We start from the raw sequence: 72,089 nt of genomic DNA, 5'->3' as shown, positions 1-72,089 counted from the left end.
GCATGTGCGAGACACGGCTAGCGACGGGCGCTCCGTCACTCCGGGTCTCGCACCAAAAGGGGACAGCTGTCGAGGGGGTGGCGTGGGGTGGCTTCACAAACGGAGGCGTTCCCATGCGAACACCTGCCGTTTGTGGGCGGCCCCACTGACATCACCAGTGAGGTCAGTGGGAGAGCTTCCGGCTCTATTAGAGCCAGAAGCTCTCTGGGGCTTGCGGCCACGAGACCCTACCACAAGGGTTTCGTCGTATGCCTGATGGTCGCGGTGGTCTTGACCATCGCAACCATCATCCTGGCCACTCGCAATAGCTGTGGGTGGTAACCCACAACTATGCGAGCGGCCAGGAGGCCGCTCCATAAAAAAAAAAAAACGCCCTGATTCAGAGCGAGCGCTCTTTTAGAGCGTCCGGCTCTGAATCAGGGCCTGAGAGTGGTGTTTTGCTGTGTTTGTGCTGCGAATAAGATGCAAAATTTAAAGAAAACGGTATATGATGTATGAAGATATATCTATACGTTTAGAAATGTGCATCGTCTTTAAAGCTCAAATGAGTCCATTAAAAGTATACTGATGAGTATACTACTCTCTGCTCATTCTCCTTGACCTCTCTGCTGCTCTTGACACTGTGCACCACCCTCTCCTCCTGCAATTCCTTCACTGCCCTCTCCTGGCTGTCCTCCTACCTCTCTGACCGATCCTTCTCTGTCTCCTCTCATGACTCCTCTTCCCACCCCCATATCCACTAACAGTAGATGTTCTCCAAGGTTCTGTTCTTGGACCCCTACTATTCTTCCTATATATGTCCTCTTTAGGTGAACTCATCAGCTCTTTTGACCTCCATTATCATCTCTATGCTGATGATACTCAGATCTACCTCTCCTCTCCTGACCTCTCCCCCGCTCTCCTCACTCGTATCTCCAACTGTCTCTCTGTTATCTCTTCCTGGATGTCCCAGTGCTTTCTTAAACTTAACATGTCTAATACCCCTTTCAGACATACGACCCGGGAAATTTCATGCTCAGACCCGGGAATTTCTCCTGTGCAAAATCCCGGGTATTTGGTCAAGACCCCCCTTTCACACTACAGCGAAATTCCCAGGTAGACCCCTTTCAGACATAAGCTGGGATTTTTAGATTACCTGCCTCTCCTCTGCTGTCTGCCCCTCCTAGCCTATCCCCTCTCCGGCTGCCGCTGATGAGGTCATCAAATCGCAGCAGGCAGCCAGCCAATCCCAATCCAGCCATTTTTTTTCATTTTATTTTCTTAATAAATTATTTGTTTTATTCCCTATTTGCCACCCCCCCCCCCTGGGCCCCACCTCTCCCCCCCTAATGGGGAAGAGATAGAACCTCTTTTGTAAATGTACTGCCCTGGTGGTCCAGCAGGAGTGCGGGCGGCCAGCTGTGGCAGAGACCTGTTGGCGGTCTCCAGCACTGGCAGGTGTCCCCAGCGTCCGGCTGGTGATCTACAGTGACACAGCTACTGGCGTGAGGGGTGGTGAGTGGCAGCGCTGAGCGTCCTATAGGATGCTCTACGCTGCCCACTCAATGTAAAAGCTGCTTGGCACAGCCCGGAGTAAATTCCCGGGTAGCACCATTCAGATATGAGCAGGGTAATTTCCCGGGACTTAACTTCTGGGAAATTCACTGGTCAATTGGAGGGTCGGCTACCCAGGAATGTGTTCCCGGTAGGTACCTTTCAGACATACACGAGATCCCGGGAATTTGGCCTTCCAAATTCCCGGGAATCTCAGTATGTCTGAAAGGGGGTATAAGACTGAGCTGATCATATTTCCACCCTCCTGCATAACCTCACTTCCTATAATTTCATTATCAATTGATGGCACAATTATTTCCTCTAGCCCCAAAGTGCGCTGTCTTGGAGATATCCTGGACTCCTCCCTCTCCCTCAAACTACACATTCAGTACCTCTCGCAGCCCTGCTGTTTACATCTCAAGAATATTTCCAGAATCAGACCCTTTCTCACCCTGGATGCTACTAAAACCCTCATCCACTCACTGGTCATCTCCAAACTGGATTACTGTAACCTCCTCCTATCTGGCCTCCCCGACTTCCACCTGTCTCATCTCCAGTCTGTCCTCAATGCTGCTGCTCAGCTCATCTTCTTCTCCAAACCTTCTACATCTGCCTCCCCTCTCCTTCAAGCCCTACACTTACTCCCATTTCCCTTTAGAACCCAATTAAAAGTCCTTACACTCCCTTACAAAGCCCTCACTAAGGCCGGGATGTACTAAAGGAAAAATGCGGTAAAAAACCCGGCATTTTCATATGTACCAAGTCCCGGTCACCTGATCTTCGATGCGGAGGGTTTTTCTGGCATTACCCTATAGAAGCCTATGAGCTTCTTACTGCATCCCGCACCCTGCCGCCCCGCAGTCACCCAGCACGTCTCCCTGCTGGCCTCTCCTTACCTCAGCCTCCTGCGGGCTCCTCCTGGGTCCCCCGACTCCTTCTCCTATTTTTCCAGGTGCAGGGAAGAGGAGGAGCCCGGGACTTCCTGCAGAGGTCACCAGCAGGAAGCTCCCGGGCCTAGGAGGGGGGGGGGAGACACGCGGAGACCCACTCACCTAGCGTTGGCAGCTTCGCAAAGGGCAGCTCTTATCGCAAGAGCTATCCTTTGCGATATTAATCTCATATGTTAGCGCATATGCGATCAGTAATTTTGCGGTGACCGGAAGGATGTACACCGCAAGGTTGGTACATCCCGGCCTAAATCCTCTCCCATTTACATCTCTGACCTCATCTCCCTTTACACATACCTCCCAACTGTCCCGCATCCAGCGGAACAGTCCCATTTTTCTGGGACTGTCCCGCTGTCCCACCCGCGGGAGCTGTCCCTTCTTGGAAAATGTAAATGTTGGGAGGTATGCTTTACACTCCCACCCACCCACTTCGCTAAACAAATGCATTGCTGTTCCTTACCACTGAAATTCTCTCCCTCTTTCTATCAGACTCTCCAACTCTCTACAAATCTTCAAACGGGCTCTCCTGACCCACTACTTCATCATAGCCTTCCAGCTCTCATCCTAACCCACTTCTACATGCTCCTTAATCCCTGTCTACCCCATCTGTGTTACATCTGTTTGTCTGCCCCTCCCCTTTAGAATGCAAGCCCTCACGAGCAGGACCCTCTTCCCTCATGTGCTTCTCCTTATTTACTGCTTATTTTGAGTGTTATAATCGCTAATGCATCAATGTGTATAAACCATGTCCTTGTCCAGCATTGTATTGTTCTGTAAGTCACCGGCTTCTTGTCACTTATTTGTGTATGTACTATGTAAGGCACTGCATTACACTTGTGGTGCCATATAAATAAAGGATAATAATAGTAATAATAATAATAATAATAATATTAATAATAATAATAATAATAATAATAATAATAAAGAGGCTGAGCTTCCAGCAGCTGAGCTGGACACCACTGATATATTTAAGGGGCCTATTTACTAAGCGTTGGATGGAGATAAAGTTAACGGATATAAAGTACCAGCTAATCAGCTTGTAACTGCCATGTCACAGGCTGTGTTTGAAAAATAACAGTATGGAGCTGATTGGTTGGTACTTTATCTCTGTTAACTTTATCTTTATCCAAGGCTTAGTAAATAGACCCCTCTGTCTTTTTGCAGGTAAAAAGATGGCGGGTTGCAGGTACATATTTGAAATGGTACCCGGAGTCAGTGTACAGCCCGGCGAGCTTTACACTGACTCCGAGTGCTGTTTAAAATATTCACCTGCAACCCACCGGGAAGCAGCGGCTTCATAAACTCTGCCCTTTGTGTCTACATGTAAAACGGGGGACATATCTCTAAACACCCCATTTAAATAGTCCCCTTGCACAAAATAAAAATTTTGTTTTTCCACTTTAAAAGTGGATATGGGTATTGAGAAAAGGGGCAGGTACAATGTACGAAGACCTTCACATTGGGGGCAGATTAGTGGTGTTTACAGTGGGGGAAATGGGGCTTTGGAAAACTTTGAGTCCGCAGAACACAGCGCACCGAGCCAGACTGTGCTCACTTCTTTATTCTCATGTAATATATTGACCAGCAAATTGAATCCTGTTTTACATGTGAAGACAAAGGGGCCTATTCATCATACGGAAAATGGCCCATTACTCATGCAGAAATTCTAGGTTCCGCATAAATAAGTTACTGGGCCATTCATCATCAGGGGTCCGAATAGGACCACCTGATATTCAGCAAACTCCAAAAACTGAAAGTAATCAGAGTTTGCCCCCAAGAACATGTGCCATCTTCAGATGGTGCTTGTTCTCGTAGCCGCACTCCTTCCTATGGGAAGGAGTTCCGGGGCTGTGTAGAGGCATCCGAGCAGGTCACTCCGCTGCCTCATCACTAACTTCCCGTCGGCTTTGCACATCTGTGACCTCATGCCGCACATGCATGGAAGCGTCAATGAGAGACAGGTAAGTAACTAATCATGGGGAAAGCTCCTGTCTACTAATCACGGGAAAGCTGCTGTCTACTAATCGCGGGGAAAGCTGCTGTCTACTAATCGCGGGGAAAGCTGCTGTCTACTAATCACGGGGAAAACTGCTGTCTGCTAATCGCATGGAAAACTGCTGTCCTTGCACCGGAGCAATGATGAGTTGCTCTAGTGATAAATGTCCCCCGCTGCGAGGTGAATACGTAATCATTGGGGCCCATACGGCTCCCGATGATAAATAGGGCCCAATATGAGGCTCATGAGTACAACTCGCTCACATTCAACAAGGCATAACACTAACAATATGTGTATGGTTCCCAACTTCAAATACACTTGTGTTTCTAGGTCATAGATGACCCTCACTGCTGATAAATACCAATTTAAGATGTAAAACATATCTACAAATTAAAACTGGTGAACAAATTATTTTGAAAGGGTTTTGCTTTATTTATATAGAAGAAAGAAAATACAAACAACAGTTTTGAGTTAAATCTAATACAACAACAGTTTGATTGGGAAGGTTTTACACTCTCTGTTAGGTGTCTGTCAATAAGGCACTTCCCTTGGAGGATACAGAGGGAACAGGTGGATTGTAACTGTGCAGCCATCTGCTAGGTAGTCCCAAAAAGAGACTTGCACATGAGAGTAATGTGAGGATACTGCCTGGTGTTCAGATAATTGGCTCTGACTGTAAACGCAATGATGCAGAAAACATGACTGGGGAATGCTCACAAAACAGAATTGAAAAGATAAATCCATCATCCCATACTGTACGTTTGTTTGTTTAGGGGGTTGGGGGTAATGTGCAGTTCAGGAATAACAATTGGGCGGCCAGGGAGGTCACCCAGGGGCCCCCACAGCTACATCACCAGCACCAAAAGGCCCTGTGGGGTGCAAGCTGTAACAAATGACAAGGCCATAGGTGAGACTGTCAGCATGGACGGGAGGAGTGAAGTGGCAGGGACAAGGAGAAGAACAAGTAGGTTCTGTGTGGCACCAGTGGTGTGGCCGCTGCATAGCAGACTCTCCTTCAAATATCTTGCTGCAGCCTGCAGGTTCCATGATTTTGAATGACAGGGAGGAGAGCAGAAGGGGATGCATAATGTGAACTGAAGGTACTGCATGGCATAATGTTAACTGGGGGCACTACAGTGTAGTATAATGATGACTGGGGGCACTGTGACAATGTAAACTAGGGGCACTGTGGCATGTGAATTGGGAGCACTATTTGGCATAATGTGAACCGGGGCACTACAAGGGAGTTCAAATATGTGTGGAGCTGGGAGTATTTACACATAACTTTGTAATAACAACACCGGCATATCACTTTGACAATGTTATTGTTAGGGATCTGCACAAGTTAGTTGCCCTGGGGCCCCACAAGCCGTAATCTGGCCCTTATAATTCTATGCACATGTCTGATGGCCGCTGCCTAATCACATTCCTGATGTCATTGTGAATGACAGGAGTTGTTCGAAAGGCTTTTAGTGATGGTCATTTTAAGTCACCAATATCAGTAAGAAGACATAGTGGTGGGATAAAGACTTATGGCATATGCACTGCCCACTGAGGATCCAAGGGCATGATTCACTACGGATCGCAATTCTGCGTAACATCGGACCCATATGCACACTTGCACAAGCCCTGACCTTACTCAGAAATTGCTAACAGCCACGCACGCTATCAGTGCTATGGCTGCTTATGGGCGTGCATGGGATAATTTATGCACACCCCTGCAACGGTATTGCAACGCACTGGCATGCCTGCGTTCGACCGACCACCCCCGTCACCACCCACAAACGGCACTTCCTGTCAATCACTCTGCTCAGGGTCTGCGTAGCCCCTGCAATCGCAGTTCCGAACGCAATTGCTAGTTCACGCATGCGCAAAGCATGCTCAGTGCGCAACAATCGACCAATTGCCTGCATATAAGCAACTGCGTTCCTTGCTGAATCAGGCCCCAAGACCGAAAAGATGCTGGTTAAGCACTAACTCTTAGATAAAATTGAGGCTGTGGGGCCTATTTATCAACACTAAAATATTGAAGGAAGTAATTAGGTTTAGAACTGGCATGGAGTTCTACCTAATTACCAGAGGAATTCATCATTCCTCCTCTCCATCAGTATCTATTCCGAAAAGCTGTCATTTTTGCGATGACAGCTTTTCAGGAAATAAATACTTTTCCCTCTCTACACTAACTTACCGCAACTGTAATCAGTGCTGCGCATGCAACGTTACATTCACAAAATCAGCGCATGCGCAGCACTGACTACAGCTGCGGTAAAATTCTGTGAGTCCCCCCAAACCCTCCCCCTCCCCTCCGCTCACCTCCCTGTCCCCCACCTACCTGGCCGCTGCAGCCGCGGACCCTGACCTCCCGTTTGAAGAGGAGAAAACAGTAAAGTTACAACACCAAAAAAATATTTTATTTTTTTAAACATTACTGTGTTCTGTCGGGAGAACAACAGTCGGAGCAGCAGCCAGAGCCAGAGGAGGGGCCAGGGAGCGACGGAGGGAGCCGAGGAAGACCTGTCCAGCTGACAGCAGGTAAGTGTAACCCGCTATATGCCACCTGAGAGTGGCATATAGTAACACCATCAAATTCCGAAAATATGTAATTTTCAGAACTTGATGAATAGCCTAATTTCTACATCCCCATACTAATGTACTAATCAGGGCTGTAGCTAGGGTAGTGCGGGTGGTGCCATCGCACAGGGCACCACGGGTCAGGGGGCGCTGTTTGGGCCTGTCAAATTTCTGTTTATTATCATTCTTGCTTGTAGCTTCCTCTTATTTCATCCCCAGCATCTTCTGGCCTCTCCTATCTCTTCCCTGGCCCTTCCCCATGAAGCCATGGCCCTTTTTTGGGTGCATTATGTCCCTTTGAAAAATGAGTGGAGCGCGAATGCTCTTTCTGGCACAGGGCACCAAAAAGTCTAGTTACGGCTCTGGTACTAATGTATGGGGAGTGTGGAAATTAACGCAGGGGGACTTAACCAGGAGATATCAGTGTTAAGTGTGTTCATGAATACTAAAATAATGGTAATTAAGGAAAATGTCCTAAAAACATTATTTTAGTGTTGATGAATAGGCCCCTGAATTTGCAAAATACAGCCATTGGGTCTATTTTGCACATTTAATACCAAACATAAGGCGACAAAAGTTTACAACGCGGTTTAGTCTAATTTGAGGCTTTTGTGTATTTAAAACTTTTTTTTTTCTATATTGTCCAAACAGTGCCAGACAAGGGCTCAACTGCGCCCTGTGCCGCCTCCGTCCCCTGAGCACATGACGTCATTATGTTGCACAGGGAGACCGGGGACGTCAGTACTGGTAAGTGCGGCACTGACCAGAGCTCCTGCGTCTTTTGCAGCAGCCACAACTACGTCTGACCCTACCTCTCCCAGGACTACTGCAACCTTCTCCTTACTGGCCTCCCCTGCTCCTGTCTCAATCCTCTCCTATCTGTACTTAATGCTGCAGAAAAACTTATCTTGCTTATCCCACCGCTCCACATCTGCCTCCCCTCTCTCTGCCAAGCCCTACACTGGCTCTCCGTCCCCTACCCTCTTCAAACTCCTCACTCTCACGTATAAGGCCTTCTCCAGCTCTACTGCTCCCTACATCTGTAACCTCATCTCCCTACATACTCCCTCCCGCCCTCTCCGTACTGCCAATACTCTATAGGGTCTTGGAACTTGGGAACAGTGCTTCATGCATACTGTAATGTTTGTAATGAAGTGACTGACAGGATAGGCTCCCTCCAGGGCAGAGTCGTATCGTGGGATCCAAGCCGTACAGGTGCTAGAGAGAATTAGAATGTGTTATGGACATTATTTTCTAGCGTCATTCTAGCAATCAGAACACCATACATTATATACCATGCTCAATGTGTCTTGTTTACTGATTTACAGTACATGATAAAAATGTTGGTGTGCACAATTTTTAGTGTAGCTCTCTAGTAATGTTTTGAAATACAGTTACATCCACAATGATCGTTATTTTCTTACTACAGTCAGAAGTGGGAAATGGGCTGGGACTGATTTCTCACATTACTACAAATCTAGGGCTGTATATTACTGAGCTGAAAAATGCATCTGAAAGAAGTAAAATGGTCATTCTCAATGAAATATACCCATTCTCCTCATTACCCGCCGATCATTTGTCAGCAATTAGAGTGTCTGCCTTGTAAACTTGTTCTGCACTGTGTGCATGGATAGATTCATGCATTGGGGGTTGTGCTTGTAGGTAGGACTACATATAGATTAGGGGAGGAGCTCAGCTGTCTGTCAGTGGGTAAGAAGAACTGTACTCTATAAGGCGTCCATTCATTTATTGTGAAAAAACATTATAACCTCTTATGCTAAGCTTAACTTCTAAAAGAAATAACGACACTGACAACAACAGCGTTGGTTCAAATAAGAATGAATGCATTTATTAATTGTATATTTATTTTAATAAAAGAGGGTGGCAAAAGAAGGTGCTACCACAACCCAGCTCCAGCCAAAATTCCTCTTACCACAAAAATGGGGGATGACTTAAATGCCCCCCCTTTCAATATGCGGAATCTGTGCTGTGCGAGTCTCACCGCCCCTTACTTTGGCACTGTCCAAATGCTTCCGCAAAGAAAGCGCCCAATCATCCAACCCGCATAGGTAGGACACACTCGCCATCCTTCAAAGGGGCAAGTTCCCCACAACGACCGCTTACGCCACATGTGGCCGCTGGCTAGTAGCGCCTTCCCGCCAAAGCCAGGTTCAACGAACCGCAGCCTGCTACCCAACACCGAAGCCAGCTAATCAAAAGCCGAAAAATTTCCTTTAAGTAAACTCGCAACCCCAAAGACGATAAATGCACTCCATCTGGTCTAAAATAATTTGGACTCTCAAGAACCAACAGTGGATGCTTGACCACAACACCCCCGGCAGAAATCACGAACCGAGACACCACAATGTTTACCTTTTTCCTAACTTTGTCTAAAGCCACTAAATCCCTGGAGCTTCTCCAAACAAAACAGGGTACAATCTCTGACCACACTATATGCACCCCCAGCCAATGGGTCAACACCCTATCTAAATCCTCTTTTATTCAGAGGATCAGGTCCATGTCCTTAATCTGACCCAAATCATTGTACCCTAAATGCAAAATCAGCCAATCGGGACAGCCCCATTGCTGTTCTTGCTTAAACAGCAAAACCAAGAGGGCGGCACAACGTAATCCTCGGATTCCAAGCCATCTAACTTTGCAACCTCCCATCAACATAACTGCGCTTTAAGCCAAAGGGTGCCTTTCATCCCAAAACAGATAGGAGTGGCCCACAAGCCACAGCTGCTCCGCAGAGCCAGTGGATGCTGAAAAAGAAAAATTCCTAACCGTCAGTATTCTGTACCCCAAAACCATGTAAATGAATGAAAACATGCAAAAACAATATTAATACAGAAACCCAGGTGAAGAAGAAAAATTAAAAAACCTCCCGTGGACCACTTGTAAAGCCAATTGTAATCAGGGCCCCCTCGGAGGAAAAAAATAAATTCCTTCACACTCCCAGTTTTTGAATGCTAATCATTCAAAAACTGACAGGTAAGCACCGTTTCTGGGTTGGTGCAACGCACCTCCCCATCTCCTGAATAGCAGCTTCTGGCAATCCTTCAGCCGCGGCGCACATAGCAGCGCCAATGCGAAATGCGTGAGTACCATACTCCTCACTCTTAAGGCCTAAACCAAGCAAACATTGCCTAAAAATTGCCCTTAAACTGGAATTTTGTAATAGGGGAAGACTCTAAATGAACTAAAAATTGCAAACCCCCTGCGGGCTTTGATTGACTGTAAAGGGCTGCAAGGCACAAAGGGCAGATGTCAAGAATGGCATGGGATTTAAGGGAAACCCACCTCCCGCGGCCCGTCTAATCCATTTTAGAACGGTGAATTTTGCAAATGACTGACTCCTTTTTAATCAGAAAAAAATGACTGCGCTCTAATATTCAGATAGGGACATCAGTGTGGCAAACGAATCAATAAAAATAATTTAATCAATTGCAAACAATAAATACACATATATAAACAATATATTAAAAATAAATGAACCATACAGCAGTGATATACTGTCAAAAATTGCAGCAGATAAAGTAGCATATATATAAAAATAATAAATGGTATATACACCACAATTGACTGAATTAGAGGGAGTTGATCAGACTCACAATAAAACAGAATGTGTAAAAATCAATCTCAAGGAGACCACAATGTAGCTGTTACCAGTAACAGATCAATTGTATCCAAAAATGTAGCTGGTATAGGAAGTCTCTCATTTGAAACAAAGTATTGACGGGGATGTTTAAAGAGTCTGAAGTAAATCCTATTAATATTGGGAACTGATGGCCACGTCCATTTCTAGGATATAAAATTAGCCTGAGTTGTTTAAGTGATGATTGAAAAATGAACTCAGTCACTAATTAATCATAGAATCTAGTACAAAAAATATAATAATGGAGACATGCATACAAGTCACTATGGTTTCTCCAGCAGCGGTGTCCGATGATAAACATTCAGGGCCTGATTCAGAACCGGACGCTATTTGCGCTCATTCGTTCAGAAAAAGGGGCCGGCTATTTAAATTGAGCGCTCGCTCTTTGCGGTCTGTTGACGCCTCTATGTCTGAGCGAGCGAACAAAATATGCGCTCGCTATTTTGTAAAGACACCCCCTGGCCGCTCGCATCCTACGTCATCTCCGCTATTTATTAGATTAATCGAGTACATCGAAAGGCGTCTGAACTGCTCGCAGTGCTTGTGGTAGGATTTTCCTACCGCAATCATGCGAACAGTTCAGGCTAAGAAACAACCAAGTGACGTGGTCGATGACGCTGCTTTGTTAATTATGCACACCCTTAAAATGCCCGTTTTGACCTTTTAGCACGCCTGCGTTCGGATCACCACTCCCCTTTTTCAAGCACCTTCCCCTGTTACCACCCACAAACGCCTCATGCTGTCACTCAAATTAGCAGGCACTCGCTATTTTGTGAGCGCTCGATTTCCAACTGCAACGACTGGTTCGCGCATGCGCATTACGACCCATACACATGCACAGATGTGCGAACATTGCTCAGAGCGAACGAGCGGCCGCTTACGAGCGGGGGGACTTAGGGTTAGGCACCCCCCCCCGGGAGGGTTAGGGTTAGGCTAGGGGGAGGGAGGGTTAGGCACCCCCAGGGGACTTAGGTTTAGGCAGCGGGGAAGGGGGGGTTAGGGTTAGGCACTTAGAGGGAGGTTAGGGTTAGGCACCCCTAAGGAGGGTTAGGGGGTTAGGTTAGGTTAGTTTATACTTACCTTAGCGACGATCAGGATTTCCAGCGCTGTCGGGCTTCCGCTGCCGTGAACTCTGCTTTTATCTGCCAGGCGCTGCCGGGAATCGAAACCGCCGACCATGCGGCCAGCGGTATTTCATACTGATTCCGCGTGGACCACTCCCAAATTGTCACACCGAAATACCACGCTCTGATTTGCCAACCTATTGGCCCAAAGCTCCACAGCCACAATTATTGGAAAAAGTTCCAGTAACAATAGGTTGGCCGTGAAACCCTGGACAAACCATGATGGTGGCCAATGCGAAACGCACCACTCCCCCTATAAAAACACATAGAAACAAACAGAGACCTGCCGCATCGGTAAATAATTGCAGAGTGGAATTAAAAACAGTGATAGAGGGCCATAAAAGCTCACAATTCAAAATTTTTAAAAAGGAAAACCACACCGAAGATCATCCTTGACCTGTCTAGAGAGGCGGACGGTATAACGCGGCTTAACCACCCCCGCCGTTGATTTCTCCAACTTACGGCAAAAAACTTGCCCCATTGGAATGATCCAGCATGCAAAATTAAAGGAGCCTAAAAGGGATTGCACTTGCCTCAACCTGAGCCTGTCCAGCTCCAAACTTTCTTCAATTTGCCCTAACATCTTCTGAACCTTCTTTCCGGGAGGCGGCAGCATCCTGCCACGGTGTCGACCTCGATACCTTGGTGTTTTGTTTTTTTGGTTTCCGTTTTGGATCTGTATTTTTTCCAAAAACTTATATAAACAGCTAAAACCACATAATTTGGGCCTGTTTTTGTTTCTACAGTAATATTAACCTTCATACGATCATTTTCAGGGATTTCCTAGCATTTTTAACCACCTCATAATATTGATTTCACTATTTTTCACCAATACAGGACAACGGCTGCAGTGAGCAGGCTGGCTAAAGTAAGCAACAGAGCAGCAGCACAAATGCACGGCAGTTTTAAAAAAATATCAGACATCTATACAGTGGCAGACAGGATGGCAGTTTAATAAACTATAATAAAGTGAGTCGGCAATGCCCCAAATTGTGTCAAATGTAAATGAAAGAGGTGCAAGATGGAATTATCCCTCCCACCCTCTCTTATGTGGGATATTAAAAAGGACATGCACAGTTTAACAAACCAAGCACTTATTGCCACTAGGACTGACACTTTCATGGCTGAACTCCTTGGTTTGTTTGGGCCCCCACAAAACATTTTTGGAAGGACTACCTTCAATTAGTGGTGGAGATTGGCTGTGCTGGTCCAAACTGCTGGTAGCTGATACTGGACTGCTTGTTATTAATTTACAAATTACAACTTGCTGCAAATGACGTAACAGGGTGAAGGTGCCTAGATGGTTAACATCCCTTCCTCTGCTAACTTTGACTTTACAAATGGAGCAGATGCCTTTACAACTGTTGTCAGTATTTAGATTAAAATAATTCCACACCCAAGACGTGGCTTTTCTGGCTTTCTTTTTATCATGAGCAAGAACTGCTGCACTGGTGGCTGATTTACACAAACCACATCCTTATCATTAACATCCTCATTAATGTCAGATAGGACACAAATTTCCCCCTCATCCTCGTTTTGCACTTCCTCCACACAATCATCCTCATTTTTTATTATTTCACCATCGAATACTAGCACAGCCGTCATGGCGCCAAACTGGGTTTCAACTGTTATACTTACTTCCTCTACCAAAGAACTGTTTAATAGTCAATTTTTTTTTTAAATTACTACTAGTAGTAGTCTTCTTGGTCCCTTTCTGGGATGAAGATCCACCCCCAGCAGCAACAACAGGCGTAGCACTCACGGATTCTTCTGAGGATTCACGGATAGGAGAGGAGTCAGTCATGCTTATGAAATTGGATGCAGGACTACTTCCTATCCCGAATGAGGATGTTGATGATGATGCAGGTGTTGGTGGTGGAGATTGCAGGTACTTGGATCCAGATAGAAGGGAGCAGCTAAGTAACACTGGACTCATTGTTGTTCGTTTTTTTGTCCCCAAAGTTTTAGAATTTGAAATACCCTTTCCAATTTGATAGTTAACACACACACAAAAAAAATGTTTATTTATTTTTTGGGCAGCTGCCTTTGAGAGACAGCAGCACAGCACCCCTGCGTAGCTAAGCCAATGACAGTGACAGCCAGGTGTAGCTTACACGCACACAAAAAAATTAGTTTTTTAAATTATTTTGGCCGGCAGCCCCTCGACAGACAGGAGCACAGCACCCCTGCGCAGCTACGCCGATGACAGTGACAGCCAGGTGTGGCTGACACCGTGACATGCACACAAATATTTTTTTTTTTTCATTTTTGGCCAGCAGACCCTTGACAGACAGCAGCACAGCACCCCTGCGCACCTACACCAATGACAGGTGTGGCTAACACGCCACATAAAAAAATTGTTTATTTATTTTTTTTTTAACACTGGCGTGAACCCCTGAGAAGAGGCAGCAGCCCCTTAACAGACAGCAGCACAGCACCCCTGCACTGATGACAAATGTGTGGCTAACACTAACTTTTTTTCACACTGGGGGTGAGTGAAGAGCACCCCTGAAGATCAGAGCACCCCCTGGACAACACACAGCACTACAGCCAGCCAGCCCCTATGGACAGGACAAGTACAACAGCCAGCCCCTATGGACAGGACAATGACAGCCAGACAGCCCCTATGGACAGGGCAACGACAGCCAGACAACCACCATTGGACACGACAACAGCCAGCCCCTCTATAGAAGACAATAGCCAGCCCTTATGGACAATAGTATCCAGCCCCTAACACAACACAATAGCACAGCTCCCAGCTTCCTCTCCCTCTTCACTCTCCACAGCTGGAATGAAAAATGGCGGCAAATCGCCGGATCTTTATAGAATCCAAAATCCGTGAGAATCCGATTGTGGGATGATGATGCTTGACTCATTTTCAGATCAGAGACAGGTGGGAAAACCCAAGCTAACTCGTATCTGCCTCGGATCCCTGTAATTTGGGTGGGTTCGGTTCTCAGGGAACCGAACCTGCTCATCTCTAGTTCTGGAAATAAATTGTAAGCACAAGAAAGCTCCTGAGGTGACCACAGTAATACACATATACTACTTAGCTGGCTTCCAACTGAAAAAGAGGCTGAGCCTATTCAGATTCGGCCTTAAATAGCAAAACCTAAATGTACCCGCCCCTATAAACCCTAATTGGCTGACCGCAAACTAATGAAAAAAGGCCTCACAAAATAGAAAACTGCCTAGCAACAGATTCCCTAAAACTACCAATCACAAACAATTGAGGACTCTTATGTAGTCTCATGCTTATACAGCCTTCATTTAGTCTTAAGCTTTATCTTTAACAGAGCAATAATAGCCAGTTTAACATTAGATTTGCTTTGGTTTCACAAGTGGCCCTTGGTCCTACAACTGGGGGACACATTGGGGTGAATGTCAGTGTTCTGACATCGGCGAGTCCCGTACGAAACTGCCCGATGTTTTAAAGTATCAGTTATTTAATAGGCAAAACCATGTTGATTTTACCTGTGAAATAACTGCTACTTTAAGACATCGGGCAGTCTCGCACTGGACTTGCCGATTTTAGAAATCTGTCTTTCTGGAAAATATTCAGATTGTGGGCTCAAATCCAAACTGCAGATTAAGCTGTGACTAACTAGCAGTAGTGAAAGTAAGGTGATACGGGCCGGTACGGTGTACTATTAAGAAAGGAGTAGCCGATATAGCGTACTGCCTGACCACCTAACTGCCTCGGCACCGCCAATAGCTGCACACTGCGGCACCGAGCAAGTCACAGACTGTCGGGAGAGCGACTCTGACATCATGCCATGCTCCCTGCCCTGGCTGTACGCCCTCAGTGTGCCAAAAAACTAGGGCATGTCGTGCAGACATGCCCCTGTGACATGTGGCCATGCCCCTTGTCAGGGATGCAACTAGGGGGGCTAAAGGGGCATGTGACCTGGGTGCCAGACTTGTGGGGGTGCTGGGGAGAGGCTGCCGGGAGGCTAAGTTGCTGCTCTTGTGGGTTTGGAGCCGCATCCCGGAATTGAGAAGCACAGAGATACTGCCAGTCTAATGTGGTGGTGGTTGAAAGCCAATCAGTGCTTGCGGACCGGCAGCCAATAAGCAGAGGCTGCCGACCCGCAAGCTCCAATTGGTTCACGATCGGCGCCGCATTACAATGGTGGCAGTACTGACAGTTCCCCATCGTGTTGCAGCCCCGTCCTGCGCCACCCGAGCTCACCCACTGCACGGCCCTGGCAGGTAAGAGTAGGGAGATTGGGCCCTACTGTGGCTTAATGTAATAGAGGCCTTACTGTGGCATAATGTGTAAGGAGCCATACTGTGGCATAATGTATATGGGGTCTTACTGTGGCATAATGTATATGGGGAATTACTGTGGCATAAATGTATAAGGGGCATTACTGTGGCATAATGTATAAGAGGCATTACTGTGGCTTAATGAATAAGGGGCATTACTGTGGCTTAATGTATTAAAGGCATTACTGCGGCTTAATGTATAAGGGGCATTACTGTGGCATAATGTATAAGAGGCATTACTGTGGCTTAATGAATAAGGGGCATTACTGTGGCTTAATGTATTAAAGGCATTACTGTGGCTTAATTTATAAGGGGCATTACTGTGGCATAATGTGTTGTAAGGGGAATTACTGTGGCAGAATGTGTTATAAAGGACATTACTGTAGCATAATGTGTTATAAGGAACATTACTGTGTGGTATAATGTGTTATAAGGGTCATTAATGTGTCACAAAACCACACACCATTTTGTCCCCTATGTTGTATTTTTTTGGGGGGCACCAAATTTTGGCCTTGCTCAGGTGACAAATACCCTAGTTTCGGCCCTGCCCTTGTGATTTGTGGCCACACCCATTTTTGCGAGCGTGCCCGCACAGCTTACCTATAAAATAAGATGTTCTACTTGCAGCACCGCTAAGTAGTGTAGCTGGAGAGCAGACTTGGTGAATGTATGGCACTCACTCTATGACATCAGAATCAATAACATCCTCTAAAATGCTGAAATCACTCTGGCGATGACTCAGAAACACTGTATGTAAGCCCGTGGAGGGCCGTATAAGGACCCCGGCCATCTGTGCCCCCTTCCCCCTCCCACCCACTGATCTATCTGAACAAAGCAATTCTTGCCTGTGACAATTTGCAGTGAAGCAGACAATTCCTGCTCGTCCAGATGTTTGATTCACATCTATTAGGATGTGCAGAAAGATATATGTCATACAGCATAACTAGAGATGACGTCGTAGACATTATACAGTGCTAATTAGCTGTCCTTTGTTTAAGTTGTGCCTCGTGATTAGCTGGGTGTAGACTCTCTACTTGTACTGTAGTTTTCTTCTCCAACCAAACTTGGCTTTGCTGAGCTAAGTGAAATACTCAGCAAGTTATAACATATCAGTGATTATTGCTGTGTCATATAGAAAGCTCTGGGTGTCTCAGCGGTGAGGAAATAATACACGCTAGGCCTGATTCAGAGATGTAACCTAATGCAGTCACAACTGCAATCTCTTATGGATCGCAGCTGCTAAGATATGCCAATGCCGTCCAAAGCTTACTTGAGAATAGGGACGCCCAATGCTGCCATCTCATATCCGTCCGGCGACATACAACAGCGAAAACATCGGTAACACTGATGCACCACGGGCAGCCAATCAGTTTTTAATTCAAGTCTGACCTGCCTTAAACACTGCGGCTCTCCTGACATGCAGAGAGCTCAGATGTACTAAGCTCTGAAAAGCGATAAACTGGAGAGTGATAAATCAGCCAATCAGCTCCCAACTGTCATTTTTCAAACACAGCCTGTCACATGACAGCTGGGAGCTGAGTGGCTGGTGGTTGATCACTCTGCACTTTATCACTTTTTATTAAAAATAAAACGTGTTGACCATATATGTGTGGGCCATTATAGTGTCAACCTTTTGACCATGTCAACCATTCATACATGTCGGCCTTTGGTTTGTCGACCTTTTGTCCCTGTCGACCTATTGCCCTTCTAACATCTTGGCCTTTTAACTGTCTATCTATAGTCCGGATACGCAAACAATATTGGCTGTCAGTGCAGTTTACAAAATTGCCACAAAAAAATATTGGCAACCCAACATTGGACCAATTGTCAATATGCCTATTGGGTGATTACATGCAGGGCGCCCCTGGATTGATGTGTAGTGTGGACCACACATAAGTGCAGCCCGCACTACACTACTAGTAACAAACACACAGCCGCCAGCTGTGTTTGTTTTAGCAGCCTAGGAGAGTCAGACAGACTCTCATCATTTGCTGCGCCCACTGCCGGAGCCGGGCTGGAGCTCACTCATGACGTCTCTCCCATCATGCAGAGCGGGGCTGGCCCGGGAGGACGCCGGATGGAGTAGCAGATGCCGGAGCGGGGATTAAGGTAAGTGGAGGTTTTTTTTTTTTTTTCTGCGTGTGTGTTCTGTCTAGCCGGGGAGAGGGGGGGGGACTACTACTACTACTACGGGCACTGCTGGGAGGACTACTGCGGGCACTGCACACTGGTGGGACCACTACTGGGGGCACTGCCTAGAGAGGGATTACTACTAGGGGTACTGCTGATGGGACTACTACTGAGGGCACTGCTGGGGGGGACTGCTACTAAGGGCACTACTGGGGGGGACTGCTACTGGGGGCACTACTGGGGGGGACTGCTACTGGGGGCACTGCTGGGGGGAATGCTACTGGGGGCACTGCTGGGAGGACTACTGGGGGCACTACATAGGGGGGATTACTGCTGGTGGCACTACATAGGGGAGGACTACTACTAGGGGCACTGCTGGGGGGAGGAGTACTACTAGGGGCACTGCTGGGGGGGGCTGCTACTGGGGCACTGCATAGGGAGGGATTACTGCTGGGGCACTGCTGGGGGGGTCTACTACTAGGGGCACTGCTGGGGGAGGGCTGCTACTGGGGGGATTACTACAGGGGGCATTGCTGGGGGGGAGACGACTACTGGGTGCACTGCATCAGGGGGACCACTACTGGGGGCACTGCATAAGGAGGGTTACTACTGGGGGCACTGTATAAGGGGCACTACTGAGGGCACTGTATAAGGGGCACTATATTGGGGGCACTGCTTGGGGGACCTCTACTGGGGGCACTGCATAGGTGGGACCACTACTGGGGGCATTGCATAGGGGGGACCACCACTGCCGGCACTACTGAGGGCACTGCATAGGGGGGTCACTACTGGGGGTACTGTATAAGGGGCACTACTGGGGGCATTGTATAAGGGCTTGTGTAGCTATCGAGGGTGGGGGGCGTAAGACTGAAGAAATACCTAGGGTGCCAAGAAACCTTGTACCGGCCTGATTACATGATATATATAATATGGATGGACATCTTCAGGGGGATGTAAGTGTTGGATGAGGGAACACTTGCCAGTTCTGGAGCATTAAGTTACCAATCAGATGCTTGTATCTAGTAAAGGTGCCCAACTGGTGCCTTGTATTTATTTTGGCTGTAAATTCTTTCTTTGATAGCTGTGAACAGTGGGCACAATTTAGAGATGTACAGAAATTTGATATCGCCATAAATCTCCTGATTTGCACGTGCCCAGGAGCCACATTGCACATGTGCAGATCTAGTCCTGCAATGCCAGTCACAGTGCCCCAAAGATGCAAAAAGAGAGATGCCATGCATTGAAAATGTCATGGTACCTGTAAATGGTAAACTGCAGAAGTGACTTGAGATGGGACCTCCCACACTGATTGCGAATAGGCTCAGCGATGTGGGTGATTCACAAATCCTCATATCAGGACTGTCGCACTGAAGTGGGAAAGCTGGGAGAACCAGCATTTATATACAGTATACTGGTGCAACTGCAGGAACACAGGTTCATGGGCCTGATTCAGAGCCGGACGCTATTTGCGCTCGCTCGTTCAGAAAAAAGGGGTGGCTATTCAAATGAACCGTTCGCTCTTTGCAGTCTGTTCACGCCTCTAGGTCTGAACGAGTGAACAAAACTTGCGGTCGTTTTTTGGGAAACTACGCCCCCTGGCCCCTCGCATCCTACGTCATGTCCGCTATTTATTGGATTAATCGAGTACATCGACCAGCGTATGAACTGCTCGCTATTCTTGTGGTTGGTTTTTCCTACCGTAATCTTGCGAGCAGTTCTGACTATAAAATCATCCAGTGACGTGGTCAATGACGCTGCTGTATTAATTAAGCACACCCATAAAACGCCCGTTTTGACCTTTAAGCACGCCTGCGTTCTGATCTCCACTCCCCGTTTTCAAGCACCTTCCCCTGTTACCACCCACATACGCCTCCTCCTGTCACTCAAAATAGCGGACATTCACTATTTAGCGAACAAACGATTTTCGGCCGCACTGACTGGTTCGCGCATGCGTATTACGATCCGTACGCATGCGCAGTTGTGCAAACATCGCTCGGAACGAACGAGCGGACGCTTATGAGCGGCTCTGAATCAGGCCCTATGTACGGTATTTCCTCTGTAACCTCCACACTTAAGTATTTACAGTTTAATGACTTTCCATTTTTGAGCATATGAGTTATGAGGTATATATACAGTATTATTATAATTTTTTTTTTTACTATTTTAAATAGAATATTGTATTCTAAAATAAGTTACATTGTGTTGCATTGCTGAGAGAAACGTAGTTTGCTGGTTACTCATTACAATATTGATAAGGGAATTAATGCATATGTATAAGCATCTTATTTGTGTCTTGTTGAATGTCATTTTTATTCTGATCATCATATTCTTCCAGCCCTGGTCTCCGGGCCCATATTCTCTTACTTCCCTTTAATAAATTTACCAGATTAATCTGCTTATCAAGGTTGTCACATTATATCATTGTTACTTTGTGTGGGCTTAGGGCCTGATTCAGAGCCGGACGCTATTTGCGCTCGCTCATTCAGAAAATAGGGGTGGCTATTCAAATGAACCGTTCGCTCTTTGCGGTCTGTTCATGCCTCTAGGTCTGAACGAGCGAACCAAACATGCGGTCGTTTTTTGGAAACTACGCCCCCTGGCCGCTCGCATCCTACGTCATGTCCGCTATTTATTAGATTAATCGAGTACATCGACCAGCGTATGAACTGCTCGCTATTCTTGTGGTTGGTTTTTCCTACCGCAATCTTGCGAGCAGTTCTGACTATAAAATAACCCAGTGACATGGTCAATGACGCTGCTGTATTAATTATGCACACCCATAAAACGCCCGTTTTGATCTTTAAGCACGCCTGCGTTCTGATCTCCACTCCCCGTTTTCAAGCACCTTCCCCCGTTACCACCCACATACGCCTCCTCCTGTCACTCAAAATAGCAGGCACTCGCTATTTAGCGAACAAACGATTTTCGGCCGCACTGACTGGTTCGCGCATGCGTATAACGATCTGTACGCATGCGCAGTTGGGCAAACATCGCTCGGAACGAACGAGTGGCCGCTTACGAGCGGCTCTGAATCAGGCCCTTAGGACAAGTTCGTGGAGTAATTGTCAGAGAGAGAACGGGAAGTTCCTCTGGAGCTGCCATCTCTACTGTAAGGTACCATCTAGATCTAACTTATCTGTGCCCACCACAACACCCGGGGCACCACAGGACGTCTGTTTCAGTAATTGCAAAGTCCTGATTCTAATGATTCTAATGATGACGGCTGCGCAGGGGCGTATCTATAATGGGTGCAGGGTGTGCGGGGCACACAGGGGGGCCCCGCACCGCACACCCTGTACCCATAGCATACTTACTTCTCCGGAGTCCCATGTCGGAACGGGGGTTCGGTGCTTTAGAAATGAATGGAAAAAAGGCCGCCGCAGCCATTTTCCCATTGTTTGCACATGCGCAGTACAGGGACAATGGCCGCCACGGCCATTTTCCCGGGGACCTGTGCATGAGCTATAGACTCTGGGTGCACTCTAGTGCCCAGAGTCTATAACTCCGGCGCTGGCCACACACAGCTCTGTGCGCTGCCGGGCGCCGGACAGAGAGGAGGGGGCCCGTGTAGGAGACTGCACACGGGCCCCCTTCTCTCTAGAAACGTCCCTGCGGCTGCGGACGTGAGAACAGTGGGCGGGACAGGATTCCACTTGCAGCTGCCCACAATTGTCGTATACAAAGGCGGATTCTTGCATTAGCATAAACGTATAAGCAGGCTGCTATGGCCATATGGGAAACATCTGCAGATGCGTCTTACTCAGTTTCAGGCCCAAGATCAGATCAATTCCAAACCATGGTACATTGTTTTCCCGTTCTCAATAGCAACCCAAAATGACACTTGTCAGTAGGCACCTTTCTCCTGATTGCTGAGGAAGTGAAATATATTCACGTTCAACTTACACTAAGAATGCCAAATATCTTATCCTGAAGAGTTGCAAGATTGCCCTTTACCCTAGGAGAATATATAAATGACAGGTCTTCTTAATGCAATGAGCCAGGAACATGAGCACGACTCTGTGTGCTCACCTGGCGCTGGCCACACCCTACTAGAATGATGAAGTAAATCTAATTATTTATGGCAACAGAAGCAAAGTCCAGTGTGTGAGTTAATGTTACGCTTGTAGTGCATGCAGCCCATGATTTATGTCTGTTATGTTGCTAGGAGATTCCACAATGTTCTCTCCTCCTGTACATGTTATCGTGCCTTTATGACATGTGAATCATCAGCACGCTGACTATCACCGCACCCACCAGTCATGCTCGAGTGCAGAATAACAATATGCAATGATTTAAGGAACTATGGGCCTGATTCAGCAAGGATCGCAACTGTGATTACGCGCGCAATCGGCCTGCGGGCGTCACAGAGCGCGTCCGCGAACCAGCCACTGTGATCGGTACTGTGATCGCAGTGACTACGTAGACCCATCGCAGAGTGACTGACAGGAAGTACCATTTGGGGGTGGTGATGGGGGGTGGTTGGCGAAACGCAGTCGTGCCAGTGCATTTGAACTAGGGATGTGCAGGCTCGGATAGGTTCGAGTTTGCACGTGGAGTTCGGATTTTTCCCTCCAAAAAAACGGAACTCAGAACGAGGCAAAACGTCATCTTACATGGACGAACATCATCATTCCTGGTCTTTTGTCCAGGAATGATGATGTTCGTCCATGTAAGATGACGTTTTGCCTCGTTCTGAGTTCCGTTTTTTTGGAGGGAAAAATCCGAACTCCACGTGCAAACTCGAACCTATCCGAGCCTGCACATCCCTAATTTGAACGCCGTTGCAGGGGCATGAATAAATTAGGCACTGCGATGCCAAATGCAGCTTGTGTACTCACTGCGTACGATGAGGTTAGCAATTCCTGTGTAAGGTCAGAGCTTGTGCAGATGTGCGTGAGGCTGCGATGGTACTCAATGATACCGATGATTTTGCAGTCTTGCTAAGAATTACGGATGTGTGTAAGGTAAGGTGGGCGTCCTTATGTCGGCATAGCGATCACAGTGGATTAGCCTATCTTTGCAGTGAGACTGCGTGCGTAATCATTATTGCATTCGCAGTTGCGATCCATACTGAATCAGGCCCTATATGCATACCCCATATTGCTCTGTCATATACAACCAGTATTAGAAATATTTTTTTACCTATAGTAACTGTGAGGAGCACTGCTAAACAATTCAATGCTGAGATAAAAGCCAAGGGAAGCATGGGATAAGACATGGGTCTTTTTTAAATGTAATTTAGTATATTTTAGGCAACTGAGCAGATGAGTCTCAGGGCCTGATTCAGCCCCGGTCGCTAGATGCTGACGCTCGCTCCCAGCGTATGCAAATTCAGCTAAGTGACGTCAAGGCAGGCGATCGCATAGCAAGGCATAAGAACGCCCACTATGTCTTGGCGTGCGATCACTTGTGTATGCAGACACCCACCAGCCTGTCTTTAGCCGTCCACTAGCGCACGTCATCTCCAGGAAGTATATACAACCATCGGTACATCGGGTTCCATCGGAGCTGACGGCAGTGCCTGCGGTTGACTGTACCCTACCGCAAGCACAGCGAGCACTTCAGTGTATAATTCAACCAGGTGACGTGTACTATGACGCTGTCTGTTAATTATGCACGCCTCTGAAACGGCGTTAAGATGCTCAGGCACGCCTGCGTTCGCACCTCCACCCCCCCCGTTTCCAGTGGCCTGCCCCTGTTACCACCCACAAACGGCTTGACCCGTCACTCATTCAGCTGTGCTGCCTTTGCTGGGGGAGCAATTGCGCACGTGCGCTCGGACTAGTTCGCGCACATGCACTGCGATGCATACGCATGCGCACTTTGCAAAACATTGCTCGCTCCGAGCGATCGCTTGCTAGCGAACGGGTCTGAATCAGGCCCTCAGTCCCAAGTCATCTGTATTATAGATCTTAGCTGGCGACTTTGTGGGACTCCTCTTTACATACCTCCCAACATTTGAGGAAGGCTGATCGGGACATTCACGCGCTCGCTCCCGAAAAGGGGGTGTGGCCTATCACAAAAGGGGAGTGGTCTAGCGACACGCCCCGTTTTAATCACTAAGGGGCGTGCCCAGCAACTCCGAGATGCTGAGCTGCCCCCTGGCTTCCTCCCGTACTGTGAATAGATGCTGAATGCAGGACAGTTGGGAGTTATGTCTTTAGGAGATTCTGGAATGGGTAGGTATCAACTGGAAGGAGGTGGGGCATGATACAGTGAATTGCATAATTTTGCAGTGGAAGGCACAGCCAGCAAATCATGTTATCATGCATCTGACCACCCACTTCTCTAAGGAAGTGGACTGGATGTGTGAGGGTTGTCTACTCTCTCTGGAACCAGGGCAAGCACCCCAAAATGTGGGAGTCTCCTGGACATTATAGGAGGCTAGACAAATGTGTTACTGAAAGGTTCACATATTTTGTTCTCTAAAATCCATAGCACTTTGGCCCTCATTCAGAGCCACTCGCTAGCGGCAGTACGCTCGTTCCGAGCGATGTTCGCACATCTGCGCATGCGTACGGATTTTAATACGCATGCGCGAACCAGTCAGTGCAGCCGAAAATCGTTTGTTCGCTATATAGCGAATGCCTGCTATTTTGAGTGACAGAAGGAGGCGTATGTGGGTGGTAACAGGGGAAGGTGCTTGAAAACGGGGGTGTGGAATTCGAACGCAGGCGTGCTTAAAGGTCAAAACGGGCATTTTAAGGGAGTGCATAATTAATACAGCAGCGTCATTGACCACGTCACTTGGTTTTTTTTTACTCAGAACTGCTTGCAAAATAGCGGTTGAAAAAACCAGCCAGAAGAATAGCGAGCAGTTCATACGCTGTTCGATGTACTCGATTAATCTAATAAATAGCGGACATGACGTATGGTGCGAGCGGCAAGGGGGCGTATTTTTCAAAATTACAACCGCAAGTTTTGCTCGCTCGTTCAGACTTAGAGGCATGAACAGACCGCAATTAGCGAACGGTTCATTTGAATAGCCACCCCTTGTTTTAGAACGAACGACCGCAAATAGAGAGCGGCTCTGAATGAGGGCCTGTGTGCGCTGTAGCCGCACGTGCATCAAAGTAGCGCCAAGCGTGCACCTGTGTCATAAGTAAAGGCAGACCCCAGAACCCAAAACACGGAAGGGTAGTTTTGGCAAAACCATTCCAGATCCAAAACACGAAAAAAGATCCAGATCCAAAACCAATACACGAAAAGTGGCCGGTGCACACCCCTAGTTTCTAGGCCGGTTTCCTTTCTCACACCATAGACATGAATAAAGTTATCCAAATTGGATGACAACCAGTAAATGAGATATACAGCATACTGTATATGATAGTACAAATGCAGAGGTCTCATTTTACATATATTTGCAAATATTTGGCTAAGCCACCAGTCACTTCACGGCGCCTCTGATTATGGTGGTCCTAACATTACATGATAATAGCACCAGTTTGGGTCATACGTTTGTGTATTTTGTTAAGCTACAGGATAATAGCACATACATTTATATATTTTAAATTGAGAGCATAAAGGTGCCCATACACAGGACGATTTTTAACACGATTTTGGCAGTTTCTACAGGTTGGACAGACCAATCGTTTGAAAATAGTTGTATTTTGAGTTTTCTGCGACCCCGATGCACGTCCCCGCCGTCGTCTAGTTGGATTGCAGATCAGATGGTTTTGCAGAGAGATCTCAACTGATCGTGTACGATGTGATACACTTCTATGCATCTTATCCTTCGATCTTAATGATCAATCATACACCATTTGACCACATTTTATTAAGAATTTCAAGGGAAGAATTTAAAGCGATATCATATAACTGATCTTACCAACTTTGTATCTCAGCGTGTATGGGGGTCGTAACTCATCTTGAGGGAACGCAATATCCTCCAAATGCCACTACAAGGCTCAGCATAAACTACAGACGGCGGGTAAGTATGAAGGTAAGCTGGGGATGGAGGTGGTTAGAAATAGGCACCTTCAGGGGGAGTTAGGGTTTGGCACCCCCCCAGGAGTGTTAGCGTGCAGGGAGGGGGGGTTAGGCACCCCCGGGGGGAGGTTAGGGTTAGGCACCCCTCCTGGGAGACTTAGGTTTAGGGTTCCGGAAAGGGGGGGTTAGGGTTAGGCACCACTGGAGGCAACTTAGGGTTAGGCAACCCCCGGGAAGGTTAGGTTTAGGCACCACTAAGGGTGGGGTAGGGTTAGGTGAGGAATGGAAGGGTTAGAATACATACCTAGTCGCGTCAGGATCTCCTTCTGTCGGGGTTCCGGAGGTGGTATTTGAACCACCGGCTAAAGAGCCGTTGGTATTTCAATACCATTCCGTTATTATCATGTAGTGTTAGGACCACCATAACAGAGACGCCTTGTAGTGGCTTAGCCATATGTTTGCAAATATATGTAAACAGAGATATCTGCATGCTACTATCTTATACTATGTACATGTCACTTACTGGTCCATTATAGTGTGCTGGGGGAATTCTGTGTTTTTCTTCTCATTAGCATCTGTAGTGGACCAATAAATGGATTTGAGCAATTTTCAATTATTATCAATCCCTATGTAAACTTATAAAAGGTTAATAATATACTATAAAAACTGTTTCTGTACATTATCTTTGACAAGTCACCATATTTATTACGGAATTACGATTTCAACACACACAGTCACCTATGATCATAACTTGAATCAGGTTTACACTCCGACTGTGATCCGGTGAAGTCAGTGGAGAGGGCACTGACACAGGTCTCTGGGCATATTGTAATACATTAGGAAATGCCTTGCTGCTGCTCTCCTGTTAGCTAATGCTATATACTGTATGAGTCATTTGGGACTGAATTCAAGCAGGGACACGTCTGCAAAAAAAAAAAAGTGTCTGCATGACGAGCCGGCACCTATGTTCTCACACACTGACTTCATGGTCAGAAATAAAGCATTAATCACCATTACTGCACAGCCTGTGTGACATGCCGCGGCTCACCTGGCTGCAGGCCAGTATAGGAATCGATGGGTTTCTCTGCCTTCACATCATGTACTCAGCTTCCGGGGAGGGTTCTCATGAGCATAATTACTACACTATATATCTCCTAGTTATTATTCATCTGTAAGCAGCTGCACAGTATCTACTATCTATATTGAATGATGTAGATTATTTTTATTTACCATCCCTACCTGTAGGTTCTAAGGCTCTATTTACTGCAATCCGCATTTAAAATGCAGTTGTAGTGTGATATTTCCTAAATTTGCACTGCAAATTTAGGAAATATCACAGGGATTTATCTTGTGATAAAGCTCTGTCCTTCAGTCCGCACACTTCTCCCTGTATTTTTTTTAATAATATGTAGGGAGGCTGAGTGTGTGCATGCGCCCGCCGCCGGATACAGCAACCCCCTCCCTCTCGACCTCCCCTGTGACCCCCCCTCCGCTCAGTCACACTTACCTTCGGTGATCGGTGCTCCAGTGATGACCTCTTGGGCTCTGGTCAGCTGGTCTCCCGGCTCCTCCACTGTGACCACGGTCAGCTGTTCTATGCAGCAAATTTCTCCATCACTGTTTGAGCATAATGTTAGTTTCTTCCAATGAAAACCAGAACAAGAGATTGGTTCCTAAGGGGCTACATTGCTGTCACTTCCACTTGTGTAGGTTAGAGACAATTCACAACTCTGAATACACAAAAATATACAAGATATGGTGCATATATAAGTTATATGTAGTCCCACCAGGGGTGTAGTAAGGAGACTGAACACGGGCCCCCCTCCTCTCTACCCAGCGGCTGGCAGTGTACGGAGCTGGGCAGTAGACTCTGGGCACTAGTAGACTTTAGCACTGTGCTAGAGTCTACTGTGCAAGTCGCCAGGGATATGGCGCAGCAGCCATTTTCCCGGCGATTTCCCTACTGTGCTGCGCAAAACACTGAGAAAATGTTAGCTGCACCCTTTCACCGGTGATTTGTACAACACTGCTGCTGCAGATGTGGGTCTCTGAAGAGGTAAGTATTGAATAAATGGATGCAGGATGTGCACCCATTATAGATACCCGGCCCCTGAGTCCCAATACCAAATGAGTCCAAAGTTTTTTGTAGCATCACTTATATGGACACATGTGGCATCTCCAACATTTGCAAGACAACAGAAAAAGATTGCAACAGCGTAATTGTGCAAATGTGATTTCATTTCACCCTCAATATGTGAATAGATGGAGATAAATGAATGATACCCTCATTAAACCACAGACACAGACGGCAGATGGAGACAGATAGAAACCCCCATGAGTGAGTCCATTTACACCAAATTTTCTTTAGTAATTCGCCCTCAGTGTCTTTCTATAACTCTCTAAACGATCCCCAGAGAAACATGTTATAGATAAAAGAAGGGTTCATATACACAGGTAATTGGGACCCTAGCCCCTCTGAATGTGTTGCTTACACAGCCATTTCTTAATGATTTGCCTCTCAAATATCCTTTCAGGAATAAACAGTGAGGGGCCTATTCATCATTACTAAAATTCTCTGGAGGTAATTAGGTTTAGAAGTTGCATGGAGTTCTACCTAATTACCGGAGGAATTCATAATTCCTCATCTCCATAATAATCTATTCCGAAAAGCTGTCATTGCGATGACCACTTTTCGGGAAATAAATACTTTTCCCTCTCTACTCTACCTTACCGCAGCTGTAATCAGTGCTGCGCATTAGCCGTTACATTCACAAAAGCAGCGCATGCGCAACACTGACTACAGCTGCAGTAATTCTGTCCCCCCCAACCCCCCCTCCGCTCACCTCCCTGTCCCCCACCTAACCTGACCGCTGCAGCCCCCTCCACCTCCGGCTGCTGCTCTGACACAGTGTTCTCCCGGCGGAACACAGAAAAGTTTTTTTTTATTTAAAAAACATTTGTTTAAACTGTACTGTGTTCTGCCGGGAGAACACAGTGTCAGAGCAGCAGCCGGAGCCGGAGAAGGGACCAGGGAGCGACAGAGCGAGCCGAGGAGGACCTGCTCACACTGACAGAAGGTAAGTGTAACCCGCTGTATGCACCTCAGAGTGGCGTATACCGTATAGTAACACCATCAAATTCCGAAAATACATAATTTACGGAATTTGATGAATAGCCTAATTTCCATATCCCCATACTAATGTACTAATGTATGGGGAGTGTGGAAATTAACGCAGGCGGACTTAACCAGGAGATATCAGTGATATCTCCTGTGTTAAGTGTCTTCATTAATACTAAAATAACGGTAATTAAGGAAAATATCCTTAAAACCGTTATTTTAGTATTGATGAATAGGCCCCTGAATCTCCAGAATAGATCCTCAAAGGATATGCATGGGATCAAACAGAAATAACTCACATGGGGCTCTATTTATTTACATTATTTTTACTAAAATAAAGTGAAAAAGGGTGTTTTCACACCCTTTTCACATTATTTTAGTTTCACCTGTAGTTATTACAGGGCAATTGGAGTAGAATTAGTAAAATTCTACTCCAACCCCCAGTATCACTTATTTTTAGTAAAGCAGATGGCATTTCCCTTAATTGTAATGGGAAATGTGATCCGACCAGAGTTACTAAAAATAAATTGTAAAAAAATACCGGGGGAAGCCCTGTGATAATAACGCCACCTGGAGGTCTCCCCCGGTTACCGGGCTCCCACTCTGCTCTAACGGGGAGAGCAGAGGCGGGAGCCGGTACCAGTAATCAGCTGTGTGGTCTAAGCAAACCGCAAGCTGATTGCTGTAAAAAAAAGAAAAAAAAAATTAAACATTTTTTTTTTACTTACCTGAATCCAGGGACCGGTGATCGGGCCTCCGGTGATGGCTCCTCTCCTGTCAGCTGGTCTCCCATAGTACACTGGGGCCCGGTCATCAGGTGATCGGGTCCCAGTGCAGTATGGGAGATCACCTGATCGGGAAGCCCGGAGAAGATCACCGGAGGCCAGGAGGATGCAGGTAAGTGTAATGAAGGGAAGGGGGGTCGCGGGGGTCCGCGATTGTGGGGGCGGGGCTTAGCGCCAGGGGCGGGGCTTAGCGTCGGTGGGGGGGTAGTAGCGGTGGTCGGTCGGCGCATGCGCGGGCTCTTAGTCGCGGTATTTTTTCCGAAAATACCGCGACTAGAGTGCGGATGGGATCCGCAGGGACAGAGCTTTATCGCAAGCTCTGTCCCTGCAAGGGATTTATAGTAAATCCCTGTGATATTGCCTGAATTCGCAATGCGAATTCAATCGGTAATATCACACTACAATCCGCATTCAATATGCGGATTGTAGTAAATAAAGCCCTGAGTATGTCAATTTTGTTATGGCATTTAATAAGCCACAGAAACAAATATAAGAAAGAAAGAAATCACTACCTACGCAACAATTTAATAAAAATAGCAGAAAGGTACACAGCCGAAATTACTTCCTACCAGACCTCACAGCATCAGAGGGTATAAATCACGTCTCGGTGTAAGAGATTCCTGATGGAACCCGGGTAGGGGTGTCCAGTTTATGAATATTGGGCATTTTGTAAGGAAGTAAACCACTCTCCCTGCACTACACCAACATGTTTTGACGGTACAACTGTCTTGGTTTGCTATAAGTTATCACCATTAGTGGGAACTAGGCAGAGCTGGATTTACACTTCATGGGGCCCTAGGCAAGTTACTGGTATGGGGCCCGCCACCCGCCCCTAAAAGAAAAAAGAAATAAAAATGTGACATAAACTAAAGATATTCTGCAAGAAATAAAACATTTTTTTAATTATTTAAAACTGCTGAAAGAACAGGTGTTGTGGCAATACAAGCACCGCCATAACACCTTTGCTGTCCAGGGTTTTCGCCAGCGACAGCAGCATTATGTAGAATAATAATAATTAAAATAGAAGATTGTGCTTACCTGCCATCCTCAGTAAAAAAAAAAAAAGATACTCACCTGCATACCTCCCAACTTCTAATTTCCTTGAAGAGGGACAGTTTGCGTGCCGTAGGCACGCGCGCCCAAAAAGGGGATGGGGCTTCGAGTAAAAGGGCTGAATGTGGGAGAGTTTGGGAGGTATGATCACCTGTCTGGTGGTCTCCACGGCTCCCGCTTGCCTTCCCTCCATCTTGTCACTGGAGAGGGGGCTGCTGGGAGTCCCGAGGGCTGCTGGGAGGCTCCATGGGGCTGGAGGGAGGTACAAGGGCTGCTGGTAGATGTAGTTCTCCCAGCACTAGCTATATACACACAGGGGGGTCACTCACACATACACAGTCATACACACTTGCAAACACTCACATAATCACCATGCTGCAGAAGAGCTGGCTCCCGACGCTGGATGCAGAAGACTCTGCTTCCGAAGTTGAGTAATTAATAACTAATTAAGCTAATTGGAAACTTCCAATTGCTTTATTAGTCATTAGGGGGGGGGTGTCACCGGGGTCCCAGAGCAAGTCCCGCTAATTTTTCCTAAAATTAATGATTTTAGAAAATATTACACTTGCTCTGGAAGTGTGAGAAAAAAGATGCAGTGATTTGTATAGTCCCATTTTCAGTCACTTAACTGAATAGCAAAACCCTGCGGCTGCGAGAAAAACCTTGCGTTGGAGGGTTTTTTAAAAAGCTCGTCTGCAATTGGATATGCCCCTTAAAGTGAGATTTTCTTTTATTGTATTAACCTTTAGGAACAATCAAACAATGTGACAGTGTTCTGATTCCTGTGCACTCTAGGAAGCCTGATTTGCAAAGAGAAAATGCTGTCTAATTCCAGCTTTTGCTGGAATGTAATCGGGTCACAAAATAGTGGTTGCTCATATCAACCTAATGGTTTTTCACAGGTGCTGGTAAAGGGCGGGGATTACGCTGGACTACAGAAAAAAGATTCCCTCCGGCACACTGCAAAAAACAGCAAACAGGCTTGAATACTACATGATAATAGAAATTCAGAGGTCTTTGTTGCATATATTTGCAAATATATGGTGAACCGCCGGGCTGCGTCAAGGCTCCTCTGTACCGACGACCCTAAAGCTACTTAATAATAGCACCCACTCTGGGTCATAATTGCATATCCTTTCTCACCCAGGATGCCACCAAAACCCTCATACACTCACTGGTCATCTCCAGATTGGACTACTGTAACCTCCTCCTATCTGGCCTCCCCAACTCCCATCTCTCTCCTCTCCAGTCTGTCCTCAATGCTGATGCTCGACTCATCTTCCTCTCCAAATGTTCTACATCTGTCTCTCCTCTCCTACAAGCCCTCCACTGGCTCCCCTTCCCTTTTAGAACCCAATTCAAGGTTCTCACATTCGCTTACAAAGTCCTCACCCATTCCTCTCCCATTTACGTCTCTGACCTCATCTCCCTCCACTCTCCTGTCCGCCCCTTTTGCTCAACTAATGTACGCAGTCTCTCATGCCAACTAATTACTTCCTCCCACTCCTGCCTCCAAGATTTTGCCCGTGCTGCTTCCGACCTTTGGAACTCTCTCCCTCTCCCTATCAGACTTTCCACCTCTCTACAATCCTTCAAACAGGCTCTCAAGACCCACTACTTTATCAATGCTTTCCAGCTCCCATCCTAACTTGCTGCAACAGTCTCCTTCCTCCCTGTTTACCCCATCTGTGCCCCCCCCCCTTTAGAATGTAAGCTCCTATGAGTAGGACCCTCTTGTGCTTCTCCTTACTTTACTTTCATCTACTTCTTACCACCCACCAGGGCACCTAACACTTGGTTGCTTATGCTCTGTTGCATATCTAGGTGTTATGGTCACTAATGTAGCAATGTATATTATACATGTCCTTTTCCTATATTGTACTATAAGTCACTTAGTCAAATTATTTGTTTATGTACTTTGTAAGATGCTGCAGAACACTTGTGGCGCCATATAAATAAAGGATAATAATAATAATAATCTTACTGTTGTACCACATGATAACAGCACATACATAGATATATAAGCTGAGAGCCAACTCACCTAGGAGGTACCCCAGAGACCGCCAAATTGCACTACAGAAACCAGCACACCCTCCCAAATGCTGGTCTCATCCATGCCTCTCAGAATTTAATAGGATATAAGTTTGTAAAAGTGACAATCTTTTGCCGATTTTGCCAAGGGATTTAAAGCAGTATTTTTTTAATGGCAAAACCACCACTAAAATAGGGGTGAGCAGATTCGGTTCTACTCGGTTCCGTTCGGTTTTTTAAACCGAATCTTATTGGCTATCCGCTGTCACGAGTTTTGGATAGCCAATAAGATTCGGTTAAAAAAAACGAACGGAACCGAGTAGAACCGAATCGGCTCACCCCTACTTTAAAATTCCTCTGGCGAAATTGTGAAAAATTTGGCACCTTTACAAGCTTGTATCCTATTCCTAGTACATTCTTTCACTATGTAGCCTATTTGGTTCTCACAGATCTGCAAAAATATTTGTGAGTTTTTCTAGAGACTGTACATGTTACACACATATACTTGTCGTGTCGTTCCATGTTACACACATATACTTGTCGTGTCGTTCCATGTTACACACATATACTTGATGTGTTGTTCCATGTTTAGCACCAATGTAGAGGCTCAGCCATTAATAAGCAAAACAAATATCGGTACATTTTACATTGATAGCTAACAGTGTTTAGATCTGCTTACTTCCTCATTGCAGGCAAATGACTTGTCCTAAACTGAATAGTCCCTGATACAGTCATGTTGATCCCACTCATGATAATACTGATCTCTAACATTAGTTTATGATTATAATCTCTTAAAGGACGACTGAACCGAAAATACAGATGGTTTATATGAAGCCGGCTGCACAGGGGCTAATTCTGCTGCTCGGTATGAGCACCAAACTGTAGATGTACTAAGCATTGGAGAGGGATATAGGGGGAGAATTAGCAAAGTTTGGAGAGAGATAAAGTGGAGAGATATAAAGCACCAACCAATCAGCTCCTAACTGTCACTTTTCAAACACAGCCTGTAAACTGACAGTTAGGAGCTGATTGGTTAATAAATTAAATGGGACGCATCAATGTGAGAAATGCGGGTTTGACCACGGTAGGTGGATGCGGTGGGTAACGCTATCTCCTAATGGCGTCACTAGGAGCTTCTCTTCCGAGAGTGTTGTGAGAGGGATCCAATCAGCGCGTGCGTCCTTCTGTGCACCCGGAAGTCCCTCATTCGCAAAGGACAGCTCTTACCGAGAGAGCTGTCCTTTGTGATTATCTTCATGCATCCCGGCGCAACTAACGCCGACATGCATGCGTAGATTGGCGGGATGCATTCAGACTGTTACCTCTCTCTACTTATCTCTCTCCAAGTTTTGATAAATCTTCCCCAAAGTACCATCCAATCGGCATCTAACTGCCATGTTACAGACTGTTTAAAAAAATTACAGTTAGGAGCTGGTTGATTGGTACTTTATCGCTCTTCACTTTATCTCTCTCCAAGGTTTGATAAATCTATCCCAAGTAACATAAACTACGAGAGTGGTTCAATAAGTAAGGTAACAAGACATCTCACATGTATAGTGTTCTCTATTTCATTCTAATTTCCCGCCAGGCCAGAGCAGGTAGAGCACTGTTTCCCCTCACGGGCATTAGACTGCGCCTCATATCAGTCATACTGTCCCAACATCCTTTGTAAGATGGCGGGGCTGGTGGAAACATAGTCAAACATTGAGGTGCTCAATGTGATCAGATTTCTCCATCTAAAGCAGTGGTGGAACTAGAGAGTGGTGGGTCCAGGTGCAAGAATATGCCCCCAATGCAGTGCCCCCAGTAGTGCCCCTTATACAGTGCCCCATATACAGTGCCCCCAGTAGTGGTCCCACTATGCAGTGCCCCCAGTAGTGGTCCCCCTATGCAGTGCTCCCAGTAGTGCCCCTTATACAGTGCCCCCAGAAGTGGTCCCCCCTATGCAGTGCCCCCAGTAGTAGTCCCCCCTATTCATTGCCCCCAGTAGTAGTCCCGGCTATGCAGTACCCCCAGTAGTTGTCCCCATTATACAGTGCCCCCAGTAGTGGTCTCCCTATGCAGTGCCACCAGTAGTTGTCCCCTTTATACAGTGCCCCCAGAAGTGGTCCCCCCTATGCAGTGCCCCCAGTAGTAGTCCCCCCTATTCATTGCCCCCCAGTAGTAGTCCTGTCTATGCAGTGCCCCCAGTATATGTCCCCCTTATACAGTGCCCCCAGTAGTGGTCTCCCCTATGCAGTGCTCCCAGTAGTGCCCCATATACAGTGCCCCCAGTAGTGCCCCATGTACAGTGCCCCCAGCAGTGGTCCCACTATGCAGTGCCCCCAGTAGTGGTCCCCCCTATGCAGTGCCCCCAGTAGTGGTCCCCCCTATGCAGTGCCCCTTATACAGTGCCCAAGTAGTGGTCCCCCCTATGCAGTGCTCCCAGTAGTGCCCCATATACAGTGCCCCCAGTAGTGCCCCATATACAGTGCCACCAGTAGTGGTCCCCTATGCAGTGCCCCCAGTAGCACCCCTTATACAGTGCTCCCAGTAGTGCCCCCCTACATATATAAGACAAACACACACACATAAAGAAAAAAAAACACACTTACCTGAATCCCCGCTCCTGCGCCCGCCGCCGTCAGCTCCTCTGTTCTCCCACTTTGCACAATGGGAGAGACGTCATGATGTCTCTCCCATCACCCACTGCGGGAAACGTGGGTGCATCATGTGACACCAGTGATGTAGCAAGTATCCATCACATGGAAACACGCATCGTCCCTGCCTTCAAAGAAATTTAAAACAACTCCATCGGCAAGAAGGACAAGGCAACCATGCTTTTGGACCACAAGGGCCTGCTTCTTGTTGATTTCCTCACCAAGGGCTCTTTTTATTAACATTATTTTTACTAAAATAAAGTGAAAAAGGGTGTTTTCACAACCTTTTCACATTATTTTAGTATCACCTATAGTTATTACAGAGCAATTGGAGTAGAATTCGTAAAATTCTACTCCAACCCCTAGGTATCACTTATTTTTAGTAATCAGATCGCATTTCCCTTAATTGTAATGGGAAATGTGATCTGGCCAAAGTTACTAAAAATAATTTGCAAAAAAATATCGGGGAAAGCCCTGTGATAATAACGCCACCTGGAGGTGGCGTTATCCAGGTCTCCCCCGGTTGCTTTAACGGGCAGAGCAGAGCCCGGAGCCGGCCCCAGTGATCAGCTGTGTGGTGTAAACAGACCGCAATCTGATTACTGTAAAAAAAAGAAAAACTTTTTCTTTTAATTACCTGACTTCAGGGACCGGTGATCGGGGCTCCGGTGATGTTCTCCCTCTGGTCAGCTGGCCTCCCATAGTGCACCGCGGCCCGGTCATCAGGTGATCGGGTCCCAGTGCAGTATGGGAGATCACCTGATCGGAGGCATGGAGGACATCACCGGAGGCCCGGATCATGCAGGTAAGTGCTATTAAGGGAGGGGGTGGGGGGCGCGGGGGAGAAAGGGGGGGGCGCAGGGTGTCCGCGATCGCGGCGGGGTGGAGCTTAGCGCCGGGGGGTAGCAGCGGTGGCCAGTCGGCGCATGCACGAGCACTTTGTCACAGTGTTTTTTGCGAAAATACCGTGACTAGTGTGTGAAGGGGATTCGCAGGGACAGAGCTTTATCGCAAGCTCTGTCCCTGCAAGGGATTTCTAGTAAATCCCTGTGATATTGCCTGAATTCGCAATGCGCATTCAGTCGATAATATCACACTACAATCTGCATTCAATATACGGATTGTAGTAAATAGCACCCCAAGTGAGATACTGTGAATGCTGTACAGTATTATGACACATTGAGCCAGTCTCTCTTTGGACCATTAAAGAAGCACCTGGGTGGAAGGCGATTTGCAACCGACGATGAAGTTCAGCAAGCTGTCATGTCCTGGCTTCAAGAGCTTGACACTGATTTCTTCTATGTCTGGATAGATGCCTTGGTGTACCGTTGGAACAAGTGTATAGAATTATGGAATTATGTGGAAAAGTAATCTGCACCAAGGCCATATTATTGATTATAAGTATATGTACGAGTTGAATAAATTTACGCAATGAGAGGTCTTGTTACCTTATTACCCTATTTATGGAACCACTCTTGTATAAAGGACTGCAAACTTTTAAAAAATGGGTGCCCTCTCCGAGGCCCAGCGACAGGGGAGGACTAAGGGTACACCCGTATAGGGCCCCGAGGTCTAGAGGGGCCCCGAGGACCGGACAGGCACAAAACGTGGCCGCAGCCACCGGGACCATAGCCACCTCCCAACCAGGGCCAGATTAAGGGGGGGGGGGCAAGTACCACCAGCCAAGTGCAGCGGCAGCCAGGCCAGCCCAGTAGCAGCCAGCCATTTTCTCTTTCAACAACACCCGCCGGCGCCGCAGAGCAGTTCTGGGTTACCGGGCCAGTGGTGGACCAATGAAAAGCCTGCAGCCTGTGCCTCCTAGTGACAGTGACTGGCTGGCGCCGCACGTAGGCTGCAGGGAAGAAGAGGGCAGGACTTGAAAGGGAGGGGTGGGCGCCGTGCAGCCACAGCTGCATATGGACGAAGGTAGAGGGGTGCCTGTGGGTGGAACATGCAGCAGTTCAGCTGTTGAGGACAAGCCAGGCTGTCAGCATCTGATCACAAAAGGAAAAAACAGTAAGAGACAGTATTGAACAGATTTTTTTTTTAACCAAATAAAAATTAATTAAATAAAGGCACTGGGTCCATTGTTCTTAAATGTATGTATGTGTGTGTGCTTTAATATATATATATATATATATATATTATATGTAATAGAAAGGTGCAGCACTCTCAGTAAATAATACAGATGACAGCAGTCTATAAATGACGTTTCAGTATTTTATCTGTACTATCTTCAGGATTAGTACAGATAAAGTACTGAAACGTTGATTATACACTGCTGTGTCATCTGTATTATTTACTGAGAGTGCCGCATCCTTGTATGCTTTTATATTTTTTTGTGAGGGCACATCTATAAGTTATTTAAGTTGTTGGGAGTGCTGGACCCTCTGCACGCTATATATAGAATATATTAAATATCTATATATAAGCAGGGGAAAATAACGCAATGTGCATCCATCTAGACAACAGTTCAGGACACTCCGGTCCTTTTGTCATATTATATATATCATACTACACATATAACACATGCAGGGGAAATATGTGCGAGATCGCGACCATCAAACTGCACGCTCGTATAGGCTGTGGGTGGTGACCCACAGCTATACGAGCGTCCAGGAGGACGCTCCATTTTTATGGAGGGCGGCCCTCATTCAGAGCGTGCGCTCTGCTCAAAGCGTCCGGCTCTGAATCAGGCCCATTGTCTCCACTTTCAAAGAAATTTAAAACAACTCCAACAGCAAAGAAGGTCATGGCGACCGTGTTTGGGTCTACAAGCAGGGGCGCCGAGTGGGAGGGGGGGATATTACTAATTACCCAAGCCCGTTTTTTTTCCTACAAGAATAGGACCTGTGAGTGTGGTTGGAGTATGACACAGGCAGGGCCGGCTCTAGGTATGTTCCACCCATGGGCCGAAGTGGCCCGCAGGTGGTCAAATTGGGAGGTTGGGTACCCCCACCACTGCAGCTGTGCGGCGGACCCCCGGAGTGTGAATGGATACAACGAGCATGTGCGCAGCATTCATTCACTGACGGGAGAGGGCTGGGGGAAGCCCAGCCAGTGACGGAGGGCTGGGCTTTACCCCCAGCCTGACGTTATTTGGAGGCGTACCATGCGGGCGCGCCTCCAAATAACGTCACATAGGGGGTGTGGCCTATGGTAATTAGGCCACACCCCCAATTTTGGTAGCGCGCGGCGCCTTGTTCTGGGCCAGCACAGGGTGCTCTGACCCCTGGAGCCGGCCCTGGACACAGGCCACTGACAACTATATTGTGGCAACACAATTTACAGTATCATAGCAACTGGACGATAGTGCTGCCAAAATTGCAGCAAGTGTGGCCAGGATAAGACACTAAGAGCTCTATTTACTACAATCCGCATATTGAATGCAGATTGTAGTGTGATATAATCGACTGAATTCGCATTGCGAATTCAGGCAATATCACAGGGATTTACTACAAATCCCTTGCAGGGACAGAGCTTGCGATAAAGCTCTGTTCCTGCGAATCCCTTCCGCACACTTATCACGGTATTTTCAGAAAAAATACTGTGACAAAGTGCCAGCGCATGCGCCGACCGGCTGCCGCAGCTACCCACCTCCCCGATGCTAAACCCCGCCCCCGGCGCTAAGCCCTTCCCCCCACGATCACGGACATCCCGCGACCCCCCCTCCCCTAATAGCACTTACCTGCATGATCTGGGCCTCTGGTGATGTCCTCCATGCGTCCGGTCAGGTGATATCCCATACTGCACTGGGACCCGATCACCTGATGACCGGGCTGCAGTGCACTATGGGAGACCAGCTGACTGGAGGGGAGACATCACCGGAGGCCCGATCACCGGTCCCTGGAGTCAGGTAAGTAAAAAAAATTTTGGACAATTTTGTTTCCTTTTTTTTTTTACAGTAATCAGCTTGCGGTCTGTTTAGACCACACAGCTGTTCACTGGGACCGACTCCGGGCTCTGCTCTCCCCGTTAGAGTGGAGCAGGAGTCCGGTAACCGGGGGAGACCCTGGATAACGCCACCTTATTTTTAGTAACTTTGGCCAGATCACATTTCCCATTACAATTACAATTAAAAATAAGTGATAATTAGGGGTTGGAGTAGAATTTTACGAATTCTACTCCAATTGCCCTGTAATAACTATAGGTGATACTAAAATAATGTGAAAAGGGTGTGAAAACACCCTTTTTCACTTTATTTTAGTAAAAATAATGTTAATAAATAGAGCCCTAATAATGTTCACAAGTGTTGTTTTAGGGAACAGGGATGAAATACAAGGAGACGGGGACAGATATGAGAGACAGGGAACGGAGGTGGGGAAAGAGATGGGAAATGGCTAGTAAAGGGGTAGTGAGATAGAGATGAGAGACAGGGAGATGGGGTGGTGAATGAGAGACAGGGAGATGGGGGGACAGGAAGATGAGTGACAGAGATGAGAGCCGGGGAAATAAAGCTGCAATAGGTCCGGATTCTAGTATATATTAACATATACTCTAGAGCACTATTTGCATTATATGCTCCACAAATATATAAAAGCAGAAGGACTTGTAGTAATATCATTTCCATTTTGGATACAAAGCAGATCCATCCAGGACACATGAATATACAGTACATCTTTCCTAAGCTGACACAAGCACATATATTGTACTAGGCATTAAATACTAACAAATATATAAGGATGTACAATGATGGTGATGACACTAAAAGCTGTGGGACATAAGATAAGTATGTCAGAGTCCTTGGCGCTTTCTTCTGTTTACAGCACAAAAGCGGTATAATCCATTCTCCCAATCTGCTCATAAAATAAAAATGGCAGAGAAAAAACATAGTAAAAATCAATAACTATACTTATATGAACAATCATATAAATAGTAACAGCAACTGTGACACTGCACGCAAAAAATCCCTGGAAAATGGAAAGAGGGAGAAAGGAACAAAACAGTTGACTTTTTACATTTTCAGCATCTCTCAGGAATATATTTCTATCCCCGGTCACAATTCAAATGGAGTGGATATTAATGGAAACACTATCCAAACAATGATATATCCAGTGATGCATTATAACAAAATAAAAGGATATCTAGTACATTATCGCTTAAAAGATATTTTTTAATGCACAAAACAACAATCATGGATAGAAACAAACTTAGCATAATGACAGCTTAAAATACAAGTGGGGAAAAGTCCGCCTACCAGCAGGGCCATCTCTTCCACTGGGCTTGCTGGGCAGTTGCCCAAGGGCCTGAAGCTTGTAGGGGCCCACCAACCTGCCCCCCTACAGCCGTGCCAGTTGGTAAATTTGTGATATTTTTATTAGACGGCCGCCGGTGCACTGTATTCTGATCTAATAACCCCCCCCCCCCGTGATGAGTACTCACCTTCACTTCATCCGCCGGCTTCAGACCAGTCAGACAGAGTCTCTCTGCATGTGTGGGAGGTCTGATGGGCATGCAGGAGAGTTTAATTTTATTGACCATTTACATTTATTTCCCGTGAATGGATGAGAAGGGTCCCCACTGCATTGCTTTGCCCAGGGCCCACACTTCTGTTAAGACAACCCTGCCTACCAGAGGGATGGTACCGGAAAGTTGGTACAAAACAGCATGTATAAGCCACATGTAGGTGTCCGCAATTCCATACAGATGACTGCTCCGATGGAAAGGGAGGCTGTATTCCAGGTAGGAGGATTCCTTCGCTGTACAACACCTCCAACGCGTTTCCACTACCAAATGAGTCATTGTCATGGTATCATACTGTACCTTGTCCATAGTTATGGATGGTAATCAGATTCTGATAGCTGAATGCCAGATAATAATAAATATGGCTGTGTGCAGTTGTATAAGCCTATAGAAAAGCATACTCTGAATTACTGAGGACATCAAGCAAAATTAATGGTATTAGTGTTTTTCTTAATATTGCAAATAAATAAAACACGGAGTATTCTTGTATTGTATGACAGCCATATGAATATTATCTGTATTGTATGGCAGTCACTAGGATGTCCATGTATTGTTTGTCGGTCATTAGGATGATCCTTGAATTGTTTGACAGCCAATAGAATGCTCTTTGAATTTTATTGCTGTCACTAAGATGCCCTCTGTGTTGTGTGGCGGTCACTAGGATGCTGTCTGTATGGTATGGCTATCACTAAGATGTCTTTTGTACTGTTAGCAGCCATGAAAATTCCTTCTGTATTGTATGGCAGTCATAAGGAAGCACTCTGTATTGTGTGTTAGTCACTAGGATGATCTCTGTGTTGTATGGCAGTCAATGGGATGCTATCTGCATTTTATACTAGAATGCTCATAGTTTAGGCTATAAGATGGCACAGATATTGTCAATTTTTTTTTTTTTTTACACTGATAGGGATAATGTATTTAACTCCAGCTACTTTTGTGGTGACCCCGGCTCATGTTTGGTCCCTCAAACATAAGGCCACTTTAAGTTCCCAATCCGCCCCTGCTCGTGGGAGAGCTTCTGTACAGCCAGTCAATAATATAAACATGAATTTTTGAATGACATACAAAAATTGACCCCTCCAATCTATACCTCCAACCGAAAGACCCAACCAGCCCTTGTGCAAGCACCACCCATGTGTCCAGATTATGGAGCTCCTACGAAGGGAAGTGGTAATGACAGATTTGCTGTATTGATTGAAAAACTGATTGGTTGCCATTGTAAAAATATACCAGTAACTGGAACCTAATGAAATGGAGTATTACAGATGCACTATGTAACTTTAATTTTTTAATATATGCTAATTTATGAGTAGAACATGTTCAGCTGCTTTTACTAAAGATTAATGAAATAAATTAAGGTCTGGTAGGAGACTGCTTGGGGGAACTTACACACCCTACCTAGCGTGTCAGACAGGCGAGGATAATAGCAGCAGTCATGGATAGTGTGCACAGACTCTATATTAGCAGTGAAATAGGCTTTTGCTTGGTACATGTATGATATAAGGAGAAGGGCAGTGTTTAGGGAGCCCATTGATGTATCCTTTTGATGCAGTAGCACAGCATGAGCAGAAATGAATTGTGTGAGACAGCCCAGCAGGACGGAGCTGATAGGAATGTGAATCTGCAGTTCAGCATGGAATGGATTCAATGTTTTTCATGCAGGTAGTTTAACAGTATGATGCAAGCTCACAGGTGATAGAGCAGAAAAGTACTGGCAAATAGCATGCAGCGTCCCAGACAATGTACAGGGTAAAGAGAAATTGTCCAGACAAGAGCGATTGTAGGAATTGGTTTCCAAATGTGTCAATGCAGTTATCAAAAATCCGTAGTATAAAGCTGGGTACACACGTAAAGATTTTCTGTCCAACCATCCAACTAGTTGATTGGTTGGAATGAAAATCTGGTAATGTATGGGAGTAACTGAAGATCAGCAATTTGCTCCCAAACGCCGGAAAATGGACAAAAACTGTTGTTTGAACAAATTGTTTAGATCAAACATTTAACAAACTTGTCTGACCAACGATTTTCATCTGTTTTCTGGCATTTAGGAGCAAATTGCTGAGTATCAGTTACTCCCATACGTTACCAGATTTTTATTCCAACCAATCAACTCGTTGGCTGGTTGGACAGAAAATCTTTACGTGTGTACCCAGCTTAATGGTTATTTTATTAACATACAAGTATCACAGTTCTAAACATTGGGGGAGATTCAGCCTCAGACGGTAATGCTAGCACAGCTACTAACATGGTAGCAACTGCGATAGCACATGTTATGGTAAAGCAGCAGGAGGCGTCACGCCTCCTACATGCATTGCTGATCCGAGGTGCATCCATGGGCGCAGCATCGGATGATCTGCGTGATCCTCGTCCGGCTGAGTGACCATAGGGGCACTCTAGCCGACCGCCACAGATACAAATCCTGGCCATCGCCGCTCCCTCCTCGCCCAGAAACGGCAGCAGACTATCAATCACTGACAGTCAGCTGCCGGACTGCGGGCGGGATCGCAGACACATGCGCAGCACTGGCCATCGGAGATGTGTGCTAACCTAACGGACTAAGGGCCTGATTCAGCAAGCATCGCAATTGCAAAGCTGCACACAGGCTATAGATATATGATATATGCACGAAGGCTATAGATATATGATGTATGCACACAGGCTATAGATATATGATGTATGCACGCAGGCTATAGATATGATATATGCACGCAGGCTATAGATATATGATGTATGCACGCAGGCTATAGATATATGATATATGCACGCAGGCTATAGATATATGATATATGCCTGCAGGCTATAGATATATGATGTATGCACACAGGCTATAGATATATGATGTATGCTCGCAGGCTATAGATATGATGTATGCACGCAGGCTATAGATATACGATGTATGCACGCAGGCTATAGATATATGATATATGCACGCAGGCTATAGATATATTATATATGCATGCAGGATATAGATATATGATGTATGCACGCAGGCTATAGATATATGATGTATGCTCGCAGGCTATAGATATGATGTATGCACGCAGGCTATAGATATATGATGTATGCACGCAGGCTATAGATATATGATATATGCACGCAGGCAGCTTTGCAATTGTGATCCTTGGAATAATGCAAATGCAGCAGGAGGTGTATGAGGTGTATGACACCCCCTGCTGCATTTCCGATCTCAGCACTGCGACGGATGTTGCAGGCTGGGATCACCATCGAGACCATCGGTGGTCGATGGTCGCAATGGTGGATGGCGCCGGGCGGCCGGATAGCTGAGTAAGCCACAGCTTGCTCAGGGCTAGATTCAGCAGTGCAGGCAAGTGAGCCAGTATGTGCATTTAGGGCTTTATTATTGGAAATCTGCCGTGCGCAGGACTCATCCTGCGAGTGTGCAGAATGGGTCCTGCTCAAATGCACGCAAGCCCTTGAATGCCTTTACCTGATTGATAGGCAGAGGCATTTAATGGCTGGTGCGAGGGTGGGTCGGCCAGCATTCCCATAGAGTGACCAGCCCAGAGACTGCGTTGACGTACGCAGTCTTCTGGGCACTTAAGCCGGTCAGCCTGAGAAAGCTGAGGCTAACTCAGCTGTCCGGCCGCCCGACACCATCCACCATCGCGACCATCGACCACCGATGGACGTGATGTTTGCGATGGTGATCCCAGTCTGCGACCTCTGTCGCAGTGCTGGGATCGCAAATGCAGCAAGGGGTGTCATACACGTCCTGCTGCATTTGCATTATTGCAAGGATCGTAATTGCAAGGCTGCCTGCGTGCATATATCATATATCTATAGCCTGCGTGCAGCTTTGCAATTGCGATCCATGCTGAATCAGGCCCTGCGAAAGTCCACGCCATCTCTGGGCTGGTCACTCCTGGAAAATGGGGCAGAGAACCCCCATTTTCGGGAATGCCGGCCGCCCCCCGCAACGCACCGCCCCTTAAATGCCACTGCCTGTCAATGAGGCAGAGGCATTCAAGGGCTTGCGTGAGATTGAGCAGGAACCATTCTGCACACTCGCAGAATGGGTCCTGCACACACTCAACTTTCCGATAATCCAGCCCTATAAAGCACATATTGGCTATGTAGAGTTGTACCTGGTCCCTTTTCATATACGTTTGCTTTGATTTTTTTGCCCCACTGGTAAGTATGTGTAAGTGAAAGTGACCATGAAATGCGAATGTAGTCGATTGTTTGATCTAAATTTTGACCAGCCCTTGTATGCTTTACAGTGTGTGGAAATGCATGGATATGGAACAAGCTGCATTCCAACAAACACCACGTGCACGTAAGAATGCTAATGGTTATAGTAACATTCTGTATGGCGCTTGCTGGTGCCATATAGTAATAATAGGAACAATGAAGGATTATAATAGGAACAATGAACTAGTCAGTGTTGGATTTCTCACTATGCACGTGAGGCATGTGCCTAGGAGCGCCACTATCTGGCGGTGGCACAGCAGTCCTCCTGCATCAGAGCTTTTCAGTTCCCCAATTCAGCTGCAGTTATTTGGACACAGAACAAAGGCTACATCCACAAGATGCTTCAGCGGAAGCCTGTGCAGTCTAGGAGCCCACATAAGACAAAAAGTTGGTAGCTCGTTAGGATGGAGACGGGGGGGGGGGGGGGGGAGACTAGAGGGGAGTTGATGCCCAATGAAATTATATTGTGCCTAAGGGCGTCCTGACCTCTAAATCTGTTTCTAGCATTAATGCATTCAAAAAACACCAGTGAGCATATACAGTAACCATAACTTGCCAATGGTTTCCCTGTAGAGCTCCTCTTTATGTTGCATTTGCAACAGTACTTAAACTGAACAGTAAAACCTATTGTGTTGTTTCTCATTGTTTTAAATGAAAATAACAAGAAATCTCTCCCTAAGGAAAACCGAAACCATTAACTGTAAAGCACCAGTCCTAGGGATGGGTAGGTAAACTACTGGAGTCTGGAGTCAGTGGCTACCAGAGGCCCACATTGTGTTACTGACACTGACCTGGGGTATAAATGGTATTACAGACAAGATCTTGGGTCTGCATTGTCCCATTACCATAGATCTGAGCCGGGGTCTGCATTCTAGAATCAACAGAGATTTGAGGGACAACATTTTATAGAGGTTTTGGATTTTTGCATTTTATAGTCACCGAGAATCTGTTTTTGTCCATTAGCTGGAACAGAATTTTGGAATTGGTTTATTATATACAAGTTTTTTAGACCCATCATTTGTTAGCTAGTGTGATGGCGTAGCAGTGGGCTCTCTCTTTTCCCTTCCCCCTTTTCATTCTCTCTTTTTCTTCCCCCATTTTTTTCTCTTTTTTTCACCCTTGTTCTCTTTGCCTTCCCCCTGTTCTCTCTCTCTCCCCCTCCCCAGTTCTACCCTATTCTCATTATCCCCTTCTCTGTCTCTATTCCTCCCATTGTCTCTCTTTCCTCCCCCCATTATCTATCTCTCTTTCCCCCATTGTCTCTCTTTCTCTCTCTCTCTCTCTCTCTCTCTCTCTCTCTCTCTCTCTCTCTCTCTCTCTCTCTCCTAACCCTTCCCCTCCTTGGATTTCTATGGAATTGCTGACTCCACCAATTCCCTTGTCTATTTACATTTCTTCTCCCGTGACTGTTTGGATCCCAGTCTTGCTGACCGCTGGAGGTGCCTTCCTCTACTCCAGTCTGGCCCTCGGGAGTGTGTGGGGCTGCATGCCTCCAGGCCCAGTGGCAGTGTTCCGGTGCATGGAAAGCCACGGGGTATTGTGGGGGCAGTGTGCTTGTGGTCCCTGCTCCCCAGAAATAACGTAAAGTGATTTTGGGAAGGGAGGGGGGGTGAGCAAATCTATGTGATATGGTGTCTGATGCCTCTATTTTGTAATGTGGTATGGTGTCTGTTGCGGGGCCCGTGTGTACGGTCCCTAGGGTGCATGCGCTGGACACACATAATACCACATTATATAACAGATGACACCCATTTATTGAAGCCCTCAATTGGAAAAATCTGCAATTTTTATTTCTAAAAATAAATAACAATAGACCTCTATGCACTCTTATACCCCTTTTACACCGGAGCTAAAACCCGGGTTTTTGAAGGGTTAACCCGGGCAGCTCCCTGGTGTAAAAGGGGAGAGGGTTGGATCGCCGGGTCGAGTGACCCGGCAATCCAACCCAGGTAACTAGCAGGGTTTAACACGGGCTTAGCCCGTGAAACCCTGCTATGGGAACAGCGCACTCCGGGTCACGAAGACCTGGAGTGTGCTGCTAGCCGGCCGATTGGCCCGGCTTCAGTGGCGCTTGGAGATGACGTCATCTCCAAGCGTCCACTTTCACTCCGCAAAAGCCGGGTCTATGCAGACCTGACTGCGGTGTGAGCGGCGCTGACTCGGGAATATCCCCAGTCAGCGCCGGCAAAATTCCGGGTCTGATCCGGATAGGAACTTTGTTCCAACTCCGGGTCAGACCCGGAATTTAGGTGTAAAAGGGGTATAATTTGACAATTATATCTTCTTACAATACAATATTCAGGAACAAGGGCAGTAATTAGGGGGCAGATGGATTTATATTTTGCTTTTTTAGCATGTTTTGCAACATTTACTTTATGCTGCCTATTTCGCATCCTACAGGATTATATTTGCTTCATGGCAGAGAGAGACATTTTTAACATTCTTGGTTTTGAAGTACTACAGGTAGAGACTTTCTACACATAACCGTACAGGTAAAGAATGCAAATGCACATATATCAGAAGTGCAGGACTTTCCCAGATGATGTCACTGCCCTGGAAATGGTACAATGCGTTCAGTCAAGATATATTATAGCTCATGAATATCTGTAGGCCTCATGCCCAGGGTCAGATTATGGGTTTACTGTGAGAAGAGGAGGAGGTGTGGCTGGTGCTGTGTGGGTGTGGCCAGTGCTATGTGGGCGTGTACACCCCTTACACTATCAGCCCCAGAACAGGATGCATTTTGAGTCCGATGCATCCTGAGACTTATCACAAGCATTTACTAATGTCGTAGGCTTGAAGAAAATCACAAAGAACAGCTCTCTCGATAAGAGCTGTCTTTTGCAATGGAAGGATTCCCAGGTTTAGGACCCAGGAGTCTTTCTGCACATGCTTCAAGTGACGCACGCGCTGCTGGGAGGAATCTGATTCAATCCCTCTCAGGGGGAACTGCGAATAGAATAGAAACCCATAGGCTTCTATCGGGTAATGCCAAGCCCCGGAATGTATTGCATTCTGAAGCTTGGTGCATATGCGGTAAATGGCCAAACCTCAGAAAACTGCATTTTCGGAGGTTTGACTGCAATATGCTTTGCTGCATCCCGCTGCCAATGCCTACCTAAATATGTAAAAGTATAACAAAACGCATCATTCTGTTAGGAAAATAGATAAACGATTTGAATACATAAAAACACGACCATGTGTCATGATGACATATTTTTACGTGGAGGCCTGGAGCTGTTGTCCCACCCTCTTGTTAATCTGGCCCAGGTAATGGCAAGGGGGCGTGAACTAATGTAAGGAGGGGTGGTCACTGGCCAAGGCTCATTGCAAAAACAGAAGAAAAAAAACATTATCAGCAGCACTGTTGTGCTGGAGGGTGGTGGAATTGGGAGCTTGATCAGTTCTATCGCTCTCCTATCTCCTGTCAGGCGCAGGCAAAGGAGACCGCTGCTGCTCTGACAGGACTAAGGGGGGAGCGGGATAGCCAACTTGCCGACTTTAATTAACTCCTCACCAGGGAGAAGCCTAGGGAGAGGATACAGTTTAGGGGGACGGGGACAGGCTCTCCACGTCCTTAGGCCCCGCCCCTCCATACGGACCCGCAAATTCCCTGTATAATCTTCTTATCCTGCCCACTTCACTAGGAAATGCGTCGGATGCGAGAGATCCGCCGACTCTTCCGGGGGTGCGAAGGACTACCTGAAAAGTCATCAGTTTTTCCACAACTTCCAGGTGAGTAGGCAATTAGGATTTTATTACTGATTCAAACAACGCCAAAAATATCAGCATTTGCTGGCCGATTATATGAAGGGCCTAGAGCTGTATCTCCATTTTGCAAACTGGGAAATCATAGGGGGTCAATCCAATTAGGTGCGAGTTGGCTTGTGCAGTTGCAATCCCATTTCAAACTCGCATTCTTTTTTTCAGAGAAAAATTTCAGTTTTTTGTGCGCACCCCCGAGGGTGTGAGATGGTAGGAAAAATCTTTATTTTAAGGTAAAAATGTTTGGACATGGGGTGATTCAGCAGCGGACGGATTGCAAAGTCGCACACAAGCAGGTTTGCAGTTCCGTCCTTGCTAAAATGCAAATGCAGCAGGAGGTGTCTGACTCCACCTGCTGCATCTGCGATCCAGGCACTGCGACCGAGGTCACAGCCTGTGATCACCATCACGACCAACGGTCGCGATGCTGATTAGCGCCGCCCAGCTTTGTAAGCCTCAGCTTAAGCAGGCTGGCCGGTTTGCGAGGCCAGGAATCTGCATCCATGGACGCAGGTTCTGGCCTCGCAATTCCTGGAAAACGGGGGCGACACGTCTCCATTTCCGGTAACGCAGGCTGTCCCCGCCCCTGTACTGCCCCGTTAATGCCTCTGCTTTTAAATCAGGCAGAGGAATACGGGGGCCTGAGTCTAAACCCGTTATGTGCAGAACGGGTCCTGCACAGGCGCTGATTGCCTATAGTCTGGAATCTGCGTTCACCAGTTGACTGACGTGCACTGATGCATCGGGCCCACAGCGCAGAACCCCTTGGACAGCCCCACTAATAACTAATTAGGCATTTAGAAGTTTTCAGTTAGCTTAATTGGCCCAATAACTACATCATTTTTTGTTAGTGTAGGCACCCCAAATGTAATTACTGTATTTTATTTAATTAAAAATAATTGCTTTTTACCATTAATTAACTTTAAAAAAAAAAAAAAAGTTAAAGTGGCCTCAATTGCACAAAATCACCTTTCTTTTGCATTTTCCATTTAATTTGTTTGAGATTAAATGAAAGAGTTTGTCTTTTCTCATTTTTTTCATATTTTATTTTAAAAATGCAGGATTCAGCAAATTTAAAAACCTCCAGTATTGTCCACTTACAGCCTTCTGTATGATTCTGCTAACACAGTGGTTCTCAAACTCTGGGCCTGATTCAGAGCCGCTCGCTCTGACAGAGCGCTCGCTCTGAATCAGGGCCGGGCTTTTTTTTTTGGAGCGGCCTCCTGGCAGCTCGCATAGCTGTGAGTGACCACCCACAGCTATAGCGAGCGGCCATGATGATGGTCGCGATGGTCAAGACCATTGAGACCATCGGGCTTGCGACGAGACCCTTGTGGTAGGGTCTCGTTCATCGAAAGCCCCAGAGAGCTTTCGGCTCTAACTTGTGATGTCAGTGGGGCCGCTCCCAAACGGCAGGCGTTCTCATGGGTACGCCTCCGTTTGGGCAGCCACCCCCCCCCCCCGGCCTGCCCACCAACCGGTGCGAGCTGTCACTCAACATCGACAGCTCGCCCCAGACCCGGAGCGAAGGAGTGCCCGTCGCTAGCCGGGTCTCGCTCATGCGCACGACAGGCCCGGCTCCGTCGTGCGCATGCGCTGTGGGCCACCATCAACACAGTTGCGAGCGCTCAGCGCTTGCGACTGGGTCTGAATCAGGGCCTCTGTCCTGAGGACCCCACACAGGTCACGTTTTCCAGCAGGTGCACAGGTGTATTCATTAAGGCCCCCATACATCAGCAATTGATTGCAGCAATTGTGCAATTTGCAATCGATTGTGTATAAAAATCTTTCCCTTTTTCAATCGATTGTGGCAAAACTGAAATCTGCAATCGATTGAAAAAGGGAAAGATTTTTATACATTGCACGATTGCTGCAATCAATTGCTGATGTATGGGGGCTTTTACTCACTGACACATTTTAAAAGTTCCACAGGTGGAGTTAATTATTTCACTTGTGATTCTGTGAGGAGACCTGGAAAGCATGCACTGTTTGGGGTCCTGAGGACCAAGTTTGAGAACCTGTGTGCTAACGACATTGCCATTCTTTTCTCAGTCTAAAATAGTTTCCCCATTTTTTCATGCCTTTCTCCCTAGTCACATGCTATAGAAGATTCGCACACCCTCCCTGCGAGATGCACAAGTTGCCATTTTTAATGGGATTAACAGTTTCTCGGGAGCGAGCATCCATGTGGTGTGTGTTTTATTAAGCAAACTCACACTTGCAAACTCGCACCTAATTGGATTGACTGCATAAAATATCCTGGTATTGGGGGTACATCATGCTGCCTGCGAATGTCCTAGCTGGACACAAGAACACTCGCTGTGCTGTAGGTATTCACCAGAACCATCTGCACTGAGAAAAGCATCAGCAACGGGTCAATACAGATGGTCTCAGGGCGTGGCCTTGCATGTTGGTCATATGTGCCCTTTATAACAGTGCAGCAGTGGTCATCTTGGACAGTTGATGAGCAGTCTCCTGTGATTAAAGATAGCTCAATAGGGTCAAACTTAAGGCATTACATAACTGGGATTTCCTCTCTGCCCCCAGTATCACCTCACAATACTCACCTTAGTTTATGGCTAACCCGCAATCCATTTTAAGCAGAAATAGTGCTGTGGTATGCCAGAAGATTTATTGTAATAATCAGATTAAAGGAAACAAAGTAAATAACACATTATTATTTCTTGTAGAAATTTTGTAGCATCTTACAACACTATAGAGAGCTGTTCAGAGCTTTTGATCACACATTTATCGCTTTTTATAATTTCCTATCTTCATTTTTCAAGAAAAAGCACAACCTTTGTATGTGATGCCTGCAGTCCAGGACTTATTAAGCTCGCTAGGACTGAATTTAGGGGCCTTTCTTTCAGCCAGTCACATAAGTACATTTCCCCCAAACAGGTATTGGTGATAAGTAATGGGGCTCATACATCTACGACTGATTGCCGCAATTCCCCATTCTGCCAACAGCAGGGTTGGGGAATCAGGGATAATCACCATGTTGAAAAATGTGTATATTACCTGATTCCGACAGAAAATTGGTCAGAATCGGTGAGATGGGGCCACAATGGCCCCAATAGAGTCACTGATGACCTCAATGGGCAGCATGCACTTGGCAGTTGTGGTTTAGAGACTTTTATGAATTTTTATGAAGTTGCTGGTAGTTCTTTGTATACAGCTCAGCACCAATTAGACAGCTTGGTAATCCAAGGTCTACAGTGTGTAGTAGAAGTATACAATGGGTTCAGAGACAGTAAAGCATGGTGAGAGCAAACCAAGGTCAGAACCAATAATCAATCTGAGAAAGGTAAGAGCAAGTCAAGGTCAGGGTCAGTAATTGGTCGGAGAATTTGAGAGCAAGCTGGGGTCAGAACCAGTAACTAACAGGTCATGGGGCAGATGTACTAAGCTCTGATAAAGTAGAGACTGATAAGCTATCAACCAATTAGCTCCTAACTAGTAATTTTTCAAACACAGCCTGTAACATGGCATTTAGGAGCTGAGTGGCTGGTAGTTATCACTTTCCAATTTATCACTGTCCAGAACTTAGTACATCTCCCGTCACAGGAGAAACAACCAGGAAGCAAGGTAACTTTATCACTAGCATATGAGAGAGGGCCAGAAAACTATATAAAGGAATGGTATCCACTCAATGATTAGGGCCACTGACCAGGTGATCAGATGTTTATGACTGATAGTAACAGAGCCTCTTGAAACTGACTTTACTTTCAAAGTCTCAATGTGCATGAACATATTTTTTTAATGAGGGTTGTTTAGAGCTATCTATCAATGATCAATGTTTGGCAACTACCGATGGTCCACGTCCGATAGTCAAAGGATTTGCCATCGAATGTTGCGGGTTTATTTTTTCTTTCTTCTGGGTCTCCTTTCCCTTCAAATATTGAAGGTCAAACCACATATGGTTTGCCAATGATGGGCACCTGCCATCGACCATCGATTGCGACAGCTTGGAAGGATAACCCTGGCCCTCCATGTGAGGGCTCTTTGGTGACATTTAAAGCATTGGTAAGTAATATATCCCTCATTCAGTGCTTAAGATAGCCACCTAACCAATGGCACCCCATGCATGGGTTCATCTAATGATAGCCTTGGCACTCTACCTCTGAGATTTAGTTTACAAGATACATCATTTCCTGGCCCTTTTGTGGAGTAATCTTGCTTAATTTACTTGCTATGGGTATCAACTGACCGACCCTTTCACACTTCAAACTTGATTCTGTGTTCTCTTGTCTGTAACTGTTGGCTCAGGCCAACTTATCCAACCAGCCTACAGGTATCTTTGTGATGATGTCATTGTGGAGAGACAGATACTGTGCTGCTGTGATGCATGATGGTAGATGTAGTATCCTGCCTCAGCCTTCCTTCTTACATGTATTTCTATAGTTACAATAGTAGAAAAAAAAAAAAAAAAGTTAACCCTCTCTGGCAAATAGTACTTTTATTACAGATATTATTTCAAAGATGAAATGACCTCAACTTTTAAAACTTTCAGGGCTTGATGCAGACGCAGCCTCATCTTTTGGCGGTCCAAAATAGAAGAAACCCGGCGCTGAGTTTGGATTTACTCCTGACTACCTGACTGAAGCAGCTGAGAGGGCTGCCAACCCCATACAAAGTTTTAAAACTCGTTGCATATGATAAAACTCACTCAAAAAATATACCACGTTAAAATGAGGTAGATAATACCCCTTTCACATCACAAAAATATCCCGGGATATTGCTGGGTTGACCCGAGTCAAGGTGCAGTGTGAACGTGCCACCAAAAAAATTCCCGGGTCGAGCTGAAAGCGAGCTCAGTTGAACATGGGAACAAGCCGGGTTAAAGTGCAGTGTGAACAGGCCCTACCTGGGTTATCCAACCCGGGACTCAGCAAACAATGCTGATTGGTTGTTCCTGGGTCTCATTTGATGATGTCAGCAGCCAGACACACATGCAGCACACTGCAGACAACAGCAGAGGCAGCATTCCAACAGTTAATACCACTACTGTCATTACAGTGATGGCTAATTGGAGTGATGAAGAAGTGACTGTACATTATGCTGCTAGAAGCTGTATTGTGCTCTCACTGGCTGAATCAAATAGCAGTAAAGCACAAACACTTATGAACTCAGGGCTACACAGTGGTAATCCATCAGCTATGATTCCTGCAATGCTGTGAGCAGTCCCCACCCCTCCCTTTTGTTCCCTTTTGTGACCTTAACTTTGTGAGTCTGAAAAGGTCATTTTTGTAATGGCATCCATAGGTTTCTACATGGCTTCAGTGTGAATAGGGCCAACCCAGTGTGAAAGGGGTCTGACCCAGGTCGCAGCTGGACCCGTGTTCAAAATCTTGGGTCAGTGTGAATAGGGCCAACCCGGGTTCAGTGTGAATAGGGCCAACCCAGTGTGAAAGGGGTCTGACCCAGGTCGCAGCTGGACCCGTGTTCAAAATCTTGGGTCAGAGCTGGGTTTGAGATGTGAAAGGGGAGTAGGTAACATGGTTCATAAATTAAAATCAATTTATTAAAACAATTACCTCAATATAATATTCAAAATCAGTCAATCCAACACGCATCCACCTATCTGAGCTACATGAATTAGTTCAAACATCTAAATAATGAAATCCTTCTAACACCAATTTGGAGACATGGATCAAATTGTATTGAGGGATATATATTATACAAACAAGCAGTAATTCTTTTATATTTGTAGCTTGTGTCAATGACAATTATATAGTAGATACAATGTTACTGCAATGTTGCAATTCCAAGTGAATATAAGGAACAATTCCCAGTCATAGACCACTATGTAGTTCTTACTATAAATATTCCATATAAGGCGAGTCTATTGCACATACTGAATGATGAATAAAAGTCTGCTCCTTCCCAGAAACAAAGAAGCCTGTAATGATTGTTATTATACTGTGCTGTACGATGTTGTAATAAAATAGCGCACAATCCAGGATAGGCGCTGTCAAATATCAGGATGTGTCCTGGCAGCAAGAAGGAATGATTCAAATGAGACGGTAGGTATGTACTATCCAATATATTATATAATATCAGTGGTGCTGACGTAGTGTCCTGCAGTTAGCCGTTGAGGTGGATGAAATCACAGCTGTGGTACAATACAACAGATTACCAGAACCGGTGTTATCTCCAGATGCACCGCAATTGCAAATACAGTGGTTACAGTGCAGAGAGCTATAGCAATAATAATGTTCAAAAAGCTCTAAATATATTAGGCACGGGAGTTACCTGTCAGCATGCAGCCGGCTATAGAGGTGGTATACCTCACCATAGATAGTTACGGTACCAATAACAACTCGCAGTGTGATGCAGGAGTTAATGCCTCATGTTGACACCAATAGCCAGAATCGCCAGAGTTTGCAGAATTTAAATTCCTCACAGAGCTCCAAAAAGGGATGTAGTCAGCATTCCGTCATGCGGGATACCAACGGCCAAAATACCGGCGCCAAAATCCAGACAGAGCGAAGACTCCTGCACCAGAATCCCGACCGCCGGCATCCCGAAGGTAAGTGTTAGGGGGAGAATTAGGGTGCGAGGTTAGGCATTAGGGGGAGGGTTAGGCACTAGGGGGGAATGTTAGGTTTAGGGCTTGTGGGGAGATTAGGTGTAGGTACCGGGGAGAGAGTGCTACGTTTAGGGTACGGGCTGGGGGAGGTTAGTATTAGGCACTGGGGGGGAGGTTAGGGTTAGGCACCGGGGAGGGAGGGTTAGAGATAGGGGTAAGAGTTAGACTGACCTTCTTCCTTATGGGTGTAGGGGAGGCATGGACAACCTGTGGCTCTCCAGCTGTCGTGAAACTACAAGTCCCATCATGCCTTGCCACAGTTTTGCTATTACGGAATGCTAAAACTCTGGCAAGGCATGCTGGGACTTGTAGTTTCACAACAGCTGGAGAGCCACAGGTTGGCCAGGCCTGGTGTAGGGATTTTGGCCCTCATTCAGAGCCTTACGCTCTGAGCAGAGCGCACGCCCTGAATGAGGGCCGCCCTCCATGAAAATGGAGCGTCCTCCTGGATGCTCGTATAGCTGTGGGTCACCACCCACAGGCTATACGAGCGTGCAGTTTGATGGCCGCGATGGTCTTGACCATCGCGACCATCGAAACTGCGAGCCGGAGCCTGCGGTTGAGGTTTTCAACCGCAAGCTCCGGAGTGATTTTGGCTCTATCAGAGCCAAAATCACTCCCACTGACATCACTAGTGAAGTCAGTGGGCCGGCTTCTGACGGGAGGCGTTCCCGTGGGAATGCCCCCGTCAGGGAGGCACGCCCACGGCACGCCCACCAAAGGGGGCGTGCTGTCAATCAACATCGACAGCACGCCCCCTTTGATCAGACACAACGAGCGAAGGACTTTCCTTCGCTCGTCGCGTCTGGCGCATGCTCAGTGCAGAACATCGACCCACTTGCGAGCGGACAGCCGCTCGCGAGTGGGTCTGAATCAGGGCCTCTGACTGTCAGGATGCTGCTGTCGGTATTCTGGCCAGCGGCATCCCTACCGCCGGGATCGCATACCCAACCTCTCCAAAAGCCACTTGTTGGTGTAGTGAAGGCAACAAGTTTTTTCTACTGGGCAGATGAATGGGAATAATCAATTATATTCACTTGGAATTACAACATTGTAGTAACGCCTCTACTATATAATTGGAATTTACAACAAGCTACAAATATAAAGCAATTACTGCTTGTCTGCATAATATATATCCCTCAGTACAATCTGATCAACGTCGCCAAGTTGGTGTTACAAGGATTTCATCATTTAGATGTTTTACGTAATTTATTCAGCTCAGATAAGTAGATGTTTGTTGGATTAACTGATTTTGTGAGAGGAAGTGCCGGATCTCCACTACAGAGACAGGGTACACCCGGGAGGATTAACTAATTTTGATAGATTATATTGAGGTAATTTTTTGAATAAATGGATTTTTACTAATGAACCATGTTTTCTACCTCACTTTAGCGCTGCATATGTTTAATTTTTTTTCATCTTTTGTCAGTCGCCCGCATGCGAAATGTATGCAAATTCCTTCCCAGGTATACAATCGTGAGTATAAATGTGCAAGGACTGCAGACCCTGTGAAACAGCCTGGTACATTTTTAGATGCCATCATTGGTCGCGCCATTGAAACTTGCACCAGCCCTATGGCGAGTGCGGATTTCCAGTCTGAGTATGGCCTCTAAAGTGAATGATTGAGCGTCTATGTACATTTCAGCGACACGCCCATAACACGCCCACAACACTGACTATCTCTGTGCTCCTGCATAGCCACCTCCCAGTCACGCCCAGCACTCTTCCAAGTAATTTCTTATACCGTGGGTCTCAATCACAAAAGCGCAAACTCTGTGAGGTCTATTTATCAAGGAGTGAAAAGTGTGGAGAAGCAGACCAGTGGAGAAGTTGCCCATAACAACCAATCAGCTCCTACCTATTATTTGATAGACTGTACTTGATAAATGCTACTTTAAAGCTGATTGGATGCAATGGGCAACTTCTCCACTGATCCACTTCTCCACACTTTTCACTGCTTGATAAATAGAACCCTGTGCAACGTATGCACCATTGGAGTTGTTAGGGATTTTCGCGCATGCAAACGTCTGTACTGCGCTCGGCTCTGTATCAGGCCGTTATACATTTATAAAATGCAATTTATGTTTTGCTGACATATTTCATGATACCACAAGTATCATCCGTATTAGGGAACCACCACACTTCACCAGAAATTTTCACATGGGCTGCAACTAGTAAATCTTCTTTTAAAGGTGATGGGTGATACAGATTCATGGGTGTGACTTTTTCTTCAGCTCAGACAGATACAAATTCAGTAGGTCTTGGCAAATCACACCTGGAAAGTGTCAATAAAGAATTTCTCATGTTGAAATTTTAAATATGCTAACTATGAGGCCAAGGGGCATAGTTATTAAAAGCAGGGTTTTTGAAGCCGTTGATGGTTGGCTTTGATTGATGGTTTTAAAACGGCAATAGCAATTAAAGCTAAATCAGGCTTGTTTATAATTAATTTCTACACTATTGCCGTTTGAAAAACATTGGGCAAAGTCAGCAGATAGTAAAACATACCAACCTACTCTACCGAGATGGCCGGGAGGCTCCCCAAATCGGGTGGCACTCCCGGCTGCCCCGAAGAGTGGGCAAGCCTGCCGGAGCAAGCCGCCACCCCCACCACCCCTCCCGCATCCGCCCACCCCTCCCACACCCCTGCAGCCACCCACTTACTGAGTACACTTGGGCAGTCCAAGTGGGGGGATTATTCGATTCGTGCTGAATCCCGCAATCGTAGCCACGCCCCCACATTACTATGGCTGCAACCACTGTATAGTGGAGGCGGGGCCAAGATGATGCTTGCATCGCCATTGGCCCCCACAACTCCCACCTACACCACTGCCACGCCCGCTGCTGTGCCGACCTGGCTGCCCCCTCCCGGAGTGAGAGATCACAGCTACGATGGCACTTGCCTCCACCTCTGAATCAGGCCCACAGTGCTGTGAGGCGGCAATGCTAACCATTACACCATCCGTGCTACACAAAAGTCTGCCTAGGTGTGCGGAGTTGGCGTATTCAAAAGTATAAATGTTCCACTAAGGGGAGATTCAAGTAAGTGCGTGTTTCCATCCTATCACCGCGCAAAGCGCAGCTGCGCACGTACTGGGTAATTTTCCTGCTGGATAACCCAATTTCATTAAATAAAACTTCATTATCTTTTCTGCTAAAATATTTCTTTACTCATGAGGGTAAGAGGATGTCGGCATTGTGTTTAGTATTTGTGGCACTTTCTGTGTTTGAAGCTTTGTCTCAGTGCTACAGCAGGACGCAGTGGCTCCCTTGGTTGACCCCCTGTCCCCTCACCCTTTGCGTAGCAGGAAGATGGGCACCGTTCACATGCTAAGAACACGCTGTGCGCTTTTCTCTGTCGTGGGCCGCCTCTGCATGTACGCCACAAGCTGCAAACAGCTTGAGCCACACGATATCAGATATGTATTGGAAATGTGCTGGGCGGTGACTGGGAGGAGGCTATTCAGGCAGAAAATCTGCACCTACCATAGGGTTGGTGCAAGTTTCGATGGTGCGACTTATGTTGGCATCTTAAGATGCACCAAGTGGTATTAAAGTGTATGAAGATGCTCAAAGTGGGCGTCTCAGCCTTTGCACATTCAGGCGAACGCTTGTACACCAGCGGAAGGTCTGATACTAGCATTAGCATAGAGTCACAGATGCGACTTTATGCTAATACCCTTTATTGTGCCTTCTTGCTCTGTAAATGTCTCACTTTGTCTGAAATCTTGGCGCACTTGTGTACATGGAGACAGCACTACTACAGAGGATTCCGCGATGCACCGCGGTCGTTTGGCACTTCTTAAATAACCTCCATTGTAGTGTAATTCCCATTTACTAAACTCTATGAAGAAGGCTTGATGAATATAGGCATGCTCCTCAATACTTCCCTTAAATATTCTGAGGCATCTGAACGATACCTTTTGTTCCGAACATATCCTTTTGCTTTTATGCAAGCTAAACATTGTTGATTCTGTAGTTAGATGGTCCTCTGAGGCAGATTGGGATAGTTCATTAAACACAATGTTTCTAACGGAACCGACAACTAAATAGGCTACTTCATTGCATTATTCATTTCTGAGACAACAGATGCAGCATGAGGAGGTGCATTTAGGGATTAGTAGATGGGTACAGAGTACAGACTATACCAGTGGTTCCCAGACTGTGTGCCGCAGCAAACTGGGGTGCCTCGGGACACTTACAGGGGTGCCTCAGGTTGGTGGTCCAGTACTGAATCTAATTTATTTATGGTCAATGTAATGTAAATATGTAGACAAACAGAAGTACAAACCTGTCACCCACTACATAACTGACCCTAAAAATGACAGGATGACAGGTAAGCACTATTTTCTTCACTTTATTACATTTTTGTCTGAATTTCTCAATAACAACATTTTGGCTTAGGGGTGCCGTGACAACAATGCTGATACTCTAGGGCACCGTGATTCATAAAGTTTGGAACCACTGGACCATACCATTTCTATCATGTGATATTTTATTGAAAACCCCTCAACTTTTTCGAAATCTTCTCCCAGCGATCCAATATAAAGAAATGTTTTTGAACATTTCTCACAAAGCGTATTTCTCCCCTCATTGTCAGTTTTTAGCGGGAATGTCCTCCTGCACTCGCTGTCAGTCCCCCGTGGCAGATTTATACCATTACTTTTGGAGTTGCTTTCTCCTTAGGGTCTTTGGCTACGGATCAGAAAATATGCCTTAGAGCACCTGGTGAATTATATACCCTTCACGGATGTGTGGGTGATATTCGGAATTCTGCCAGAAGATCAGCAAGTGGTGAAAGGTTGCAGATGGCTTTTATTATTATTAGTGCAGTAGCTTGTAAGGCAATATTACAGACATGGATTGATGCTACACCTCCTACATTGTGGCTATTTCAAGAGAAGCTCTTCCGTGTCTTTAACATGGACTGGATTGAGACCAGGGCTGCCAAGAGCTGTTCCGGGCCCGGGTGACAGGGGGCATGGCATAATTGTGGGAGGCGTGGCCCTGCCCCCTTAGGAAAAAAACACAGAAAGAAAAACATTTTAGCAGAGCCGCTTCGCGGTTGGAGGGGGTCACAGTGAGCCCCTCAGCCCAGCGCACAGCCAATGGGGGGCGCGATCAGGGTGATCGCTCCCCCCATAGGCATAGGAGACTGCTTCAGCTGCTACGAGCAGTCTCCCACTGCAGCCCAGCACACAGCAGTGTGTGCTGGGCTGTTGTGATGTAAAAGGGAGGGGGGCGGTGCCGGACCCAGGCCCCCACCGGGCCCCTCAAGCAAGCCCGGGCCAGGGTAATTTGTACCCGCTCCCCCCCCTCTCGGTGCCCCTGATTGAGACTACACTTGAGAAAGAAACCCAAGTTTCAAAATATATTCAAACATGGGAAAGCTACAATATCTCAACCTTATGAGTCAATGAAGTTAATTCAATGTTACTGTATTCTGGTAATAATGGAAAACCCTCTGATTCTTTTGGATTCTTAAGGGGCACCCCCCTTCCTCTTTTTATTTTATTAAAATTTTTTCCTTCTCTCTTTCCACCCCGAAATCTCTTTTTGCTCACTTATGTTTGGGGTTTTGGTTGGTTCCCTGGTCCCGCGGCTCCGCTCTCCATTTTTTTTTTATCCTCTGTTTGGGTAGTGTATTTTGCTGTGATATAGAATTTGATAGGACTTTGAATAGTATGGAACGGCTGTTTGAATATTCTATTCGTGAAAAGAGATTTTAATTTTGTTCTCCTAACATTTATACTATTTGATTTCCTCCTATGAACATTGGACATCCTCTGCTTGAAGTTATATAAACTGGAAGTTACTCACAGTAATGTACAATCCCTAATGTTTTTGTAATGTTTTCATTTTGCAAATTAATATTGTAAATCTTATTTTCATGGTGTTTCAATAAAAAATGTATTTAAAAAAAAAATAATAACCTCCGTTGTTTTTAATTTCTGGTAAACCGAATACAATGTACAGTATAACTTGAATCTCTCTGTATTTCCTACTCACCATCATGTGCCTTTCTGGCCAGATACAGTAGATGATGGGTCGCTAACAAATATATTTTAGGCAGCTATTTTGCAAACGTCTCTGGCCATATGCTGCGACAACACGGAGCCTCTGCAAGTAAAATCGTAACTTTCTCATTGTTACCATCTGTCTTACTATAGACCTCAGTAGCTATGCGCCACCTGCCACAGACTGCGACCATCCCTTGCTTCATTGCAGAAGGGAGACATGCCAAGATTTGTGACAATTCTCATGTTACCATTATGGCACCGAAGGCTATTTTAAGTATAGTGTATAATAAACATTGTAAAAATGCAACAACATTGAAACCAGTCAAATAATATAAATCTTTATTAATTAACTCTTATGTATAAGGCTTATTATTATGCATTGTGAGATCAAGATTTTTACTGGAAAAAAAGGGTGCAGTCCCTAATATACTAATCAGAACACATTGTATGCTTATATGATCTCTCTATTTGCTTATATGATCTCTATAGTTGCCAGGTGGGCACTGCGGCGGGCGGGTCTGACGATGGGTGGTACTCAGCTGAGGTGGGCAGGTCCGGGGGCGTGACAATGCAATTGCATCATTGTAACCCCGTAACACAGAGATTACCGGTATTGTGGAGCGAGGGGCTGAGCCATGCTGATGCGCTTCAGCGCGAATCACATCATTGGGCGTCCGTGCCACCGAGTTCATTAGGGAAGTGGGCGGCCACGGCCAGGTGGCCCCAGCCCCCAGGACACCTGTCCACCTTTCTGGGTGGGCGGGAGTGCCACCTGATTTTCGGAAGCCTCTTGGTCATTCCAGGAGGATAGGCAAGTACTCTAGGCCTCTTGCTTATAAAGAGGTAGTTGTTGCATTAGCCAATGTCAGAGGGATGCCAGGGCCTCATGTTAACATAAAGAACAGGCGGCTCCATTTTTCAGGCAACATGTATACATACGAGATCCAATTTTAATTTATACAAGACCAACACCTCAAAGTACTTATATAACACAAGATTAACTGCTAAGCCCCCAAGCCAGGATAAATAGTAAGCTAGCCAACGCCATAAAAGACTGATTATATGATATGGGACAGACATCACCATATTGGACCTGATTCAGGGGTCACAGAAATGCAGAAGTCGCAGCTGCTATTGCTTAGCGTCCACCCCTAGATTAGGCCCAGTATCACCAACTAAACTAGACATCCTAAAAACTTTAACTTAAACCAAGCGGTAAAGACTGGGCACAAATATTAGTTACTGGCTCCACAGGAAAACAATATGGGGGGTTGTGAACAGTGACGTGTATCTACTTACCACTCCACACATGAGCCAGCTATGTTCTCCTTAGAGAATCTATGGATGAAAAGGTGTGCGTGGTGGATTTCTGTTCGGGTTTTCAGTTCCTTCACATGCTTCGTTTGCCCATCTTCCAGGCAAGGCCAGCACAGAAGAATGGGGACTTTCAGAAAGGATGGTCCCCACAATTCCAACATGGAGAAGTGGAGAAAATATCACACTGCCGTTTAAATTCAACTCTACGTAAACTCAGATGGGCACATGACCAGTCAGAGAGAACCCTCCCACCAGTTCCCAGCCATGTCAGGAACCCATTCATCCTTAGCTCAAGAAGTCCCCATTGCCGGCAGTAATATGCTACACATAAATGCAGCAAGAACATAAGTGAAAGTAGATCATACCTAAGGAGTACATCTTTAAAGAGGGCAGTTGCCCATTTCAGAGCGTTAATATGCAGTTGAAGTACGTGTCGCTGCTTCAGTTAAAAGGCTAAGGGGTCTATTTACTAAGCAGTGTTAGGAGACAGAGTGAAAAGTGATAAAGTGCCAGCCAATCAGCTCCCAACTGCCATCTTACAAGCTGTGTTTGAAAAATGACAGTTGGGAGCTGATAAGGTGCCAGCTGATTGGCTGGCACCTTATCACTTTTCACTCTGTCTCCTAGCACTGCTTAGTAAATAGACCCCTAACACATAAAAAAATTAACACCTAAAGCTTCTTCCCTAAAACAATTAAACCTACACATTTGCAAAACATTAATATTATGATAACCATCATCCATATATAATATAACTATTAATTCAAGCATAATAATCTGTATCTTGAAGTGTTTTACACATTTCCCCTACTCTCATGTTCTTTCTGCAAGGCATGTAATTATGCGTGTGTAATACTGTACTTCTTAGTTTCCATGGTAACCGAGGTACCACGCTGCTCCACTTGCCAACACCCATTACCACACCCTGCACAGAAGCTTTTTGTCTGGTTTATAGGACTCAGCTCCCAAACACGTTGTTCTTTGTAACTTTCTGTGGGCGGCTTGCAGTCTGTAGTGAAATCATCTCTATATCCACAGGTATAGCTACAATGAGTCACACATGTGCCTGCCTTCTGTGTGACATGCTCACTGAGTGCCAGGCAACCCAGCAAGATCTTAAGAATGATAATATGGAACAAGCTTGCAAAACAGGGGGGGGACTGAAAGCCTCATCTTACTTTATTTGCAATGAGCACACTTTGGACTGACACTCAAACTTGTCCTTATATTTTGTAATAGTTAAACATGCAGGAAGGGCAGGTAACTTAGGTTGCAGCCTGCAGGAGAGCCTCATTGACTTCTGAAAATATGGATTGCAAGGGATCGGTACAATGTTCCAGGATGTGATATGTAATTAACACATACCTCCCAACATGTCCTGGACTTCCCTGGTAAGAGGTGGGGCTGCAGCACAGTTCAAAATTCAAATAGGGGAGCCACACCAACTGTCATTTCACACGCTGCCAAACGTCACTGGCAGTTGGTGTGACTCCCCTATTTGAATTTTGGACTGTACTGCAGCCCTACCCCTGGAGCCGCCACCAATCATAACTTACCAGGGAAATCCAGGACCAGAGCATTGTGTCCCTCCTGGAGAGGGTCATGTTGGGAGGTATATTAACGAGGCATGGTTGATGTGGTCATACATATACACTGAATATGTAGTCATAGTTCAATTGCAATTTGAGATGTTTGATGTGATTGATGGATGTTTAGAGTCACATACTGTATATGCTATATGGTCACCAGAATATCACAGAGTTTGTGTGCACTATTCTATCCCCATATCAGCTCTCTTCCTCAAGTCTTCCTCTGGGAGAAGACCGGAGAGTTGATACAGGTGGCCAGTGATGTGGGCAGGGTGTACGAGAGGGAAATTGCCCGTACCAGGTCTTGTTGGAGTGGCCCGGGTCTGATGCTGCACCCTCTCCCTCCCCCCTACCTGTCAGCACACCAGCACACGCTGCTGTGTGCTGGGCTGCAATGTGACCAGGGAGACTGCTGCAGTCTCCTCCCCTCCCTCCGCAATCACACTAATCATGCCCCCTTTGGATTTGCCCCTGGCTGAGAGGCTCACAGCGCCCCTCTCTTCGTCTCGTCATGGCTTATATGAATATAGGGCATGGCCAAAATGCCCCGATTCGCATACAACTGCATCACTAGCCTCCGCCCCCTCTTTATGGACTTCGATTCCAGGTATTATTCTCCCCACCATGCACACTTCACTAGGTAGTGGGCAGGATGCGGGAGGAGTGCCCACTCTTCCAGGAGCCCAGGGGACTACCTGAAAAATCGTGAATCTCCCGCAGGTTCTGGGAGAGTAAGTGTGCAATATCCATTATTTCTCATCATCAGAAATCTGCTATCCTTGTAGAGTTTGTAGCACTATTTATATTAGACTGTCCAGCAGATGTATACGCCAGAACTTCTTACTTGTTACTGTTACTTCCTCGTTCTTGTTATGAATCTGTTCTATTCATAAAGTTGTACAGGTAGTTTTGGACCCGTCCTACAACGGTCCAGGTCCGACCATGCTCCGCCCTCATTCCTGCCTCCATCCTTCACCCCTGTCCTCTATACCACCTTCACCCCACTCCTCCTCTGCCCGCTTTTCCGTCACTGTGCTCCATCCCAGGCCCAGTGGCTTCCACGTCTGTCATTTCTTGTTGGCAGTGGGAGCTGTTGAGAAAGGGAGGGAAGGAGGGGGGTGCCAGAGGCATGACATGACGGATGTATTCATTTAATGCATAGATTGTTGTTATATGCTAAACCTCCAGTAAAGAAGAAGTACCCATGGGCCCGATTCAGACCCGCTCGCTAGGCTGCGTTCGCTCGTAGCTGCCAATGGTTCGCAATGGGAGAATGCGTACGCATCGCAGTGCGTGAACTAGTCCATGCGATCAGGAAGCGTTCGCTCGCTGCGCATAGATAGCTTGCTCCAGTGAGTGACAGGATGAGCTGTTTGTGGGTGGTAACAGGGGTTGGTTGATGGAAACGGGGGAGTGGTGGTGCGAACGCAGGCGTGTCTGAGCGTCTTAACTCTTAACGCCGTTTCAAAGGCGTGCATAATTATTACAGAGCATCATAGTACACGTCACATGGCTGAAGTACACATTGAAGCTCTCGCAGTGCTTGCAGTGGGGTATGGTCAACCACAAGTGCTGCGATCGCATACGATGGTACTTGATGTTACCGATGGTTGCATACACTTCCTGGAGATGACGTGCATAAGTGGGAGTCTTAAGACAGACTAGTGGGCATCTGCATGCACACCGCGATCGCACGCCAAGACATAGTGGGCATGCTAATGCCTTGCTGTGCGATTGCCTGCCTTTGCTGGATTTGCATGCGCTAGGTGAGAACGTATTTAGCGAGCGGGTCTGAATCCGGCCCATTGTTTGCTCTAGTCTTCAGTATGGTATGTCACATGTTCTAACATCCTCTCACGAATGTCACAGTCCTCATTTTGGGGTTAATGTATCAAAGTATGCTTTATCTCTGCGCTAGCAGACATCCTACTTCGCTGTTTATCGTAGCAAGACAGGATGACTTAGCATCCGAATATGGACCTGATTCTCTACAGAAAGCTATTGCGATCGCAGCTGCAAAAATAAGCTGATGTCTGCAACTGCTTACCTAGTATGGAGACGCCAACTACAGCTAAAACATTGTTAACATCGAGTAACATCGGCCCCTCACGCAGAATTACAGCAGCTCTGACCTTACTCAGAAATCGCAATTCTCGTTGCACGCAGTGAGTACACAAGCTGCGTATGCCGTGCAATGGTTAATTTATGCACTCCCAGGAAATGGCATTCAATCGGACAGGCGCGCCTGTGGTTCTCCAACCACTGCCCCATTACCACCCCCAAATGCTCGCGGCCTGTTTCTCATTCTGCCATGGCTTTAGTGAATCGGGCCCTGTATTAAAACGAGAATCCTTGTAGAGGTGTCATGAGTACTCACCCCTCCGGTGATTTCTGTTCCTCTGTATTGAAATGTTGCTATGTGTAACTGTGTGAACACAACTGCAAGAGCATCCGGATTCAGCATCAGGCATGTAAGTAAGCATAACGTCATCAGCTGCTGGCATTATATGTTATTGGCAAGTAGAGAAAAGCTTGATTAGTTGCCATCCATATAACTATATTAATGACAACAGGTTTGTATTCCAGCCCCACAGTCAGAAGCTTCTGCCCATCCTAATCATTAAATAATAGTTCTCCTCTCTGGATCTCTTCTTGATGTATTAAAGATAATCTTTCTGATTTTCTGAATTGGTTGGTGCTTAAAGCTCCAGTACCACCTACCACGGTATACGTTCAGGAAGCCGGCGGACGCAATGCTGACCGCCGGCTTCTTGACTACTTAGTCCCGGCGAGGGTTAAATGACAGGCGTCTAAATCTAGACTCCTGTCATTTTACCGCCCGGCATCCCGATCGTAGGGATGCCGGGCGCCGAGCGCGGACAGCCTTGGGGGGGAGGATTAGGTTTAGGTCTCCCGTGGGGGACTTAGGGTTAGGCACCCTCCAATGAGGTTAGGGTCAGGCTAGGGGAAGGGAGGGTTAGGGTTAAGCACCCCGGGGGGAGGTTAGGGATAGGCACCCCCCCCCCCGGGGAACTTAGGTTTAGGCGGCGGGGAAGGGGGGGTTAGGTTTAGGCACTTAGAGGGAAATTAGGGTTAGGGACAGGGAGGGGAAGTTAGGGTTAGGCACCCCTAAAGGAGGGTTAGGGTTAGGGGGTAGAATTAGGTTAGTTTATACTTACCTTTAGGACGATCAGGATTTCCTCCTCTGTCGGGCTGCCGGTGGTAATTCATACCGAATGCCCTACCAAATATATTTGACTAACATAGTGATTCTGCTAGCCAGGGCTAGGGAGCGCTGTTTCATGCAACTGTAAAATTCTTGTAATGAACAAAATGAAAATAAAAAATAAGCCCCTGGCGCAGAGGACTACCTGTTATAGAGTGTAAAGTATACGTAGCAGGCTCAGAGTAAAAAAAATATAAAAAAATATATATTTTTATGTATCAGAACCTGCGCACAATAGTAACATCAAAGGGTAAACTGGAGAATTTATAATTGTACAAAATACACCTGTCAAAAATTCATACATTTCATGTTGGCGGCAGCGTGTTTGTTTTAGTGTATAGAGCCGCGGACTGGACTGCGGCCGGTGATGGTGCCCAGGGCACGTGCCCAGCTCAACAACCACCACACACACACACGTTACGCCACTGCTCGGTATTGTCCACTATGATCAGTAAGTCCAGCAAAGTTGTGTAGAGTCTACGTATAGAAATACTAACAGTAGGCATAGAGAGCGCAACAACCTGCTGAATGTGAGATTTCTTTAAAAACAATAATATGCAGTATCGGCTGCCCCAAATCACAGGTGTAAAAAATGTTATACCCCTTTTACACCAGAGCAAAAACCTGGGTTTTTGCTGGGTCTACCCAGGTTGCAGCTCAGTGTAAAAGGGTCCCTGAAAAATAACCCGGGTCAAGTGACCCAGCAATCCAACCCAGGTAGCTACCAGGGTTGGACCCATGTAAAGGTGCAGTGTAAACGGTGCAACCCAGGTTATCCGACCATTGTCATGCCTAAAATGAGCTGATTGGTGTTTGAGAAGCAGTCACCTCCCACTTTTTATTACCTCACAGGTTTAGCAGGGCAGACCTGGGTTCAGTGTGAACAGGGCTGATATGGGAGTAACCCAGGTCGAAGGTGCAGTGTAAATGGAGTCTGACCTGGGTCAGACCTGGGTTGGAACTAGGGATGTGCAGGCTCGGATTAGTTCGGTTTTGCACGCCAGGTTCGGATTTTTTCCCTCCAAAAAACGGGACTCAGAAAGAGGCAAAACGTCATCTTTCATATACAAACATCATCATTCCTGGACAAAACCAGGAATGATGATGTTTGTCCATGAAAGATGAAGTTTTGCCTCTTTCTGAGTCCCGTTTTTTGGAGGGAAAAAATCTGAACCTGGCGTGCAAAACCGAACTAATCCGAGCCCTCACATCCCTAGTTGGAACCATGGCCCTCAATCAGAGCCGTACGCTCTGAGCAGAGCGCACGCTCTGAATGAGGGCCGGCCTCCATAAAAATGGAGCGTCCTCCTGGACGCTCGTATAGCTGTGGGTCACCACCCACAGCCTATACGAGCGTGCAGTTTGATGGCCGTGATGGTCGTGACCATCGCGACCATCGAAACTGCGAGCCGGAGCCTGCGGTTGAGGTTTTCAACCGCAAGCCCCGGAGTGATTTTGGCTCTATCAGAGCCAAAATCACTCCCACTGACATCACTAGTGACGTCAGTGGGCCGGCTTCTGACGGGAGGCGTTCCCTTGGGAACGCCCCCGTCAGGGAGGCACGCCCCCGGCACGCCCACCAAAGGGGGCGTGCTGTCAATCAACATCGACAGCACGCCCCCTTTGATCAGACACAACGAGCGAAGGACTTTCCTTCGCTCGTCGCGTCTGGCGCATGCGCACGACGGAGCTCCCTCCGTCGTGCGCATGCTCAGTGCAGACCATCGACCCACTTGCGAGCGGACAGCCGCTTGCGAGTGGGTCTGAATCAGGGCCCATGTCCAAAAACCCAGGTCAGACCCTGGTTTTTGGTGGAAAAGAGGTATTAGAAAGCATGCACATGCAAAAGCTGTATTCAGGGCAGCACCACTCGCATTTACCCCCGGACACACGTTACATACACTTATAGCCTTATTTTCAACCTTTTTTATATTGGCAGACTTATCTATCAATCTGTTTAGAGTATTTATCATTACTGTTTGTATTACAGTCAGTAGAATGTTGCCACTATAGCAGTTCATTTTCTAGACACATTATCAATCTTCTGTGAATGTTTCAAATGGGCTTTTGGAGATGTATTAGCTATATGATGAAGGAGATTGTGCACACATTCCAGATTTTTTGTCATCTTAAATAACTTAACACTTCTGTGTTGCATTTATCTACAGATACATATATCTATTCAAGCATGTCCCAGAATAAATACCATGTTTGAGCCAATTATCCATTTGTTTTCTTTGTTTTTAACCACGCATATTTTACTGGGTTCATTTCTTTATTTAAATTAGCTTACGCATGTCACTGCATCAAGCCTATCATAACTCTCAATAGATTTGTGGCCCTGTCGAACACATGACTCATACACTAACCAATAGAATTTGTCCTGTTAATTACCCAAATACATTAGCCAATCAAATTTTTTTTCGGGTCTTTATTAAAATTGTTTTTTATAAAATACACCATTGCCATCATGAGAGCCTCGGCATTCACCAGGCGCGAGCTGATGGTGTTAACCGAGGTGATGGACAGGCGGATCACCAGCCAGCCTCCCCCCATCACCAATAGGGAAAAGCGTTCCGCATATGCGGAGGTACGTGGCCGCCTGCGTTCCTTCGGCTCATGCCGCCAGATCGGCCAGCCGGAGCGCAGGTGGTCCGACCTGCAACGGCGGACGCCCCGCTTGCTGGCATGCTTTCGCATGCAGATCGCGGAAAGTATGTTTTTTTGACTGTGGTTTTCATGTTTATCTTTGTGGCCCTAACTGCATGTGCATATTTTCATGTATGGCCTATTTATTCTTTGTACTCATATCTGCATGTGCATGTTTTCATGTATGGCCTATTTATTCTTTGTACTCATATCTGCATGGGCATGTTTACATATTTGTGGTGTAAAAAATTAGCGTTTAACAAGGTCATGTTCTAAAATAACCACAATTTGTTTTCCATCTTTTAGGGGCAGAGCGAAGACTACGGCGTCATCGCCGTCAAAGACGGCGCTCTCGGCCCCTCTCCCCAACCCCCAGCCAAACATCCTCACCCCAAAATTCCCTAAATCCCCCCTCCTCCCCAGCCTGCACAGACCCTGTGGCACATGCGTCGGGGCTCCTTCCCCTCCATCCCAATTCCCCCTCCCCTCCAACCACCCCTCTCGTAACTACCCCCTCCCCTGAATCCCAAACCACCCCTCCCACCTCGTTGGGGAATGTTGCCACCTCCGAGGAGGACGAGGGAGTTGGTTCGGGGCCAGGCGTCATTTTGAACGGTATGTTTCCCTTTTATCCTTTTTTGTGTTTTTAAATGTTTGGATCTAATCCTGTGTCTGTGCCTTTTCCTTTTTTTGGTTTGTCAGAATTTGGGGTAGATCTCTGTTTGTCTTTACCTTTTACTGCTGATTTCCCCATACACATATCCCATCTGTCAATATTTTTTGTTTTTTTGTGCAATTTTTTGGGTGTCCATTTTTGGGTTAAATGTGCATTTGGTCACAATCTTGACATTTTTGGATACCTTTGTTTGGCTTGTTTTTTCAGTGGGTTTAATTAATTATGTATTAAGCACCACACTTTTCTAACCCACAGAGGACCAGAGGCATTTGGCGGACCTAGCCGGGTGCGTCGAAAGGATGCGGGGCCACGTCATCAGGCTGCTGGTGGTCCTTGACCGTATGTCTGGGATCCTGCATTCCTAATTTATTTTTGTTATTTTCAAATATTTGTATTAATAAAAAATTTAAACTTAGCGTTCTGTCTCATTCCTTGTCTCCAAATCTTATATTGTTTACACTGACATAAGTAGACTCTTCCAGCAAGTATTTGCAATTAATGTCACTAAGATTGTGTGTTGTAGTTTTTTAGGAAACAGGCACATGAAACAGCTAACAGTAACAATCTGCTTGGGCTTTTTTGGTGTGTGACAATTTATATATTACTACATTTGACATGTTCCAATTTGGGGGGCAACCTGCTTAGGCCGAGATTACAAAGCCTACTGATTGTACAGAATACCTTTTGGTGTTGGTTTTGACCCAGAAAGCATATTTAAATTTAGATCAAATTGCGACATTACAGGATTAACCCTTAAGCAATTTTAACGTGGGTGAACCTGGTTACACTTGCTTGCA

Source organism: Taudactylus pleione, unplaced genomic scaffold (genome assembly GCF_031769625.1).
Source record: "Taudactylus pleione unplaced genomic scaffold, aTauple2 ptg000180l, whole genome shotgun sequence".
NCBI lineage: Eukaryota > Metazoa > Chordata > Amphibia > Anura > Myobatrachidae > Taudactylus > Taudactylus pleione.
This window is presented reverse-complemented; position numbering follows the sequence as displayed.